Consider the following 72,089-nt stretch of genomic DNA (forward strand, 5'->3'; position numbering starts at 1 on the left):
AGGACTTAGATTGTTTGTGGTTGGATCTTTATGGTTTTACAATAGGTTTTCATCATCATATTTTTACCGTATACATTTTGGCACACTTATACCATATACATTTTGGCATGCTCGGTGGGACTCTTGTCCCTTTTATTTCTGATATTTTATTTGCAGATCTAGCTTTTTAGTGAAGTTGCAGGTCGAATTTGCGATGAATTTGATTTATTTTGTGTCTACGACTCATTTTTTCGCGTTTGCATTTGGGTTTTGCGTTTGTTTCACGTTTCTTTTTTTCTGTCGGATTTGCAGGTTCCAGATTTTGAAATCATGTTTGTGCATCATATTTTCGCGTCTGTGATTTTAAACCACGTCTGTGCTGGATCTTTTCACGTTTCCATATGTTCTATTGTTGTTGGTGCAGGTTTATCAGAAATCGCGTCTGCGACTTATATTGTCACATTTTTTACCAGAAATCATGTTTGTGTCGCCTATTTCTACGTCTGTGTTTTATGTCTATTTGGCAGGTTTCAGATCTTTGATTTTGCGTCTATGCTTCACATTTTTGCGTCTATGGTCAGAAGTCACGTCTACGTTCGGTATAATCATGTTTTTGTTTTTAGCTTTTGGCATCTTTTTCTTTTTTAGGGTTTTTAATTTTGGTTTTAGGCCTAACCCCTTGCATTGGACTAACAAAGTGGTGCAACTATTTTGGAAAAGAGCAAATATTGTATTATTGAAGGCCCCCTTTCACATTTGGATTTGAATTTCTAAAATTTACCTAACTAGTGTGCTTGCAGGTGGGGGTAATCTATCAAAACTACTAATTATTTGTTGCAGGAGTAATCTAGGTGTGTGTCTTTGGATTTTTAGTCTAATTAGGGTCACATCTCTTTTTTTCATTTGGAGTTAAAGAACTTGTTTGAAGTGTTTGGCGCGCTTTTCACATTTTTTGTTTATAACCTTAGAGTTGATAACAAAAGCATCATCTCCCCTCGCCTTCCATTGGACTTTGGGTGTAAGAGAAATTGTTATCATCTTCTATTTAGGTAGGAGGGTATGTCTCTCGGGTAGCCCATAAGGCCAAGTGAGAAAGAACGACCCAAGTGATACTTTCTTTTGTCTTCTATATAAGTTAATATGTTAGGCGAAAGTCGCGATGACTTGGTGATGTGTATCTACACCGACGGTACTCCCTAGTATCTACACTATGTGTATGCATTTGTGTGGAGAATGAGGAGTGGGTTCTTAAATGAGTTGTTGCCACATGGGTAGACACCAAGTACCATAGAAGTTCTCCCACTAAAAATCTTTGTTGTAGAGTCCAAAAATCCTTACATTTGATGGTTCAGGGAGTGTGGATTGTACCCCACAGATACCCCTCATGTACCCTTTCATGTTGAGATAGGAATCCCTCATTTGATCTTTGATCTTTTGAGGTAAGAGAATTTGGTATGCCCGAGAAGTAAGTGTCATGGTGGGGGAGCCAATGCTACCAGAATCTCTAGTTGTCTACTTGTTTGAGGTATTTCTATGTCACAAGGGGGCCTCATTGAATGGTTTCTCTTTCCAGCCTAGGTTGAGCATTCTTCCAAGTGTCTTCAATTTGTGCTATACTAGTGAAAATATTTTGAACATACACAAAAAAACATTTTGGACAAACACACCTTCAGACATTGTGTCTTTATTGTTTGTTGTGTTTTCTTGCCACAAAAACATTCAACATTGAGATTTGGTCACATTCAACAACTTTACATTTGGACAGAATCAAACATTTTATTAGAAACCGCGTTTGTGATAGCTTAAACTATTTATGTGTTCAGAAATTATGTCTGCGTAGGGCAGAATCATGTCTTTGTCTCAGAGAATTAGCATTATCACTGCAACAGATTAAAACTACATCTTTGGTCCTTGAAATCATGTCTGGGTTGGGAAATTGTGTTTCCATAGGGCATAATTGTGTTTTTGTCAAAAGCAAAAACATTGTCAGTACAACAGTTGAAATTGCATCTACGTCATTCAAAACTATGTTTTTTACCTGAAATCACATTTGTGCAAAACAGTACCGCGTTTGTGTTTCAGAGCAATATTTTGCAAAAACTTGAAAAATAGAAAAATGAGCTTAAGTTTTGAGATTCAAAGAGCTTTTAAGGCATTTCCTATAGGGCTTCATCATTTTTCAGTCAACCAATCTTGGTTTCATATTTGTCCATCATTTGCCTTCATTTGCAATCCCTCTTACACATTTTCCAAACTAGAATGAAAAGGTTGCTTTGTTGTCCTCATCATATGTTACAAACTTGCTATAATATATCACTAAGTGGTTCCCACATCAGATCTATCATCTTAGGGTCCCATTGGTTCTCTTTAGTCAAGGTCAACTTACCTCATCAAGAGATCTATCATCTCTTTGGAAGCCACAACTTACTTTAGATCATACACATCTTGAACCTAACTTTTTGGACATTGCAAGACAATCCTTGATTCTTTCCATCTCATATCCTTTCTTGGTCTTCCATAGTCTTCGCATTTTATTCCATCTTTCATTTTAGCCACGGTCAATTTCATGGTTGAAACCCGTTCTGAAAGGTCTAGAAGAGAAGTCGAAGAATCTCTAAGATCTCTCAACATGAGTACCTATGAGTTTGATGGAGATGAATTTAATAACCCATTTGACAATCGTAGTAATATACAAGACAATAACAATGAGAACAACAATGATAATGAAAATGTATCTATCACCTTCGTAGACATCGAAGAGAATATAATAGATCCAAGGTGCAATAGATTGGTTGAGGAAATCATGAGAAGAGATAGACAATACTTCTTTCAAGTCATGGCACAAAGTGGGATGAAGCTACCTCACGATTTTGATGTGTCACAAATTATAAAAGAGGACCCCAATCAAGGAAATAAAACAATTGAAAATCCTAGAGGACATAATGGTCGTAATAGGAGAAAGCATTTCATGCCCGAGTCACCTTCATCCTTGTTTCAAAAATCAGAAGTTCCCAATACCTATGCTCGTGCCAATTTTACTAGGAACTCTCATGAACAACCCCACAGTCATCCTTTCCTATGGAGAAGAACTACCACTACACATGACCATGATAATACCCAAGATCATACCAATGCATATAATTACACCCAAGCAAATATTAAAAATCATGACACGAGGAGACCCTGTGTCATAATAGGGGGCAATACTCAACATCACTCTTATGATACCTCCTATCCTCATGGTCATGCCATGTATCGTCCTAGACATGGTGCTTCTCATTACAATACCATACCAAGTGGTCCATATGCAAGCTATAACTATGTTCCTCCTCCATATGAACACATTTATGACCAATACCATCCATATATGCATTATATCCCTCCTCCTCCACTCGGTGGCTCGGGTATGGGATTAACTCAAAGAGAAAAGACACCACCCAAGAATGACTTGCAACAACAAATTAAGGATTTGCAAAATCAAATGGTGGACATGAATACACCAAAGCAACAATACACAATGAAAGACATATTTCCTTACCTATTTGATAGAAGTATTCCAATGCCTCCATTTCCTCCACATTTTGTGACACCAAATTTTGACAAATATAAAGGCAAAGGGGATCCTAAGGCACACATAAGAGATTTTTTTACAACTTGCATCGAGGTAGCAGGAGTAAAAACTTACTTGATGAGATTGTTCCCACAAATATTAGGTGAACAAGTTATGGAATGGTTCTCCCAACTTTCACTTGGAATCAAATCATGGAGTGATCTAGCAGAAGATTTCATACAACACTTCTTATATAACATTGAAACAGATGTGTTAGTGACTACTTTGTGCAACACTAAACATAAAAATGTGAATCTTTTGCTTCATTCTTACATCAATGGAGAGGTATTTCTAGTTGATTCTCTTGTGATATCCCACAAAGAAAAATGGTAGAAAATTTCACTCAAAATGTTAACAAGGATATTGGATATGAACTAAGAAAGGCTTGTTTATCTACCTTCAAAGAGGTCATTGAGAAAGGATTCACAATTGAGAAAGTCCTTATTGAACAAGGTATCATTAAGATATTCAAAGAGAACACATTCAATGATGGGGTAGTAGATGCAAATGTTGTAAAACCAAAAGTGACTTTCCCCGGTGCAAGCTCATTTAATGTGAACAATCAAGTGAACACTCAAAGGTCATCAAAGCCTCGAAGGAAATACACTCCATTGGGAGAGCTAATTGAGACAACACTCAATAAATTGGTTGCAAAAAATATCATAACACTACTAGATAATCCACCTTATGAACCAAAAGTAAAACCCGCGTGGTGGAATGATGATGAGTATTGTGAATATCATGAGAGAAAAGAACACAAAACTAGCAATTGTCACATATTAAAGGATGTTATACAAGATCTTATTGACAAGGGTGACATATAAGTTGATATACACACCTCCAATGAGGAACATGCAATGTTTAAGGAGCCATTCCCTAAACATGATAACGAAAAAGCCAAAACAGATAATCAAGCCAATTATACTAAGATGTCCTGTGACTATGACTTGACTGTTAACCACATTTCAATAGACAATTATGTTTCTACCATTATCATAAAGGACAAAACTCCTTAAGGTTCTACCCAAAGGAGTAAAGTTGTCTTGAGAGGCATTGGAGCATCTTCCTTGTCTTCTAAAGATGAAACCTCTGAATGTAATGTCACAACCCGTAGAGGTAAAGTCACCTTGCAAGGAGTTCCATCCAAGACTACAACCTCATCATCCACAAAAAATTGGTATGACCTTGTAGATCAGTTAGGGAAGACACCCGCCCTCATTTCCATCCTTGAGCTCTTACGCATATCCCATTCACATAAGACCATTCTTGACAAAGCATTGAGAGAGACCTACATACCCACTGATCTGAACATGGACCAGTTTCAATCCATGGTGGGATACCTTTCCACTCCACATTGACTTACATTCACAGAAGTCAATGATGCATCCTTATGCCAACCACATAATGCCCATCTCCATATTGAAGCCTTTCTCCATATAAACCACATCAAACGAGTCTTGGTAGATGGAGGAGTCAGTTTGAACATTTGTACATTGAACACTATTATAAAATTGGGATACTTTGAACATGTTGTGGATTCAAGAAATAAAATCAACATCAAATCATATGATGACAAAGAACGCTCATCTAAAGGAAAAGTCACCCTACCTTTAAGCATTGGGCCAGTAACCAAGGATGTGGTTTGTCAAGTCCTTGATTTGGATCTCACATACAAAATACTTTTGGGATATCCGTGGATTCGTGAAATGAGAGAAATACCATCAGCATATCATCATTTTATCAAATTCCCTCACAATGGAGTAGAAGTAATAGTCAAAGGTGATCTGAATCCTTCATATATTGCAATAACCTGTGACCAAGGTCAGAGACAATAATTCCAATACATAGAGAAGCAACTCCATCATCAACATATGTGGATCCAGAATCGTTAAAACCTTCTACATCAAAACGGGGTGAGCTTGAAGGAAAATATAAGGACAAAGGTATGGGAGAATATACTTCGAATCAATTCATTTTTTAAGACAAATAATGGATTCTCCTAAAGATTATGGATGATCACATCCCTCTAAAAACATATCCATTATTACTATTAAATGGGATCCCACTATATTCTTCAAATGAGGTGAGATGGAAGAAGAAGATCTCTGCAAAATGCTTTATAAAGAACCTGAAGAGGAATCCACACAAGATCATATCAAAATACCTTGTGAAAAATATGGCAAAGGATTCAAGTTCTTGCAAAAATTTGGATATGATAGAAAGAGCACTCTTGGTTTACAAAAGAAAGGAATTGTTGAGCCATTGAAACCAGAGTTGACATTCAATAATCAGTGCTCCAAAGGACTTGGCTTCGTACCCTTTAGATTAGTCACTCACAATTCTAAGGAAGCATTACAAATCAAAGACTCTAATGACCAACAAGAAAAGAAACGCTACTCCACAAACTCTAACGAATGGGAATGGGGTTCAGATAAGTAATCTAGTGATTATGAGCTCACCGAAAAATTCAGAGAACTAGATGAACCTACAAAAGAAGAAGAGTTTAATAGAAAATGCAGATTTGTTCAAGCTACTTCACCAGAGTCTAAATCACAATAAAATAATGACAGTGGAGATCCATGGATAAAAACATTTTGGGATCCCGAACTCTCAACATCTCAAGGTTCTAGGTCAAAACCACGAAGAGTGAAGACTCTCGTTGCTGAGTGCCCCTCTAGTGAGGTCGATTTGGATTCATCTATGATTGAGGCTGATGAGGAGAGTTCTAGCGATGATCCCGAAGATTGCATTGAAATACCTGAAGACTCTTGTGTCTTTAGCCTTACTCCCATTGATGGCCTTCCTCTCATTCATCCATAACTCATTGATTGGGACCAACAAGATCCTCCAAAATTAGACACTTTTCAAAATGACGAGGCCTTTATCGACTATCTTGGCATAAGAGACGATCTACCTATCGAGGACCACAAAATAGGATACATCAGAGAACTTGACAGTGTGACATACCTTGGAGAGAATGCCAAACCTTCTAGTTGCAAAAGTATAAAAATAAAAACAAATCAAGGGTCTTCTGGTGAAAACCACATTGTGGCACTATCTGACTCTAAAAAGGTAAAAAGAAAGGACGTATTTGAGGGTGAAAACCTCTCTGAGGCACCCAAGGATGGAAGGTTTGGTACTCCCCCTATGACATCACATGAAGATAAATCATCAATGTTGGTGGAAGAGACTATCAAGACAAACATTGGCACAGAGGAGGTTCCACACAACATATTGTTAGCACAATCTCTGATAGAAAAAGAAAGACCAATGTTCATAAGTTTCTTCACGGAACGATAAATCAATTTTGCATGGTCATATATGGATATTCCTAGATTGGACCCTGATCTAGTAATGCATCATTTGACAGTTACTCCAGGAGCTAAGCTCGTAAAATTGAAATTGAGAAAGATGCATCCGCAGGTGGCACTATTAGTTAAGGTAGAGCTAAAGAAATTATTGGATGAGGGCTTCATTGGACCAATTGACTACCCTGAATGGATCTCAAACTTGGTACCTATCAGTAAACCCGATCGTAACATCATAAAATGTATAGATTTCAGAGACATCAATAAAGCTTGTCCTAAATATAATTTTCCGTTGTCGAACATTGATTTAATAGTGGATCTTACAACTGGTCATGCAATGTTATCATTGATGGATGGAATATCCGGGTATAACCAAATTAAAATAGCACCTGAAGACCAACACAAAACAACATTTACTTGTCCTTAGGGTACTTTCTGCTAGAATGTTATGCCCTTCGGATTAAAAAATGCGGGTGCTACATATTAGAAAGCAATGACGACAATATTTCATGATCTTATGCATGTCACTGTGAAATATTATGTTGATGATCTCTTAGGAAAGTCAATAACAAGAGAAACACATCTGGATATTCTATCAATAGTTTTTGAACATTTGAAAAAATACAAAGTCAGGCTAAGTCCTAAGAAATGTGTCTTTAGAGTGACCTCTTGGAAGATCCTTGGATACATTGTTTTACAGAGGAATTGAAGCAGATCCAACCAAAGTTAGAGCTATATTAGAGATGCCACCACCAAAGAATATCAGTAAACTTCAGTCTCTATAGGGAAGACTTCAATTGATACACAAATTCATCGCACAACTAGCAAACAAATGTCATCCTTTTCAGTATCTCTTTCATAAAAATATTAAATTTAGATGGGATGATAAATGTTAGTAGGATTTTCAAAATCTCAAAGACTATCTTTTGAATCCACCAGTATTGATGCCACCTATCCCAGGAAAACCTCTACAACTTTACATATCAACTACACAAACAACACTAGGGGCACTTTTCGCGCATAGGACAATGAAGGCAAGGAAAGAGAAGTATATTATATTAGCCACACATTGGTTGTCTATGAGCTTAACTACACACTGATTGAGCGCGTATGTCTTGTTATGGTTTTTGCCTCACATAAATTGCTACATTACTTGCTAAATCATAAGACAAAGCTCATTGCAAGGATGTATTCACTAAAATATCTTCTTAATAAGGCAACACTCGCTAACAGATTAGCTAAATGGGTTATGATTTTGAGCGAGTTCGACATTGAATATGTGGATAGAAAGGCATTTAATGGACAAGCTATTGCAGATCAACTGGCAGATGCACCTATGATTGATGACACTCCTATTGTCTCTGAATTCCCAGATCAATCTATTTTTACAGTGACAAAGATAAACCTTTGGCAATTATACTTTGATGGCTCATACACGCAGCATGGCGCAAGAGTTGGTATCCTCTTCATCACACCTCAAGGGGACTCCATTCCTAAGTCATGTTGATTATCATTCCCTTGCACCAATAACATAGCAAAATATGAAGCATCAACATAGGTCTACGGATTGCATTTTAGTGGAAGATCCAAGAACTTCATGTTTTTTGGGGTCTCTCAACTTGTAATTTGTCAAGAAAATGATGATTATCAAGATAAAGACGAAAAGGTAATGCCATACAAGAAAATGGTGGACAACTTCAAGCAATATTTCACGCAGATAATCTTTGAACAAATTCCAAGGGATAACAATCGATCTGCAAATGTCATGGCTACCATTGCTTCATTGATTGATATGCCTCAAAATTAGACTCGCTACAAGTTCTTGGTGGATAATCTTTTGGTTCCTTCATATGAAATTTCACCTGTCGAGATGATATGTGTTGTTGGTCCCAATTCCCCTTGGTACGATGCCATTTTCACTTACCTTCGCGACAATATCCATCCACCTAACCTTTCCAACAATCAACATCGTACATTCAATCGTCAATCCTCCTGATATGTCATTCTAATTGATACCCTTTATCATCGAGGTCTAGATGGTACTCTTCTTAGATGTTTAGAAAGTGATGAAGCTAAAGTTGTGTTACATGAGGTTCACGAAGGTCTATGTGGTTCTCACTCTAGTGGTCCAACCTTAGCCAAGAAATTATTGAGGACTGGATACTACAAGCCTACTATGGAAAAAGACTCATATTAGTTTGTCAGATTCATGGAGACCTTATTCACACACCAGCACAAAAACTTTAGCCAATTTCTACTCCATGGCCCTTTTACTAGTGGGGACTCGACCTCGTAGGAAAGATTCACCCTCCTTCTTCCAATGACCATAAATTCATTATCACAGCCACAAAATATTTTACAAAATAGATTGAAGACGTTCCTCTCACCCAAGTCACCAGAAAGCAGATTGCAACTTTTATCCTTAATTATATCATTTGTTGCTACAGTGTTCCTCTTTCCATTGTCATAGATAATGGGCATCCTTTGAAGAACTAGGATGTTCATGAGATTTGTGATTATTTTCATATCCATCATCACTTTTCCACCCCATACTACCCCCAAGGTAATGGTCAAGCCAAGGTGTCTAATAAAACTATTCTCAAAATTCTTAAAATGATAGTCGATGACATTGGTCGTAACTGGCATATCCAACTCAATCTCGCAATTTAGGCCTACCCTACAAGTGTTTTCACACCCACTGGAGCTATACCTTTTTCACTTTTCTATGGTGTTGAAGCTATCTTTCCTATCAAGGTCGAGTTACCATCCCTAAGAGTCTATTTGCGCAATATAATCAATGATGAAGATTGCAACGTCTCCCACTTACAAGTTCAAGAATTATTGGATGAATGTAGACAAACTGCTTTTAATCGTCTCAAATAATATCAATAAAGAATGAGTCACAGTTACAATCATAAGGTAAAGCCTCGCACATTTGAGGTGGTTGACTTAGTTCTCAGAGAAAATCCTAAAAATAAGCAAGATAGAGAGGAGACAGACAAGTTTGAACCAAATTGGCTTGGTCCTTACATTCATCACAATAGTCTATGGATCAGGTGCATATCAACTTTCAACACCAGATGGAGAACCTTTGGAGGATCCTATCAACAACATGCACCTTCGCAGGTTTTACACAGTTTTTCAGAATATCCCATTGTCAAAAATACAAAAAAAAAAAAAAAAAATATCAAAAATACAAAAAAAAATGATAAAAAATAGAAAAAATCGTTACTTGGTGAAAACTTGGCAAATAGGCGCCTTGTGACACAATTTTTTTTTTGAAAAATCGAAAACAAATGTAAAGAGAAATAAATTCCTTCAGCGGTGAAAATCACTTTGGTGACACCCTGGGCAAGTACCATGGTGAAAACCGGGTTATTGGCGCCATGCGTAGAGACATTGCTCCTCCTTCCTTTAGGATTGAATCTCATCCTTTCACATTGCACACACTCACAACCTTTCATTCCAAAATAAATGTACCCATTCCCATCATATCTTATTATTGATCTACCTAGGATTGGTTAGCCATTCATAATAAACCTCCCTTTTCAGTATTCACCTTTTCCTTTCATAATAAATCAGTTCCAATTTGCAACCAGGGAAAAATCCTAAATCTAATGATGGAAGTGGTATCTTGAGCATCACATGTTTTGAGGAGCATCATCTTTTCATTCCTCCTTTTTTTTCACGCACAATCTGCAATAAAAGATCACGTGCATCGCGAATCCGCAATAAAGATTTGTTGTTATTTGCAATAAAGTATCAGTTTCAGATGAGTCACAAGCAACAATGGGCTTTTAACAAATCAAATCTTTTAGCAAACTTTGACAACAACATGGTTTTCAATATCATATGTCCTTTATTAGGATAACAACAGTGTGACCAAATCAAACATGTTAACATATATGGCAAGAAACACAAATAACTTGAGGATTTCATTGAATGTTGGTGTCAAGTCCTAGTTTTCTTTTGATTTTATCTTTTAGTGACATATTTTTTAGCTTTTTTGGGATGTCTCTGACTAGAGATTCTATCTCCAAGACATCTTTCACTAGAAAGGCAAGGATGGGGCGTGTTCACCTATTATTTTGCTATCTGTGGATTGTCTCTTAGTAATGCTATGACTTGTCCAAGGATATGAGAACATTGCGAGTCTAGTATGAACTGGGGCATTCCTTGTTTATGACTATCTGATCTCCGTGCAAACGGGTACTGGATCGAACCTATACCTAGATTGTCATAACCTATTTGCCATAATAAATCCCAATGATGATAATAGCACAAGAAACTCTTTTGCTTCCATATCTTCTACATTCCATCCCCCTTTCTTGATTGACCTCCATCATCTTTTCCTGAGTCCGTGTAGCCTGCTATCACATGACTAAGTATAATGACACACTAAAAATAATTGCATTTCATGTAGTTTGCACCTATATCATCACATGTTAGCACATCTTATTTCATGCATACATATAGAAATCGTAATGACATCACATCCTGCACACACTGCTCGGTAGCATATCACATTAGCATATGCATTCTCATATAAAACATAAAAGACAAAAATACAGACATCATGCATCTCATCTTGTAAATCATCATAGTATATCATTATCATACATTCATCAACATTTAGTACATTCACATTAGCATCTCCATTCTCATATAAAAAACATAAAATGAACAAAAATAATAATGCATCTTATCATGTACATATATGCATCCACACATCATAATCATCATAAGCATTATACATAAGATTGCATCATCATTATATCTACATACATGATGTACGAATATCGCATAGATCACATAGAACACATGCATATAGCTGCCGCAAGGATGGATCATCTCAAATATATATCAAAATAATATTAGCGTCGTGATACAATGATGTCAAAATCTCATATGGCTACAAAATCACCCAAAGGTGTCTATATCATCATACAAAAACTAATACAAAATGGATCCAAGAGAGCTATGATGAAGACCCTCCCTTGGAGCTAGCAAGCCTCGAAGGAATCTAAGCTCCCAAAGATCCAACTCCTAGATCTCCTCATTTGTCCCCTCCTCCTGGTGGTACGGGTGGATTCATGCCTCCACCACTGGATTCTCTCCTCCCATCCCTACCAGTAGTGGTACTAGAGCATGACACTCTCCTATAACTCCCTGCTCTCTTCTCTAGAGGTACTGCGACAAAGTATAGGCTCCTCCAGTGGGCTATCTCATCTCCTACCTGGAGACAAAAGGTGAACCCAGATGTTGTGTCTCCTACTGCTGTCACCCTAGCCACCCTCAAGGTATTATCTGCAAGTATTATACCTCTTGATGGCCTCATCCCTCTCCCGTTGTATATCTTTCAGTTGTCACCTCAATCGAGTCACCTCTCTCTCTCGATCATCGATCTCATCGACCTGCCCTACTGTGAGATCTTGTAGCATGAGTAGCTCATCCTCCTCGTCCTCATCTCCTCCTTGGGCTCCCTCTACCTATCCTCTCTTCTATGGGATGGCCTATCCCCATCCACCCTATACCTGTCCCTACCTTTGTCCCTGTCCATGTATCTATCTAGGAATCTATAGGACCCATCTTCCTCTCCCTTTAGGTGGCCTCGGTGGTTTTCCTCCCTGTCCTACATCCCCACCTCCCTCAACACCCTTTGCTCTCCCCTTATCCCTCTCTCCACCCCTACCTCTAACCACCCTCCTGACTCCCCTTGCCTCTATCTCCTCTATCCTCCTCCACCTCCATCCTCGTCATCGCCATCATCCTCCTCTATGGGTATGGGCTCACCTGGATCTGCGAGTCTTGGGAATGGATGCATTGAAAAACATGTTGTATACTCCTTGTCCATCCTAGCATCAATAATATGTGGTAACATGTCCCAAGGCATCAACATTAGCTACTCAAACTGTGTCACGACCACATCATATGGCAAAATAGGCCCCCCAATGATTTAGCTCTCTCACCGTCTGGGAAAACTCACTCGAATCCCGTGACATCCTGTGTTGTCTGCTGAACTGTTTGCATACCTTGTCAATCAAGTGGCTGTGTAATATGTAAGGAGTCTGACCAATCAGATATTTGCTCCTGAAACAAAATGGCATCTTTGTAGCCTCCTCCTCTCAGGCTTCGTAGTCTAAGTATGGGCTCCATATAATGTTGTCTGTATCATCTATCACCCTCCGCTACTACTCTAACTTCCCAATCCACGGTTAGGAAGTGATCATGCTATACAGGTGAACATATGCCTACCCAATGCCTCTGAACCTAAAATGTATAGGCCTAGTCATAGCTATGTGCTCATACACCCACACTTGTAGAAGTGTCACCCCACATCCTAATCCGCAACCACCGAGGTACACAAACTGATGCAAATCATGCTATAGATGTGCCAATATGCAAGGTCCCCATGCAAACCTCTTCCTCTCTATGAGTAGGATCTCTAATGTTCGTCCCCATCCAATAGCTAAGCCTCATGTCGCCCTGTTTGGACATAGATAACCACTGATGATCCCTCCCACCACTACTGCAAATGCATGTCCGCTGCTAGCCATCACCTCCTAGCTTAGGTATCCTAGTCTCAACTCAAGATCTAGGTCTACGAAGACCCGTCTCAGTGCATCCCTGTCTCCCTCTCGGTCATAGATTACGATATTCCCAATCTATCCACACCCGTAATATCATGTACACATCCTCTAATGCGACTAATGTCTCGCCAGTCGATAAATGAAAAGTGCATGTCTTAGAGTGCCATCTCTCTGCAAGAGCAATCAACAATCCCGTGTTCATTCTGATTTCTAGGATATATATAATATGTCTCAAGCCCATCGCGTCAATAGCAACATGATCCTCATCGGTCAAATTTGTCTGTAATCGCTGAGTCATAGTGAATCTCTCTAGACTCTAGCTAGGGCAAGTCCTCTACATCCAATCAAACCAATCATGTAAATCCTAGTGGTACTCATGTTTATCACATAGTGCTACTCCTATCCTATTGCTAATGTCTATCACATGGAGCTGCATCCTAGTGTATATGTTTATAAATTGCACTTGATCCTATCTTGCTAGAGAACTCACCAGATTTTATCTATTCGATGACTTATCCTATACTCAGCTTAGCAAACCTACCTATTTTAGGGCACTTGTTGAGTGAATTCTCTCAACATTTTATCCAATTGGCAAGATATGTTTATCACAAAATTGTCAATTCTAGCCTATCCTTTAGCTTGTCTCCCTAGGGCACCTGTTTGAGTGTATCCTCTCGACAGTTTATCCAATTGATAACGTATGTTCATCACATAACTGTCAATTCTTGCCTAATTAGACATAGATGCATTTTTGCTACAAATAAGTGGTTCCAGTTAACCTAAATGCCCTTTGCCAACATAGACGCGTTTGTTCATAATAGACGTGGGAGTGTTTTACCTAAATGCCCTTTTCCAACAGAGACACACCTATATTTATTCCTAGACATGATTGCATTCCTAGACGCGCCTCAAACCTACCTAAACATGACCTTTCATCATAGACGCGCTCTTCCTGATTTTTTTTTGAATAAAAGGGGTAAAAACTTTATTTAAACTCAAGAACCAGAATTACAAAGAGAGCCAGAGCCCTGGGCCCTAGGGCAGAACCAACAAGCCAGCCCCACCACAACCAACAACCTAACCCTCCATATCCTCAGTAAAAATCTTCTGCAATTCCTGAGATTGATCCTCAGAATGATGCTCCCAACTTTCAACCTTCCAATCACTACCATGTTCCGAGGCCAAGTTTGCCAGACAATCAGCTACTCTATTCCATTCTCTAGGGATGTGGATAAAGGCTACCTGCTCCATTAAAGAACTAATATGGAGAATCTGCTGAACAATCCCTGCCAACTACCATTGAATCCCATTATCCTTCTGCTCATTCAACAAGTTAACAACAATTTGTGTATGATTCACAAATCACCTGCCTATGACCCTGCTCCCAAGCCCGTTCAAGGGCGTAGAGAATTGCAAATCCCTCCATACAATTATTAGAGTGCCTCCCTTTATGAACCAAAAATAGGAAAACAACCTCCCCCCTACTATTTCTACCTACACCCCCAATACCAATTGGCCCAGGGTTACCCCTAGATGAGCCATCAGTGTTAATCTTGATAATCCCATCCCAAGGGGGTATCCACCTTCCCACCTTTTGAACCTTCTTCGAAGCCCTTCTACCTTGCCTGACACAAGCTGAGGCCGGAGACAGCTCGTGCAGGCCAAACCTACTCACAATGTCTGCCTCATCTCTATTCAACAGAAAGTTCACCTCACATTTAGCTTCCACTGACTCTCGGATCATGGCCATGATCCTATTCCAAACCTACTGAACAAACATTCTGACCTCACGAAAGATCCTTTTGTTCCTCTCGAGCCAGATCTGCGATAGAATGAAGATGGGCCCGATATACCAGACAGTCTGGAGGAAGGAGGACACAATAGGAGGTCTGCCCAAACTGCTCCAGAACTCCACCAGAGAATCTGCATGGACGCATGGATGCTTCCACACTCCCCACCAATAATGCCAAATAAGCATCGAGAAGGGACATCTGAAGAACAAGTGTGAGGAATCTTCCTCCCCATTACCACAAATAACACAAATAGAAGGCCCCAAGAATCCCCGCTTGCAGATATTATCCCAGGTTAGACATTTATTCAGAGCCAAGGTCCAAGCAAAACAGTTACACTTCAGCCAGGAAACCTTATTCAACACCTGTTTCCACTAGTTCACCTCCCCTTCCTCCAAACCTCGGTTCAATGGTATCCACTAGCTACCGTAAAAACTTCATTAGGATTTGGAGACCAAGCAAGCCCATCCCTTCCCTTGAGGAAGTTGCAGTGTCTACTCGCTAGAATGCCCTGCAACTCTGCACACTCATCCTCCATCCTAGCAACCAGCCACTCATTAGGAGCTTTCCACCACTCCAAATCCAGCCTACCACACCTATAAGCAGCCTTAAAGTCACTCACCCTTGACCAACCTGCCTCCAAAAACCTTTGGCTCAGATTCCCAAGATGAGGGAACTAATCAAGGATGGGAGGATAACCATCCCACGAATCGTTCCAAAAAAGGACCTCTTCCCCCCTTCTACAAATCCAAAAAAGCCCAGACTTAATGAGAGCAACCCCCCTCTTGAGAGTGACCCAAATTGAAGAGCCCTTTCCCTCAAGCGGATACTTAGGGATTTCCTCCATCGGGATCCTCGTCATATATTTGTTGGCCAAAATCTTAGCCTAGCCACGATCCTGTTCCACACACCACCTCCAATACAATTTACTAGCCAATGCTTCCCCAAAAAGAATGGATTGCCTTAGACCAAGTCCCCCCGACTGCTTCAGGGTGCACACTAAGTTCCAATTAACCAAAATCCATTTGGATGAGGAAAGATTGTCTGCCCATAAGAATTGCCTAGCCAGAGAATCCAATCCCTTCAAGAACCACTTAGGAGCCACATGAAGCATACATCGATAGATCGGAAGAGCCTGAACCACCGACTGAATCAGTTGAACCCTCCCAACAAAGGAAAGCCATCTGTGAGTCCAGTATCAACCTTTGTGTGGAAATTATCAAGAATGCCTTGCCAAGACTCCCTAGGAGGTTTGCCAGGAGAAATAGGGATACCCAAGTAGATCAAGGGCAGGGAGCCAACTTGGAATCTTAATATAAGTGCAATCCTCCTTTGAATAGCTTCAGGAGTGTTGAAGAAGATGATAGAAGATTTATTCTCATTGATCAATTGGCCCGGGGCCTCAAGATAAACATCTAGGGCCTTTCGCAGATTAGTAGCTTCTTTGACCCGAGTTAGCCCCATAAGGGTTGTGTCATCCACAAATTGCAAATGTGACTGTGGCTAGAGGTCATTACCCCATCTCCAACCCTGAATAATACCCAACCCCACATTCTGCTTAATCAGCCTCCCCAACCCCTTAGCCAACAGAATGAATAAATAAGGTGAGAGAGAGTCCCCCTGGCGAAGACCCCTAGAAGCACCAAATAGCTCAATATGGTCTCCATTAATAAGCACAGAGAAAGAAGTAGTCATAACACAACTCATAACCCACCGAACCCACTCATTAGCAAAACAAAAGGCCCTGAGGATCTTCTGAAGGTAGGACCACCAGACTCTATCGTACGCCTTAGCCATATCCAGCTTGATAAACATAACTTTTTCCTTGGATGAAGCCATGGAATGAATGGTCTCTATAGCAATGACCACACCATCCAAGATTTGGCGACCTTCCACAAAACCACTTTGCTCCTCTGAGATGACATTCCCCAAGCACTTCTTCAATCTCTCTGCGATAAGCTTGGAGATGATCTTATAAACCACATTGCAGAGAGAGATAGGGCGGAACTAACCTAACCGGTCAGCCCCTTCACACTCGGGGATAAGAGCAATGGAAGTCGCATTCAACGCCCTAAGCATCTGCTTGTTCCTCTGGGACTCCTAGACCACCTCCAATAAATCCAGTTTGATAATATCCCAGAACTCTTGAAAGAATTCCACCGGGAACCCATCCAGGCCAGGAGCTTTTCCTTTCCTCATGTGAAAGACAATCCTTTCTCGCTCTTCCAATAAGATAGTACACAAAAGTTGCTCATTCATCTCCCCCATGACTAGAGATGGAATGCAATCAAGAACCTGATTCTCCACCACCGAATCCCCCAAGGGGTCCTTCCTAAATTGGGCCTGAAAGAACTGTAACGACTCCCTAGAGATCTCCTGCAAGGACACACACTGCTCACCTCTTTCATTGACCAGAACAGGGATAGAGTTACCATGTCTTCTTGCTTTTACTGAGATGGAGGCAAAGAAAGCAATGTTCTTGTCCCCCTCCTTCGGCCAATCAATATGAGCTCTCTGCTTCCAGTATATTTCTTCGCGAAGCTCCCATTCCTCGACCACCTCGACAACCCTTTCCTCGTCCCTAAGCAACCCCTCAGACAAGCCTTGCTCTTTGATTTCATTGGTGATCCCATTCAACACCAGTTGAGCAGCCTTCTTTGCATGAAAAATATTCCCGAAGCCCTGGCTGTTCCACTGCTTAAGTTGATACTTAATAAATTGAAGATGCTTGGCAAAAGAGTACATGACAATGCCAAAGGGTGGCTTCCCCCTCCTCCACCACTCCACAACAAGGGTCTGAAGGGAGGGATCCCAAAGCCACATAAGTTGAAATTTGAAAGGAGAGCAAGCTACCCGAGTCGAAGAAGAAACTAGCTTGATGGGCCAGTGATTTGACCCTCTCCAGTCGAGAATCTCGGAGCTAGTGGACCACCCTCCACCAATCTAGAACCTAGAGACCAGAAAACGGTCCAGCCTCTCTGTAATCCAATACTCTCCCAGCCTCCTATTATTCCAGGTGAACAAACCATTGCTAGGCTTAATGTCAACCAGTTGTAGCAAGGATATATTATCCTGGAACAAGATAGAAGAGGGTTCCAATCGCATGACACCCCCTTTCTTTTCACTCAACTCAAGGATGGCATTGAAGTCGCCTGCCATAATCCAAGGATGAAAAGGGGCTAGCCTTCGCATATAAGAAATATGGGACCACAGGTTTTGTTTACCCTGAAACTCTGTAGGGGCATAGATGTTAGAAAACAAAATGGGTTCCCTAGTCTCAAGACTAGAAAGGACCCCAGATAAAGAAGATCTGGAAGCAACCCACCAGACCGGGCGAAATCTTGAGGGGTTCCAAAGACATGCCACCCCTCTTGAAGATCCAGCTGTCCCAACACACTGAGACTTGCCTCTCCCCCACAACTTTGGTACTAGACCCATCATACTTCCCACTGAGATTTTAGTTTCTTGTAAAAATAGGACATCTGGTGAATGATTCTTAATCAAATCCTGAACAACTTTTTGTCTAGGGCCACTGTTCAAGCCCCTCGCATTCCATGAAAGCACAATCATTTAGGGGGATTGGAAAAATGTGTATCCAAGGTCTTTACTGACCCTGACTCAACCAAGTTCTCCCCCATCAATTTGATCTTATCCAGATCCTTTTTTCTGCCAGCCTTTGAGCTCTTCTCTGAAGCACTTTTCGTAATATCTTTCCGATGCAGACCCAGGAAGGCGGAAGACTTGTTACTTTTCCCCCCAGTCAAGTCCAATTTCAAAGCTAATGGGGAACCCTTCCCCTCAACCATATTCTCTTCCAACCCAGGAGTGGGTCACAGTTGAACCCCTAATGTCTGATCCATCTCCATCTGTTGGCTTCCAACCACAAGCAGGGCCTGGGTAGAGTCCTCAATTACACTTTCTGGTGCCTCCCCTGGTGCACCTTGATCCAGAGAGATAAACCCTGGATTAACTTCCTGGTGGTTAAGATCATCTAGAATCTCGAATCTGTTGAAGGAATCCTCCCCTTGTCTCTCCTATAAGGGCCTCTTCTGTCCTCGGTTCTTGTTTTTTGTCTTAACTGCAATAAAACTATTAGTACCCTAAACCTTGACCGACATGGCAACTTTCCCTTTCTCAACCCTATCTGGGCTTGGGTCTGATTGCTGAGATTGATGCGCCGTCGGTTTACATCTAGGACATTTACGTTGTAAATGACCATACTCATGACACAGACAACACCGAAATGGGAGAGTCTCATAATCTAACTATTGAGTCCAAGAATAAGAACTTGCGCAAATATCTATAGCATTTGGCAATGGTTTATTGAGATCAATTTCAACACAAATGTGCGCGAAGGTCATTACCTTTCTCCCTAGGGTTTGTGTTGAAGATCCCACTGGCCTCCCTAACAAAGCAACAAGCATCCATAGCACGTCCTCTCGACAACATTCCATAGGAAAACATGGTAGCCAAACCCACACTGGAACCCTATTTGGGAGCTCCTCCGAAGGATTAAACCTTGCATGCCAAGGTTTGATGAACAAACCCACTTGGTTGTAAAAATATGAGCCTCCTTCAAATACCCTATGGCGATCCTCCATGCAGTTGAAAGTAACCATGAAATAGTTATTCGCCAACAACATAATCTCCATTTCTCCTTCCGGTGCCCAAGTCCTCTGCGCCCAGTTTTCCAAAAACTGCAAGGACACCCTCATTCCCAAAAACTTGCAATAAAGGGAGTGCTTTGAAAAATACTCAATGTCTTCAACTATCATCTCAGGAGGAATGACCAACTTCGGCCTCTCGCTGCATCTCTCCAAACATCCATTAATCTTCAAAATGCGAGAACTGCCAACACTCCCATTCCCAGAATTAGATGAAAAGAGATTATTGTTGAAAGTCTTCATACTCTGAGGTGGGGGTTTTGAGCCCACCGCAGCTCGAAAATTCAAAGTTGACGCATCCAGCGATGACACACCACCAAGCGACGCCATCCGAACAGCAAAAATAAAAATAATGACCACGCACCCCACCCCAAAGGGGCCACACAAGGAAACACTGCTCTCGAAGCATCCTCCCTCCCTCAGCACCGAAAGGAGGGCCTGCTGACACCCTAGACCCACGGGAAGAAAACCCTAGTAGCCCGGAACCCACCCCTGTGCAGCCTCAACCCCACCCCCACGTAGCCAAAGCCCCGCCCCCCAAAACCCCCGCAGCCCCCTCCGCACCCAACACCACCCCCGCAGCTGCTGAGCACCCCCAACCCCCTGCAACACCCTTCCCCGTCGCACCTGCAACCACCCCACATGCGAGCTAGGGCCACAAAAACCTAGCTCGGCAGCTCAGGGACCCTCGCATGCACGCCATCACCGGAAAAAGTACTTTGCCAAATTCTTCACACGTAACTCCTCATTCAGATAGATTTTTACCGCTTCTGCATTTTTGCAAAATTACCCTAAAATGCATTAAATATAACAATAAATGCAAAATTGTACAAAGTGAGTTCAAGGTACCTACCAGCTCACCCATGTCGTCTGGCCTCTGGAATCGGTAGATGCAATTGAACCTGTGTAGCCTCTCTGCCATTTCTTCCAGTTTGTTGACTACTCTTTATGCCCTCTATGCACTTTGATCTTTTAAATGAGTGGATGCAAATGAGGATGTTTTCTTTGTGTCCTGTACATGTAGACCGCTTAACCCTAGTCTCTCAAGTTCATCTTTCCTTTCTCGAGTCAGTCTCTTTATGACTTTGTCAGTCCCTATCCCATAAGTCCTTTCTAGCCTTTCTTTCCTATCAAGAGATTATCTGCGATCTTTTCAAACATTTTCATCCAATCTCTCGAGTGGGCATATCATTCCTGTGTTAAGGCATATATTAGTTTATCTTATCTTCTTTGAGCCAACGCGATAGGTTGCATTGTCTTAAAGAGGGGCAAAATGTAGACACCTAAAATTGTCCTGCTTAATTAAATAAATATTTTTATTTATTTAATTATTTTATCCTAAGTCTTCTTTATTTAATTAATTAATTCATTTAGCCTCTTCTAGCCCTTTTCTAATTTAAATAAATATTTTTATTTATTTAAATAATATTTTTCCTAAATTAAATAAATACTTTTTTAATTTAATTACCCCCTTTCTTTTATTAATTAAATGGGTCTTTATCTATTTAGTTAATTCATTAGTCTTTTCTACCCACGACACATGTCATTCGTCTCTTAATTCCTATACCATCTACCCTCTCATTATTTTATTGTTTTCTCTACCTACCCTTTTAATCCTAGCCGACCATTTATCTTTACACCTCTTAATCTTATCACTCTATTTCCTGAAGTGTTCTCTATATAAGAGGATGCTTCCTTCATTATCAAACCTAATCATTACGTCTAATAAATCATATGCAATCAAGCCTTCTGGCGATCAAGCTATCAATCGCAATTTCGGTCTTTGTTGAGCTCTTGTGCACACATAAAATCTGAGAGCAAATATAATAAACAAGATCAATGGAGATATGAGACAATGTAGATTGAAATCCTACTTGACATGTGAATGGTAATATTGTTCATTTTGTTGATTTACATGATCTTAGGTATCTTTATTGGTGTATGGTGGATGTTTTATTGTAGAAATTAGATTGTTTGTGGTTGGATCTTTATGGTTTTACAACAGGTTTTCATCATCATATTTTTATCGTATACATCTATCATCATGAGCTTAGCCACTGAATTAATGTCTTAAGCTTCCTCTCCAACATTTGGCCAAATAGGATTGTCTATGTCTTGGGTTGGTTGAGTAGGTGGATAGATAAGCAAATTTTTAGTATTCCTACCATCAAAGATGGTCATATCTCCTGAATGAAATCCTATATGAGCATCTGTTGTAGCTAACAATGGCCTTCCCAAGATAATAAAGTATCCTCCTAGTGTGGCTTTAGGGAAAAGGATCATGAAATCCGCCGGATACTCCCATGAATCAAGACTAACCATTATATCTTCCACTATACCATCTGGTTTGATAATAGAACTATCAACAAGCTGTAGGATGGTAGCAGTGGGTCTTGGATTGATGATATTTGGTTGTTGCAGGATCTCCTTAGTCATCACATTAATTGTTTCACCTAAGTCTAGTAAAGCGTTCTTTATTTGCATACCATTGATGATGACTGCAACTATAGGGCTACCTAGATCGACATAATTGGGGACAATTACTTTCCCAAGCATCATGTCTTCTAATTGGCCTACCACATGAACAATAGTGGTATCTTTCGCCTTTCTTCTTGGATTTTTGAGACATGCCTCTTTTATTTATTTTCCATAGATTGGGACATCCTTAATGGCTTGAAACAAAGGTATTTTGACACATATGTGTTTCAATTGATCCAAAATGTCAAAGGTGGTCTCTACCTTTTGCTTGACAATTTACAACCTTTGAGGAAATGGTGGTTTTGGATTAGATAGGTGGGCTGGTTCAAGATCCTTGAATTATTTTGGCTGAGTAGGTACCTCAGCCAGATTTGGATGATCCTCTTCCTCCTCAGGGAGGTCAGTTATGAGAGTGGAAGGAGTAGGTAGGGTAGTTCTTGAACGTAGGTGAATATGACCTAAACTCACAACATATGCATGGTACAAATCTGGATCAGTAGAATAAACCTGCTATTGCCGTGGTTTATTATTTGGTCGAGCTAGCAATTGAGTAGGTCTGGGTGTACTAGAATTAGGATTAGGAGGGGGCATGATAGCTTGTTGTTGAGGCTATGAAGGTAGATGCATGTAACCAGCTGCCTAGTTTGGCCATTGTTGTCCACCCCTCCACTGGGATGTTTGTTGGCAATTCCCTTAGGGTTGCTGTCAATTCCCCTGAGAAGGTTCCCATTAAGGTGGAGCATTTTGGTAATTAGGCCAAGTATTATGAGGGTTATTCCAAGACTCTGGTAGATACCCCCCAAAATTGGATGGATATTGGTGTTGCCACTGGTTATTAGAGGCATAAGAATTCATGTAAGGTCCACTAAAAGATAATGGATCAGTTCGCATACCTTGTCTTGGAGCCCATGGGCTTCTTTGTGCAACATAGAAGAATCGTTCTTCATCTCCCTCAATCAGCTTGAACTCGGGTGGAATTTTCTTGCTATCAACATTGGCTACCATTTTACATTTATAGTCCTTTTTCTTCCACCTGCAATGAGGGCAATATTCTGCCAACATTGCTTCTGCCTCTTCTTATTTCTTCTTTGCTTGTAGGGTATCTAGTTGAGTGGCCATATCGTTTATGATATCCTGCTTAAAATTTGAAAGCAAATCAGTGCTCTCCACCCTTAAGATCCCATTAGAAAATGATTTTCCTATTTGGTAACCTCTTCCTTTCTTGACAGCTTATCGGGAGTAGTTCATGCATATCTTCTTAACATCATCCCAACGAACTTGAGTAATGTCTCCACCTCCTATTAGATCCAGGGCGTCAGTACAACTATCATTGATTCCCTTGAGTAAAATCAACTTTTGAGATTCTTGGTTAAGAGTATGGTCCGAGGATTTGTTCAGGTAGAACAAAAACCTCAAAATGTAGTCCAAATTTTCATCTTGCCTCTGTTGCATCCTAAATATGTCATCTCCCCTCATATTACCACTTCTACAGTATTTTTTTGTACTTCTCAAATTTTTTTGTTTGCATGACATCCCAAATATTGACAACATCTCTCCCCAAGCTCATAAACCATCTTAAGATTGCTTCCTTCAAAGTAGCAGGGAACAACTTAATCCTATGAGCATCAGTGGTGTAGTCATAGCTTCTATAGAGAATGTCAAATTCAAACAGAAAGGTATCTGGGTCCTCTGTTACAAGCCCATAGAACTTAGGGAGGACTAAAGTAGGGATATTCTTGAGATTATTATTTTTATGTCAGTCAGTCGTGGGGAATTCAAAAGTGGTTTGGCTAGGTTGATTTTGTGCAGCAACAACCATTCTTGCTTGATAAAGTATCACTTGGCAAGTGGGTTATCAATAGGCTTTTGGTCAGTTGGATATTCTAGATTATAAAAGTTGGCAAATATATTAGCCAAATGATTTATCTCTTGGTCTTCTTCTTCGAGATGATTGTAGGCTTCCTCGAAATGACTATCAGGATAAGGGTTGTTAGGAAGAAATCTCCCTAAAGCATCTCTTCTATGCATACAATATCAACTTAGTATCGGCCAATTCCACAATTTTTTTTTGAAACTTATTCAAATGAGAGAATATTCTAGGAGCAACTTGTAGAATTATTTAAATAAGAATAAACTAAAAATGAACCTAAATAATTTCTTAGTTTGACACCATCCCCGACAACGACGCCAAAAAAGTTGGCCTCCTTTAATAGTTTAATAATTAAGCCCTTAAAGCTATAACTCAGAGATTACACATCTATATTAAATATCTATCAAACTCGTTATGAAGGTTTATTTAACTTGTCAACCCAGGGACGTGAACTTGAAATGGGTCAGCAATGTATGTGCACTGAGACTCTGTTATGGCCATCATAACTTAATCAAAGAACAATGCTGGAATTGAAATGTTATAAATAACTAATGAAGGAAATTGAACTTAGATTAATAACTAATCTGAATATGCAAATCTTAAACTAATACAAGCGACAAGACTGAAATTCCAAACAAACAAACAAACAAGAAACTACTCTGCTCGCTTTGGTTGGAGGAACAAACACATAACACAGTTTTGTGGCTACAAGAATAGTCAATTGTTGGAACGGTAGTAACTACTAAATGAAGAATAACTACTAAGTTAACTGAACAGAGTTCTCACTAAGTGGGCCTCCTTGAGTGAGACTTCCAAGATTAACATAAGTGCTGAAAACTCAGAATATCATTTTATTCATCAAAACAAAAGTACACAAGATATGACAACATGCTCTTAAACTGTATTTCAAAGCTGAAAGTAAACTTACAACATAAGAATATTCCACTTTTACGAGAGATCATCTGACCATTATTTATAGAAAGAAAATCTACCAACTAGTCCTAACTAACTGGACGACCAACTCCACATTATAAGGAAAGCATGAAAAGAGGAAAGGAAAGCTTATGCATGCACTTAGCCAAGTCATATGGGACTTCCTCAACAAAGATACAACGCAACATGCCCCTAAATAGACTCAACTTATTGCACATGATTAGTTAAAAAGGAATTTGCAACATTAAGTAGAGAAAGCTCCTCTATGTTGCTTACTCCTTGACTTCTTCAACAACTGACCAGCTGGTAAGAGTCATGCTCCTTGTTGCAAGTTTCATCATAACACCACTTTCTTAGTATAGACCTGCAAAACACGTTAGCACATACAAACAACCACATTTCCCAAATCATCTTGAAACAACATTATTTTCAACACATGCACATTTAATAGATAATTACATAGCGTATGCATTAGTACCGTGAATTGTTTCAAGGTTAAACTTAAGCCCAAAAGGTAATAGTTTCTAAGGAAATAACGTATAAATAGTGACATCACAGTATCAAAGCCTAAACACTACTAGAAATATGGCAAATAAATGACCAGGCGACTAAAACTTTTAGTCACAACAAGTAAAAATGACCAAATTCTAGTCATTTTTTGCAACACAGCTATAAATGACTAAATAAATGACTAATTTGGTCATAGGGTAAGAAACACGACTAAATAATTAGTCACACAAATAAAAATGACTAAATAAATGACTATTACTCCTCTATTACAACTATATTGTTACCTATTTTTTTTTATCTTTAAGGCCAAAAATAGATTTATGCCTAAATGAATTATTAAAATTTAAAACAAGACAATCTTTGTTAATTGCCTTACAATTGATTAAATAATAAAACATTGATATTATTTTATTTATTAAAAAAAAAAGATATATCAAACATTAATATTGTTTATCTTCACTTTGTTAAAAAAGCAAACCTTAAATGTTTTTCCAAAAATAACATCATGTATTGTAAAGAAGAGAAAATTAAGGTTCAAAGCATAATCTATGCAATGCTTTAATTGAAAAGGGCACACTTCTCACTGTAATTCATTTGGAGGGAAATTAAAAAGCTAAAGAGCTCAGTCTCGCCTTGTTTTAGGGTTGCTTTCTTGTTTTATGATGCTTTCAATAATCTCAAGTTTTCAGATCTTCCTTATCATGAAAAGAAAGCTTTCAAGAGGGCATGCAACACACAAAACTCTTCATTTTCTCTTACACCGCTGAAGATTTACAAAAGGGCGAGTGATCTAAATCATTAAGGAGTTTATGTGTGGGAAGGGGAGTAATCTGAGATTTTCATGGAGAAAGAGTAGATCGGGCTTCCATAGAACAACTTTACACACAAGTCATGCACAACCTACTAAAGGTCGGTCTTTTTCATCTTTGAAATGTACTGATTATTTATTCCTAAGAAAAGCAAAGCTATTTGCATGCAGGAGGAATGTTTTTTAGATCCAAGTTGCGAGGAAGCATTTAAAAGTTCTATTAATATCCACGGAGAAAGGGTTTTGTTATTGTATTTATCTAAAAGTCTCCTTGAGCTTTTCATTCATCGAACCCATTAGGGATTTTTGTTCTAAAAAAAACGGATGCAATAGCAGCGAAGGCTTGAAGGTGTTTTTGCAGTCTTTGATAGCACCTATAGTTTTAAAGCATAGTATAGTAGTTACCATGCAGGCAAATAAATATAGAAACAAAAGAGCCAAAGCATGACTGAGAGTAGTCAAGATGCCTTTGATATGAATGATCAGACCAATGAGCGAAGAGTCTGAGTGATAGAACCTAATAATGTTCCTGTAACAGCTTATCAAAATCAGAATTGCAATGCATTCAAAGGTCAAATACAAACATGTGCAGACCTCAAACTTGTCATATATATTGCAGAATAGTCATTAATACGATCCTTAATATGCAACATAGGAAGGATCCCCAATAAACATGAATAGAAGTCATGAAGATACCTCTGCTGGGGCAGGGAGTAGGGCTCCATAACAATAGTCAAACAACCGCATAACATAGGCTAGGATAGCTCTGACAGTCAAAGGACATTACAAAGAGCAATCAATGATAGCAGTTTAGATGACAGAGCAACAATAATAGGTCTGAGAAAATATACCAAGGACATCCACAGTGTAAGGTCGAAAGGATTTGATGAAAGATAGTATGAAAAGGGATGTGCATACGCTCTAAATAACAGAGAAGGCAGTGCCACCTATATAAAGCTTAAATTGGTCAAATCTCCTAGAGAAGAACCAAGAGAAATCAAAACAAAAATACAAGGAAACAAAGATGACAGAGGCTCATTGGCACTGCCTCAAAAGCAACAGTAAAGTGAAGAAGCCCTAGAGCAATCAAAGTGCATCAATCATAAAGATCGTGGCCTTTCTCAAGAAGTGAGGACACCTTGGAATCATCATCGCAACAATGTATATAGAGCAGTCATCATTGTTATCTAAGGAGAGAGTCATCTCAGAGTAGCCTTTAGGCTTGTCATGAACATATCAATAAAAAGAGCAGCCATTAAAAGTGGTAAAAGACAAACCAAAGCACAGAGATATAGAGCAATGTTGATGCATTAATACAGCGATATAGAGCAATGAAAGCATATTTAATACACAAAACATTGTGAAAGCTCTACCACATAGTCATTAGCACACGAGATTAGTATCAAAGAGGGCTAGTGCAGTCCTAAAGAAGATTGTCCTAGATAATGATAGAGTTTCTTAGAAGCAAGAGGGTGTAATCATAACAGCGCTGGTGACAGAGCAGCAAAAAAGAGGGCTTTTTCTATGCTTAAAGTCCTAGAAGCCAAGACAAAATTAATGGAGATCCTCATAATAGTACAATCATTAAGTACAACAAAGAGATACAGAGGCCTCAAAGAAGAGATCTAATGTCTAAGAGCAATACCTTGTTCATAACTTCAGAAAAGCTCCATGACAGTCACAGTGCATTAATGACAGTCATATCATCGTGAAAGGAAAAACAGGTTACACTATGGAAGCACAATGAACACCATCGAAAGCAGTAAATACACAAATCTATCCTCTGTTTTGACAATCCAAAGATAGCTTCAATCATTGAAGACAGTCATGGCATGGTTTTGAAAGGTTCCAAAGATCATGTATGATGAATGCATATAAATAGCAGAATAAAGGGCAGACACACAACTATAGCAATAAAGGCTATCACCAATGGTAGGTCATATGATAGCATATAAGACAGTAAAGTGCAAACCCTTTAATGTTGAGAGTAGCTTCATTAAAACACAATCCAAACGTCTCAAAAGCAGTCCATACTATAATGTCTTGAAAGGAAGAAGATCCCATAGCAATCCTATGAGAAGGGATTTTATTTCAGTAATTATGAATTTGGGGTAAAAACTAAGATATTTTTTAATTATGGAAAATAAAAGTGCTCAAGTTAACAACAAAGGTGCCTGTTATAGCAGCATAAAGGACAAAGGGTTACGATATTCCATGTAAAGAGTTTTCTTACAACCCTAGAGTAGTGACAACAACACTTAGGAAATGCAGTCAAACAGTCAAACAGTCAGATCACAAACCTAAAGGTTTGTTGCAAATAATAATAGTAGGGAGGTCATGAAATAACAGTGAAGAAAAGGCAATAGCGTTGTTACAGCTGGATCTATGGAAAACATTAGTCAAGAGCTGGTTTCATTCATGGAAGGACTGTTAAAACTGTCACAAGGCACAAAAGGAACTTAAGGGCAGAGCTTTCAAGGAAATTGCCACAATCATGTTGCAAAGAAGGCACAATCATGTTGCAAAGAAGATTTGAGATTGTAGAAGCATCACTGTGAAAAGACAATACCAAGCATCTATTAAGGATCAGTCCCAGTCAAGGGTTATAGTGATCAGTCATCACACAAAGCATCCTTGAATATATGAGTAGTAGACACAACAAGGTGTAAAGATAAGGGTTAAAAGCATAATGATGTTAAAAAGAGAACAATGAAATGTTCGCTTGATGATGATTGTAATGGATGACTTCATGTGTTGTCATTGATGAAACATGTATACACACACATATGTTCACATTGTCATCTTAGTGAAGACAAACCGGTATTACTTCTAAAGTTACTTGTATTGCAACCGGTATTGGATGTTTAGTTTATGATGGTTTAGAGAGTGTCAAACCGGTATATGTAGACAACCGGCATATGCAGGAATGGCTTGACACCAACTTGGAGATTCAGCGAAAACCATCAAAGAAGCAATGGAGGACAATCGGTTTACATGTTGATAGTGGTTAACTCCTAACCGGTATCGGTGTTCCAACCGATATTCATTGATTGTGTGATGAGTTATCACCAGTCCTGATGAGTTACCCCTAACCAACAGATTTGATAGCAAATTGTGATGAGTTATATTTGATTGTCCAGATACACTGCACCTAGGAAATTGTGATATGATTCCTAAGCCAACATGAAATCTAATGTCTATATAATGACGTTATGATGAACTATTATGATATGATATGATGCGAGATAGAAGTGTTAAGTTGTTGAAGGCATTGCAAAATATGTTGGTGATGCAGTTTTGATTGAGCAGAAGAGGATCTATTCAAGCAAGTTGTGCTACTTCTAGATCACACCACCTGTTGTTTTCTAACAATTACAACAGTCAAATCCCCTAACCGGGTAAGCTCTGACAAGCTTCATTGTACAAATCCTCTAACAAGGTGATCCATTAGTTTGGATTCATAAATCCTCTATTGAGGTTACTCCTAAGAGGGTACTACCTTTAACAGGGTATAGCTCCTAACAAAGCTTTGGGATCTTTAACAGGATTTGCTCCTAGTAGAGCACTTTTGTAGACCTTAACCGATCAGTTACCAATTACTGTAGATAGTTAACTTGTGAGTCCCATCTCACCGTGGTTTTTCCCATTTGGGTTTTCCACGTATAAAAACTTGTGCTATGGTGGATGTTTTACTTATTGTGGATGCTTTAATATCATTTTGGATTGCATGCATAGTGTTTAGTAAACTTGTTAAGTATCTCAGCCGGTCAGTGTTTAAAGTGGTATTGTTTTTACTGTCACTGATTCACCCCGCCCTCTCAATGCTTTATAAGTTTATCAATTGGTATCAGAGCCAAACTTCCTTAAGGCTTAATCGCTTGGAAGGAAACCCTAAAGCCACCATGGGGGATATGAGCTACTTTGAGATGGCTAGAATGCTTGAAGCTACCAAGGAAGAGCTTGAAACCCTAAGGGTCAGATTTAAAGCTTCACAAGTCAAAAGGAGAGAGGTGACTGAACAACTTTTGGAAATATTTGATAATAGTTCTTCAAATGAAGCTAACATCGATGCATTAGCTGAAGAAGTTGAAAAACTGAACGGTGAAAAGCTAAATCTGAGAAGAGAGTTAGAAGCCCTAACTATCCGCATGAGCCAGGAGCTTGAAGCAAGGAGGGCAGCTGAAGACCTTGTCAAAGAAAGAGATCACGAGATTGCTAAGATCAAACAAGAGAATGCAACCTTTCATGAACATTGGCATGAAGAAAAAGAGACTTTGCAGCTAGATCTTGAAATGGCAACATCCCTAAGACAGACTCTGACAAAACACAAGGAAGATCTTACCAAAGAACTCACTGAGGCTAATGGAAAGTTGGAAAAGTTCAATAAGAGTTCTACTATGCTGGACGAGAAGATCCAATCTCAGAGGATGAAAGGTGATACATCTGGACTAGGCTTTACCACATCTGAGAAAGGAGAGTCTTCTGGTACAAAGAGCAACATTCACAAGGACAAAAATGCTCCTAAGGCTAACAAGCCTACCAGTAAGAAAGTTTTTAAACTTGTTTTCTTTGTCTGTCATAAACTTGGACATACTGCAAATGTGTGTAGAAACAGACCCAATGAGAATACAAGCTACAATGCAAATACTAGGTATGCATCTAGGAGATTTGAAGGTCATTGTTTTACATGCAACATGTATGGACATAGATCAGCTGAAGGCAGATATGAAGCAAATAATCCAGTATCTCACATGAATCCAAGACCTAATGGTAACAAAAGCAGAATCTATGACAACCGGGGAAATATGAACTAGCAGAAACCCTATGTTAACCGGTTTAGTCCATTTGAGATGGAAAAGGTAACTAATGTCATTTGTACCATTTGTAACAATTATGGTCATGTGGCTATGAACCGCAGAAGGAGAACTGGAAGAGGCAATGCAGGACCTTGAAGATCATCCGGAATGGCTTGCTATCATTGTCACAAACTGGGACACATGGCGAAGTTCAGTAGAACTAGAAAGAACAAACCGGCTAATCATTCTGTAGACCAGAAGGGTAAGCAGAAGGTAAATGTTGAGGAAACCAGAGAAGAGATGAACCGAATTTGGAAAAAGAAGAGTGACGATATGCCTGTAGAAGAACCTAATCCTTCACCTAGCGTGGAGAATCTTGCACCGGTGAATTAAGCATTTTCAACAGGGCTAAGGGGAGCATAGCGGTAAATCTACTTCCAGACCCTTTGAAAGATGAGTGGCAAGAAAGTTTGCATTTTTGAGTTATTTTTGTAAGAAATCTTGATATCTTTGTCTATCGGTTTTTCGAAAGACTGTCATCCGATTTTACACTTGTTAATATTGAATGTATCGATAAGCGGTGTATTAGGGTTTGTAACCCTAGAGGTCGAGCAATTAATGCAGTAGGTAAAGATGATAAAAGCAAGTTTTACTATGTTATTTTTACCCTAAATGCATTCGAAAGAGAACTCTTGAGCACTTGTAGAGTGAAAAGAGAATTGCTAGTTGGTTGTGGATGAATTTGTGCTGTGAATTGTGTGATTGAAGCTGATATGAAGATCAGAGAAGGTGGAATTGGTGTGCATTTGTGTAATCAACCGGAAACCAAGGCAGCGCGAGAGTATTAAGTTATTTCTTTGCAAATCCCTTTCAAATCGAGTTTATCAGAATGGCTTCATCATCTAAGCAAGTAGAGAGACTTATGATCACATCAGAACCTATGGAGGTTATGGAATCGGAACAAATAGTGCCTTACAATGCGTTATCTCAAGTACTTGACGGTGTTATCGTAAAAGGTGATTTGTCTAGTTATATTGATTGCAAAATCAAAGATTTAGGATCATTGTCAATATACTCTCAATTGAAAATCCCTGTGTGATAAGAGAGGAAAGATCAAACTTGAGTATATTAGGGTTTATGAGAAGGGTTTTCATAATGCAGCCTATTTTCTTGAGGATTTTGAAGAGGAACATATAAGAATCATTCTTAGTCGAGTTCACGGTGAGAATATGTATTTGGAAAGATCACATGCTATCACTAAGGAAGCTATCCATGCTGTGACCGGTTTTTGGCAAACCGGTGAAGCTCCCAAGTTGAGGCGAATTTCAAAAGAAACTATAAGGACTTTAACTCAGTCTACCTCTGATGGGTGTGCTTTTTCAGTTAATAACATTAAGGACCCAACGGTTAGATTGGCTACCATGGTTATAGGCTACATAATATTCTATTCTAGTAGAATGAACAATGTGCCATTTGCAGCAGTGCATACAACCTATAGAATGATTGCTGAGAATGTAGATTATGACCTATGTGAGGCCATAAGAAGTCAATTGATGTTGAATCTACAGTTAATTAAGAAGGACAACAGTCAAAAGTTCAAATTTGGTCAGTTATTGATTGGCTTATTCTTTTACTTTCAAAATTTCCTACCAGGAATTGGTGACATTGAATGGTCAAAAGACCTACCGGTAACTGCTCAGATCAAGAACAACATTAAGGCTGTTAAGAACACTTTTTCTGCTGTAATGAATAGGTACTTTAATGAATTCCAAAAGAAAATGAGTACGAGGGTGAGGCTACCTGAAGACGTGAAAAACTTTGCTAAGGACATCATTTTCACAGTCACCACTGATTTCTGTCTTATGGAAGCCATCGAACCCAGAGAGGATGAAGTGGAAGACATGAGCTATGAAGTCAATTAAGACTTATTGATCGGTTATGCTAATAACCTGTTGGCATCTCCAGTGGACAAGAAGAAGAAAAGACTGGGTACTTTTGAGGAGCAAGCGGTAGAAGCTGAAACCACCAGTGCTCAACCCAGTAGTGGTAAAGGAAAGAAGAAGAAGGTTGAGCAAGCACCTCCAGTGTCAACAAGAACAAGAGTGACACGAAGTGTCCAAGTTAAGAAGGAACCGACACTAAAGGTATACATAAAGATGCAGACTACAACAAAGAAGAGAGACAGACAACTGATTCTTCAAGTAGAATCTGATGATACCGACACTGAGGAGGAGCCAAAGAAAATAAAGGCAATTGGTAAGAAAGCCAAACCAGTTGAAGACACCTCTCAGCAGGGTATTCGTATTAGTGCTTTATCTTACGAACCTATGACTGATTTTGAGAGAACTGTGAAAACATTAGGGAGGAATCGGTTTGATAATATTAAAGAATGTTTTGATTCATTTAATGAAGATTAGAAGGAACAAATTGTTCAACAGGTAATCAGCTACTTATGTCAATGCAATTGATTGCCTCAGGATCTTAAAAATGATATTTCCGATTCTTTATATTCTATTCTTTTGAATAAGTGGGAAGAGGTTGTGGAGAAAGATCAAGAAATTATTGATAATGTATTTATTCAGTATTTTCCTGATTTGTCTAAAGATGAATTAGCAGTATTACTTGATAAATTCAAAGGACAATTTTATTTTAAGATAAGAAGTTTGATGTTAATGAATGGAAAGGTGCAATCTGTTGAAGTAGGAACTCATCAGATAGCCAGAAACGTTCAACGGATGCATAAGCATATAAAATCTCATAGTGATGATTAAACAGAGAGTGGAGGTCAACCGGAGTTAGATGGAGAAGAAATTCTTTCACTAGATATTGATAAGCATAAGGGTGACACTACTTCTCAACCGGTGATCTTTGTTGATGACATACATGATACTATTGATCTATCTGGGAATATTATTGAACCAGATAAGCAGCCACCGATTATTACTATTTCACAGGTTAAAACAGTGGATGTATCGACAATTCAACCAAATGTGGATATTCCACCCCTACCAGTACAAGATCAACAAATGAAAACACTACTACCACCGGTTTCACAAGCTACTCAAGAGAAATCTGCAGAAAAAGTTGAAGAGAAGCCCTCTGAACAGGAAAAGAAACATGAACAAGAGAAAATTGAGGAGAAGAAATCTATTGAAAAAGAAAAGGCAATAGTCAAGCATCAAAATGATGATGAAGATGACTCATTAGGCATCAAAGGGCCTATAGATGTAGAGAATATGAGTGCATCGGAACTTATGGAGATTGCAACTGTGATGTAATCCAGGGCTTAGAAGAAGAGACTTAAGGAACAAAGGAAGGAAGCAAAAACTATCCAAACTGCTGTGGAGATTTTGTCCAGTCTTCTACCAGAGATTGCTATAGGGAATTTGTCAACTCCTATTGGCAAAATTGGCCAATTGGTTGCTGATGCCTCTGACCAACTCAAGTCCCTTGAGGAAGCAACTCAGACTTTAGCTAAGAAAAATTACAGGAAGAAAAGAGGTGAACATATAATGAAAGATATTGATATAGGGAAGATTGCTTTATCCCTGAACAAAGATCTTTTGAGAAAAGCTATTGAAACAGGAGGTAGGATACTAGCTTATACATCTAATGTTTCATTTTTCTATATTGATTTAATTAAGAAACGAGAAGAGACATAATAGGAATTGGAAAAGATATCTACTGCCTACATACCTTTACAAGTTTTAGTCTTAGCTTTTGGCAAATCAGTTGATGATTTGCAAAATCGGTTAGATCTGTATGATTTTGAACAGGCTAAGAGACTCCGATCCCTGAAGGAGTTAAATAACTTATTGAGACCTAAAGTGGACATCCTGCAACGAGCTTATAAGAATGCAGAAGCGGTTTTGGCTGCTCCAGAGATGAGTACAGTTGATGCAATGGAAAAATTTTCTGCACATGTCATGATCACCATAGAGATCACTGAAACCTTACTGGAAACATGGGAAATTGATTTTTCTCAAATGAAGCTTACTTTCAGTAATATTTTCTTGGAAATTGCAGTGAACACTCCTTAATACAGACTTTTCAATTTTTGTATATGTAAACTTTTGATGCAAATTTTGCTATATATATATATATTTTACTTTTCAATTTGGCATTGTTGTCAAAGGGGGAGTAGAAATATGTATGTGTTGTGAAAATTTTGTATGTATTGTTAAGGGGGAGTAGAAATATGGTTGTATAATTTTGGTAAGCACATTTAGTTGTAAAGTTTTAAAATTTTCTAAGTGTTGCCATCAATGCCAAAGGGGGAGATTGTTGGCTTGATGATGATTGTAATGGATGACTTCATGTGTTGTCATTGATGAAACATGTATACACACACATATGTTCACATTGTCATCTTAGTGAAGACAAACCGGTATTACTTCTAAAGTTACTTGTATTGCAACCGGTATTGGATGTTTAGTTTATGATGGTTTAGAGAGTGTCAAACCGGTATATGTAGACAACCGGCATATGCAGGAATGGCTTGACACCAACTTGGAGATTCAGCGAAAACCATCAAAGAAGCAATGGAGGACAATCGGTTTACATGTTGATAGTGGCTAACTCCTAACCGGTATCGGTGTTCCAACCGATATTCATTGATTGTGTGATGAGTTATCACCAGTCCTGATGAGTTACCCCTAACCAACAGATTTGATAGCAAATTGTGATGAGTTATATTTGATTGTCCAGATACACTGCACCTAGGAAATTGTGATATGATTCCTAAGCCAACATGAAATCTAATGTCTATATAATGACGTTATGATGAACTATTATGATATGATATGATGCGAGATAGAAGTGTTAAGTTGTTGAAGGCATTGCAAAATATGTTGGTGATGCAGTTTTGATTGAGCAGAAGAGGATCTATTCAAGCAAGTTGTGCTACTTCTAGATCACACCACCTGTTGTTTTCTAACAATTACAACAGTCAAATCCCCTAACCGGGTAAGCTTTGACAAGCTTCATTGTACAAATCCTCTAACAAGGTGATCCATTAGTTTGGATTCATAAATCCTCTAGTGAGGTTACTCCTAAGAGGGTACTACCTTTAACAGGGTATAGCTTCTAACAGAGCTTTGGGATCTTTAATAGGATTCGCTCCTAGTAGAGCACTTTTTTAGACCTTAACCGGTCAATTACCTATTACTGCAGATAGTTAACTTGTGAGTCCCATCTCACCATGGTTTTTCCCATTTGGGTTTTCCACGTATAAACACTTGTGTTATGTTGGATGTTTTACTTATTGTGGATGCTTTAATATCATTTTGGATTGCATGCATAGTGTTTAGTAAACTTGTTAAGTATCTCAACCGGTCAGTGTTTAAAGTGGTATTGTTTTTATTGTCACTAATTCACCCCCCCCCCCCCTCTTAGTGCTTTATAAGTCTATTATGAAAAGATGAAATGCATTCTTGCCCCTCAATGAAAAGATGAAATGCATTCTTGATCTGACCATCCTTTTGTCTGTATGAGACCTTTGTTGTCTTCTTTCATCAGGTCGTGCATTCTTTCCCCTCATAGCTTCATGGCTGTCTTTTGCTTTGACACTATGGTGCCTATGTTCTTGGGATTTATATTATTCAACATCAAGGACTGCCATCTCTCTTCTCATAGTCTTATAGGACTATCTCCATGAGGGGTCATCTTGTCTTCAAAGGCAACTCCTCATTTGTTTTGTCATTCCTTCTTACACCTTTCAGTTTGCAACCTTGTGAAATTCAAAGACAATCAACTCAACATCACTGAGCATAACTGCATTTATCATTATTATGTGTGGCTACATGCTTAGACTGTCTTTGAAACTTCCCTTAGCACCATCTTGAAGCTGATTTACCTTGCACTTAGCTTTGTCATAAAAGTGTTTGTTCTTTTATGAACTACTAAGACCTTTAGCTTTTTTCACTGTCACTGCTTTGGACATTGTAACAACTTCCAGAAATATCTTTATGACTGTGGTTTTGGTCAAAATCTACCTTCAATGGCTATTGATCTTTGTTGAAGGTTGAAGACTCTCTCCATTTTGATAATACAGTTACACCTTTGATGAGTCCTTTAATGCTCTAGGGTCTGCAACATTGACTAATACTCTTCATCTTTTGGCTATGACCTTATTCTTTGGCAGCCATAGTTTCTATTCTACGATTGAATGAATCTTTGTTACTGTGAGAAAGTGCTGCTATGGACTTCCCTGGTGAAATAAAGTGACTACTCTATGCGTGTTGCTATGATTGTATCAAGACTTTTTGCTCACTGCTACTGCTCAAGATGCATTTGATTTGATTTTTAACATTACCATCTTCAATCTTTGTTATTATCTAAATCTTTTGTCACTGTGTTGTGACCATTTCACACATCGCCCCATTAAAATGGGGGCCCCCTCTTTTTGCTCGTTTTGCCTGTTCTTTTTCTCTGCTTTTTAGGGTTTTGGTAGTTTGTCAGTTGTCTGGATTTAGGGTCAAGCCTTAGGGTTTCTGTTTTGTCGTTTTCAGGCCAAAGTCCAGTCAGTCTTGAGAGCTTTTTTGAGCTTCCTCTCGTAGGATGCAATTTTGAATAAAGTGAATTCGCCAGAGGCTAAGTAAGTTGGTCTAGTTTCAATTGGAATTTTGAGTGCAACTCTGATAATTTGCCTAAGTGTTGATGATGAGATTTTGATTTTCGTCCGATTGAGTAATTTTGACCAAAATTTGAAAATTTTGATAACTGATCCCGGGCATTGGAAATGACTTGTTTTTGCCTTGTGAAGTGATTGAACTCCCAAAATCGTGATATTTTGGCCTGTAGGAGCAAAATCGCTCCTGTCCCTCAGTGAAGGACCGGAGCTCGTTTTCAAAAATCTTACTGTCCCTGCAGGATCAAGATGATCTTTCGAGTGGAAGTGGTAAAGGGAGGCATGATCTTTCCGTTGAATATAATTTGAAGAATTTCATAAGTATGGAGATGCCCCAGGAGTAAAAATCGCTCCTGTCCCTCAGTGAAGAACCGGAGCTTAAAATCAAACATTGCCTTGTCCTTGCAGGATTTGAACAACTTGACGATTTGAAGAGATCAAAGGAGATATGTTTTATCAATTGAATATAACTTGAAGTGCCTTCGTGAAGGAAAACGGACCAAAAATGCAAAGTTCGCTCCTGTCCCTCAGTCAGGGACCAGGGTGAAATTCAGTGTAGCTCCCGTCCCTCTCCGAGGGACCAGAGCGAAATTCCTCATAGGGCAAAATTTGGGTAAAGATTGAGCAAGTTTTGAGTTTGAAGCAAGAAAGGAGGATGAAATGAACCCGTTGAATACAAATTGAAGATTACAAGACATCAATAGGAGACTCAAATTGGCCTAGGTGCTCCTGTCCCTCACCAAGGGACTAGAGCGATTTTTGCCTTAGGACAATTTCTCGCCAAGTTTGAACAAACTCCCGGCCAAAGATGAAGGGAAGGGGACACAATGAGTCCATTGAAGATAAATTTTGAAGTTAGCAAGTTGTGATGGAGCCTACAAGTACAAATTCGCTCCTGTCCCTCAGTCAGGGACCAGGGCGAGATGTTTGTTATTATGTCTTTCACTCAAGTTCAAACTACTCCAAGTCAAGGTGAAAGGTGGCAAGGACGTTTTGAAGCGTCTTGACGAAGAACGAAGTATCAAAGGTCGCCAATGTTGGGAGAATTGCACCAAATATCCAAGATCGCTCCTGTCCCTCAGTCAGGGACCAGAGCGAAATTCCATGGAGGCTTAGGTTTTGAAGGTTTATCAAGTTTCAAGTGGCCAAAAGGGATCAAAGGACCTCATTCTACATGGTGAAAGCAATTGCAAGTTGATACAAGCAAGGATGAGCCCAGGATGCCCAAATTCGCTCCTGTCCCTCAGGCAAGGACCAGGGCGATTTTCACATAATCACTCATTATCCTTCAAGATCACGTCAAAGCCAAGGTACACAAGATCAAAGATATCGTTTGGAAGGCGATGAATGAGAAGTTGAGGTTAAGAACGAAGAATTTTGGCTAAGAGCATAAAGATCGCTCCTGTCCCTCACCAAGGGACCAGGGCGATAATCCTTCAAGCATCAAAATGCCTTGTTAAAGACAAGTGAAGCAAGCATGGAACGAAAATCTAACGTTGTTTCTCCCTCATAATGAAATTCGGTGATCATAGAAACGAAGGTCAAGGAGAAAACACATAATTCGCTCCTGTCCCTCACCAAGGGACCAGGGCGATAATGGTCATAAAAGACACTCATCCACAAAACCAAGTTAATCAAGTTTGAAATTCTTAGCAAAAATGCCAGTTTCAACATGAAGATGGAGGTTTCGAACGTCAAAAGCACGAGATTCCAAGCTAAAATGGTAATTCGCTCCTGTCCCTTAGTCAGGGACCAAAGCGATAATGGTTTGCATCTTTCCCTCCTCCAATTTTGGCGCTAAACATTTTTTTTGAATTTTTATTAAATGCTAAAAATCGATAAATTGGAATATTTAATTGATAGCATTTAAAATTTGCGCAAAACATTTATTTAATTAATTTCGCCTATTTAAAAATCGAAAAAATTAATTATAAAGGCAATTAATTAATTTATTATTATAGAAAATTGGAGCGCTTGGATTTATCTTATAAAAGTCGGCCCTTGTTATTTATTTAAAAATCATTTTAATTTCTTTATTTTGGCAAAGTCGGCCTAGAGGTAAATGAGAGGTGAGCGCTTATAAAAGGAGGGTGAAAATTTTCATTTTCACATTATCATTTTATCATCTTTCATATGCGATTTTGGAGAAGTGCGATTGGTATTCAAGTGGAGCGAAGTTCCATTCCAAGGAAGGCGCAAACATCATCAAGGAAGTGCGAACTTGAAGTTAAAGTAAGGCGAACTTGCCAAAGACATTAAAGATCACATCAAAGACCCCAAGGGTGGCGAATTGATAAGGAGGACGTTCAGTTGAAGAGGGATCACGTGGGAAGCTTCAAATTAAGTTTTGCCTAGGCGAATTTCTTGTTTTGCATTTTAGAGTTAAACTCTCAAACAAGGTATGGCGAGGATCCCTTGAATTTTGAATTTTGATCATCATTGCTTCAAATTTTGAATTTTGAAATTTTGAATTTCAGTGGCTCAATCGTTTTTTTTTTTTAGGAAATGATAACTCAAAGACTTATCATGAAGTTTCCTAAAATTAATCTTTAATCTAATCTATGTTATGCATTGCAATATCTAGTTACTTATTATGAAATGTTGTGTAGGTATGGCGACCCCGAAGGCGGGAGCATCCACCAGTCGTCCAACTCTCATGAAGGAAGATCAAAAGAACGAAGAACTGGAGACCAAGATCGTGTCTAAATGGAGCAACATTGGAGATACCAACTTGGGTAACTTCAGTACGAAGAAGTTTCGAGAGGTCCCTTACATTGGCAAGCCATCACTTGTCGCCAGGAGGATAATCGAAAGTGGCATCATTAAGGCGGCCGACTTCCCTCCAGCAGTACAGTGTCATGAGTTGATGATCGAGTGTGCTCGTCATTATGATCCACAATCCAGAACGATCGTGTCCAAGGAAGGAAACACTTTAGCTTATCTGTCAGAGGAAGCTATAAGTGAGGCTTTCCATCTTCCAGAGCACAAAGATATGGTCTACAAGAGCATAGAAGGAGCCAGGTCAATGTACGAAGATGATCCAGATGCTTGCCTAAGCATCATTAACAAGAACTGGTTACTCAAGAGTCGTCCTCGCCTGAGCAAGATACCGAACACACCACATAGGATCGATTTCCAGGAGGAGTACAGAGATTTGATTACAATGCTCAACCGAGTCACGGGAGCTCCTCAAGCCTTCTACTTTGAGAGGTGGATGTTCTACTTTATCCAGGTGATAGTTCAGGGAAAAGGAACAATTCATTGGGCTAGAATGATTAGCCATTGCTTGGACGTACAGTTAAGGAGATTGAAGGCCACCAAATCCTTCCACATGAGTTCATACGTTATATATGCCTTAATCAGGAGCTTTGAGTACGCAGGACTACCTCACAGAGGAGTGATTGGAAGAGGACCCGGCGAGGTCAGGGTTTGTGATTCCTATGTCCACTTGCATCATCCGCCAGGAAGTAACTACAAGTTAGTTAATGATACCTTCACAATGAACATCACCAGGACGTTGCAAGGCGGGATTCACAATAGATTATCTCAGGATGCACAGGAACTAGTAAAGAGGTACGGTGCTTGGTTTATCCAATTTCTGAAATTTACTTATATCAGAGTTCATGGATGTCCTTCACCTCCATACATGTTGCCGAGATATCCGACAGACAGAATAGTGTTACTTGAGGTAACAAGACAGTTGGCAGCTTATGCGAAGGCATTCAGACACAGACATGGAAATGGAGTTCCTGTACCTATCATCTTAGGCAATTCAGTTGAGGTATGTCCTAATGCTTTAGCCATGGATGACGCAGAGAAGGAGTTAGCTTTGTATTCTTTTTCATTCTTTGCTTTGAGAGAAAACTTTGATCCACATGGATATATAGAGGAGACAGTCGGTAGGAAGTTTAAGCATGAATTTCAGATAGAAGATTTTATGATGAATCTCCTAGACGATCTTGAAGTGAAAAGAAAGATGCATTCTAGATTGCCTTTGGATTTCATCAGGAAATGCAAGATTTACAGAGTGGCCGACCAAGCTCAGGACAGTGGCAGACATCTCCAGTCATCCTATGACCGAGAAAGCAAATCAGTAAGGTTAGATTGGAATGAGCCCGAGGTCGTGGATCTAGATGCTTTGATGGCTCCAGTCTTGTCTTGTACTCGCAGATGGGTTGATGTGCAGCATCAGAAGTTGAGAGAGCAAGGCATAGTTATGACTTTCACTTTGGAAGAGAAACCAGCCGAAGGTGGAGCTAGTGTAAGCGAAGGTAATCCTAATCCCAGAAATGCAAATGAAGGCAACCTTCGAAGTGCAAGTGAAGGCGATCTCCATCCAAGAGGCTCGAAGAGGAAAGAGAGACCTGGAAAGAGAGAATCTTCCAAGAAGAAATAAGAGGCCAGCCGAGATCGTTCGTCCGGTACATCTTCTCGACAAGAGAAAAGGACACTTGAAGTGGAAGATTCTATGGAGTCATTGGTACAGAATGATAAAGAAGGACAGGCAACGGGTGGATCTCTTCAGGACAATGAGCTACATGAAGACAAGAATAATGACGAAGTAACATCTCCTCCCAGAGAAGAAGAAATATTGCATAAGGAAATACAGGTCAAAGAGACAAGATCAGCCATCCCAGATTGGTTGAAGGAAAGATTAACCAAGGTGATCGTAATAGAGGACGAGGACAATGTAATTGATTTAGAGAGCCTTGTTGGACGTTCTCAGGAAGTAACAGAGAAGAGGAAGGCTACCAAGATGTCCAAGATGATTAGAGATGATACTGGATCTAGAAAATTACAGATAGCTACGCCGGCAGTGGACAAGTATGAAGGGGAGATCCTAGCAGAGGAATATGATATAGAGACATTTGAGCTAGGTCCATCCACAGCCAAGCAGACACTTGATGATGCCACCGATTCATTTGAGGCCTTGAAAGACAAGCTTAGGGAAGAAATGGAGAAAGAATAGGAAGCTTGAGAGAGAAGTCGGTGCATGCAGAACATATTTCAGCCATCTCAATCAGCCTTTAGGACGTCAAGATCCAGCAAGATCACCCATACAGGCATTTCCCCTTCAATCAATTGGTGAGGCAGAGAGATTCAGGAGTATGGTCCAGCGTATGAGTACTTGGATGGACAAATCTCATACAGTTGCCGTAGAATTTACAACAAGGATGATGAAGACTATTCATAGGGCTATTCAGGTTCTTGAGATCATCCACAATTTGATGATAACGGTAGCCGCTTTTGCTCATACCAAAGATGTTATCATTCCTGTCTTGAAAGTAATCAGACAAACATCGAGGAAGGTCTTAGCGCAGGAAAAGATTATGGATGGAGGACCTCACAGTTTACTTCAGTGGTCAACCTTACTCCAGATGAAGGAAGTTCTCTTTGAGGACATCAGTACTAGATGTAGTCATGTTGAGGAGGTGATCAACCCGATCCAGGACAGAGTATTTGAGGTACTACGTACCATTCTTGGTAGGAGGATCGAAGTTGAGACAGATGTGGATTTGCAGGAATTGGAAGATAGAATCAAGGTCATCTTTTGCAAGGACGCTAATATCACAGATGAGCAACAGGACCAGATGTTTGCTACCATGCTCCTGATCGAAAAGACTAAGGAACTTGAACTTACATGGGACGCAGCTCTTCTAGATGCATTTGATCAGGTCATCCACTTGGAAGAAAGAATGAAGAATCTTCCTGAGATTCCAATTGCTGAGATCGAAGGAATCATATCAAGATTCATTGCATATGCTAAAAAGGAGCATTGGAAAGGGAATAAGATTCTAGATGAGAGGTTGTTATAGATGACATGGCACCTTAGTTGTCATTGGTTTATGTCTCCTAGATTTTCGTGCCAAATTTAATAATTGGCTATGCATTTAATGTTGTGCAGTAAAAGGGGAACTTTTGTAATAAAACCCTAATTAGGGTTTAGGTGTCATAATCTTGGCCATTGATCTGGACTGTTCATTGTAATTGAGGATGCTATTTATACCCTCATTTCATTTCATTTTGTCATTAGAAATAACTAGAAAATCAGCATTAGAGAGAGATTAGAGTTTAGAAGCAATTTACTTTTTGTAGCAAGATTGAGCTTTGAAGAAAGAATTCAAACAATTGTTGTACATGATGGCTTTGAGATCAATGAAATATTGAAGTTATGGTGTTTTGTTGCAATTCTCTTAGTTATCTTCATGGTTGTTCAATTTTCTTGAATCATTTCTCGATCAAAGTAGTGTGTTAATTCGAAGGACAAAGTGTTGGACTTGATCTTTGGTAGGATTCACTTTCCAAACCACTAGCTTCTTGCTGATTGTAGGAACGCCTTGCGTGGTCGACTGGAGAATACTCGAATCACTTAACCTTCAATCGTTATTGTATCTTGGATATGTACCTTCGTGGTAGTGTCTTTGATCTTTTGATGTATTGAAGAATCATTTGTTACCTTAGAAGATCGCATCAATTTCAATTGAGTTGTTATTTTATGGCAAAATTGAAGTTGGTAGAATCTTGCCAAGTCTTGTCCACATGAAGTCATTCTTAGGGTTAGATTAGATTGGACCTCTCGCAAAACCCAATCCTTTTGTCTTTTTTTTGAAAAGCTTCTTTAGTTTAGCAAAATCTTCGGCAACGTAAGGCCCCTTGATGACACAACAATCACAACAACCACTGGTGCTTATCCACACGTAGAGACCCTACTAAAAAGAACATCGGAGTCATCCTAACTGATCCTTCTTGCGAAATCTTCAGCAGTTAGCGACTTTATTCAAGAGAGGATAAGATGCCTTTGGGTATTTTATTCTGTGTATGATTGTGTACAAAATACACGTCAACACACTGTTATAGTTTTCTTGGCCTTTCTTTTATAGCTGCACTATGGTATGCTCTGTTTTGAACAGTCCTAATGACCGTGATCTCTAGTTTTTTCCTTGAGGCTGCCATTACTATTTTAATAATCCCCACTGCTATTATTTTGAATGATGTCTCACCCCTTGATTGTGTATTTTCATATTTGCTCTCTGCACTGTAATGCGTGGTTTTCAATATGTATGTTGTTCAATGTTCTCATAAGGTCTTATGAAGTCTTGATTGTATTCCAGTGTTCCACGGGCGTTGGGGATGGGGGGGACGCGTTTCCGGAATGGGGGGACCAAGGGCCTAAATTTGGGGACGGCGGTGGGGTGGTGGTGCTCATATATATACATATAGTACTTGAAAAACTAGTTTTGAAAAGATGTATAACAGTATAACAGTATAAGAATTAGATTTCAAATGAAACTATAGGAAATACCAAGATTACTTAGATTAGTAATACTAATTGCTAAATGCTAAATAAAATTTGACAAATGAAATTGTCAAATTGGAGATTTCTCATTTCTATCATATGAATATCGAAAAAGGAAAACGAAAATACGAATATCTGATGCCATTGCAAAGTCTATAATAATAAAGATGATTACATGATTCATCATTACAATGAGCAGCCAAATACAAATACGTGTAGCAATAGCATTACAAAAGAGACTAGAGTCAAAGACAAAATGACAAAACTCAAAATGTAGCTAATGGAGGCCTCTAATCATCTGCGAACTCCTCCTCACTGGAACTGCTGGACTCCTGAAGATCAAGGTCCCTCAAGCTCACACCAACTAGCCCTGCATCTGAAGTGGTAGGATCATCCTCATCAATCTGTGAAGGCTCCTCTGGCTCTACATCCCATCGTGCCGCTGGACTCTCCTTGTACACGAGTGTCTTGCGGTCTATGAGACGCAAAACACTGTGTACAGCCACAAGCTTCTCTGCTCTCTTAGAGGTAAGTCTGTTCCTCTTAAGAGAGTGGATGAAGCTATATGTAGACCAGTTCCTCTCAGCAACTAAAGAACTGGAAACCTGGGATAGCAGATGGATGGCTAGAGTGGTGGTCAAAGATTTCGGGCCATGACAATTCCACCACAAAAGTGGGTCCTCCTGTGCCATAGTGTCTATATCCATCTTTGCCGCATCTGAAAAACCTCTAAGAGTGGCAAATCTTCCCCACTCAGTGCGCATTGTGCCGGCATTTTTGGAATCAAACATCTTCTCTATGCACCTAAAGAAACCCGCCTTCACCTCATCATCTTGAATCGGTGTCATTCTACCCGGTCTAGCCTTGTACCACTTAGGATTCAAGGCAAAGGCAGCCATATGCAAAGGAGTGTTCAACTTGTCCCATCTACTCTGAATGATAGGTCGGATTTGCTCATTGTAGAATGCTAGAGAGGGGTCCTTCACTCGCACAGCAGCCCTCATCTGGTCAAGCATAGAGTCATTGCACTCATACACCTCTCCAAGGTTAGGTGCATCCCCATCCCCATATTTGATCACCTGGAATACTGGAGAAATGATGGAGACAATGTATTTCGCATCAGTCCAAAACACATCACTCTTCACTATCTCCTTCACCCTTCTCCCCTGCTCTGCCTTGGCCTCAGCCCACCTATTCCACTCATTAGTCATAACCATGAGTTGCAATGCCTCTTGCAACTCAACCATTCTCTCCAAGAGAATGAAATAGGATGCATATCTAGTCTCAATTGGTTTCAAGAACTCCTTCTTCGCGAAGGTCCTGAAGAGTGCATGTGAAGTGTGGTGGTTGCAGATAAACATCTGCACATCTCTCGCATCGGTGACCACTCCTCTAATCTAATCAATCTTCCCCATGTCCTTGAGTGCATTGTTCATGGTATGCACACAACATGGGGTCCACCAAATGTGTCTATAGGCTGCCTCAACGAGTCTCCCTGCTGCTCTACACACATAGGCTGCATCTGTCACTACTTGGACCACATTTTGTGGCCCAACCTCCTCAATAGCCTCCTTGAGGACCTGAAACTGGAAATCAGCAATCTTTACGATGCCCTGTACAATCAACTGCTCTAAGGAAGTATGGGCCCTCTGCACATGTGACCATGACGTTGATGAGTGGACGATGGCTAATGTTCGTCCACCCATCCATAACTATGCTGCACCCTGATGCCACCTAACATGCCTTCATCTTCTCCATCAAAATATTGATCTTGGAATAGCATTTATCCAAGATCGAGGTCCTCATTTTCGTCTCCCCTGGTGGCACATAAGATGGTCCTCCCTTGGCCACCATAGCCATCATCTCCCTATAATAAGGAGACCGTGTAACATGAAATGGAATGCCATTGGCAAAGAAGAACTTGCCAATGGATTCATCTATCTCATCTCTCAGCTGCACATTAAACATATCAGCAATGGGGTTGCTCTGTGGTGTTTGCAACCTACGTTTCCCAGCCTTGGCAGCAGTAGAAGTGGAAGTGGTTGGAGATCCAAACATCATTCCTCCCGCATGTGAAGTATGAGAAGTATGTGGCACATTCTGGTTGTCGTGAAGTGATGCCCTAGCAGACAAAGTAGTAGGCATTGAAATATTTGTGTCATCTGGAACCCCCCGAAGCCTGTTAAACTCAATTCTGTACTGTATATTTTTGGGTTCCTCCAAAAACTTACAATGTTTCACGCCTTTTCCTCTCCAAAACAAAAAGTGTGCATTCACCATACTAATGCTACCGAACCATTCTCTGTCACAAATATTGCACTTCCGCTTCCTTGTTCCCCCACTTGAATGTGATGTGCCTTGTATTGATATTCGTGAAGCAAACTGTTTTAGAGGAGACTTAGGATCAAAATGACCCCTAGCATATGGTGCCAACAACTCTGAAGGGCAACCTGTACTAACTGGTGCACTCGCCATAGAACTAGATTGGGCTCCAGGATCAGCCCCATGGTCACCCCCCTCATTTTCAGGTTCATATTCTGAATCATTCTCACTATGAGAATGGATATCCATGTCATCTTCACTCATGCCTTGGGAGCTCATTGTGAAATTGACATTGCATTTCACAAAATAAAAATAAAAATAAAATCAGCCTAGTTTAACAATAGATTTTTAAATTTTTTTCCTATTCATCTCAGAATGAGATGAATAGGGAAAAAAAAACCAAAAATGACATAGAACAATGAAAATCAGAAAAAAAAACCAAAAAAAAACAAGAAGAAGTTGAAAAACCCTAACTTGTGCTTGAAAAATCTCTCCAAAATGTAGAAGAATCTTCTTCTTCCTCTTCTTCTTGCTTCTTCTAGCTCCTATCACGCTTGCAATCACTTTTCTCACCCCTTCAATCAATCCTCTTCAAGTATTTCCTCCTCTTCAGGTTGCTGGAAAAAAAATCAGTTTTCCAAAATGAGAGTGAAATCCAAAATAAACATGCTTTTGTGTTGTTTTGGGGGGTAGGGTGGGGCCCACGTCTAATTAGGGTTATCCGTTAACCCCCCCAAAAGGCACATGTTTTTAAAAAAGTGCCTTTTTCGCTCCTCATTCACGTGGGAACGCGGGAGACGCCTTGGCGTCTCTCGAGGGACGGGGAGACGCCCAGATGTCTCCACGTCTCTTTGGGAGACGCAGAGATGCGGGGACGTCTCCACGTCTCGACGGCGTTTGGGTGGCGGTGGCGGGACGGCGGGGGACGTCGCGTCCCCGTCCCCCCATCCCCGAGACGTCTCTGACGGGGGGACGCGCCCAAAAAGGGGGGGGACGCGTTCCCGTGGAACTTTGTTGTATTCTAAGTAAATGTGATTGTCCTTTACAAAAACAAACATTATCAATATGCATTAAAAGACCTATGATATCTCTAGTGCTCACTGTCCTTGGTATCATAGTCACACACAATCCTTACTTTGTTTTGTTTATGATCTGAAATCATTTCTTGGCTATATCCTCTGCTCCTCTCATTGTGGTTTCATGACATTGGCTGTCAATATCTTCATGTGATTTAGCTTCAAGTGACCGCGTTGACTGCTCTAACTATTCTTATAGAGGTCTGGGACATTTTTTTTATTCTGTCCTCAGCAACTTTTACCACGATGGTTTGATCTTGATCTTGATCTCTGTACACAACCAAGAGATTGCTACTTTGTTGACAGTGTCATATGTATCACTATTTTTGTCTGCTCCTTGATGAATCTATGGTTCATAAGCAATAAATATGGATAGTCTTTTGGTCTTCACTGCTTTATTCATTCATGGACTGTCATTTGGCAGATATTGTATTCCTTACTATGACTGTTGCAGCTTTTATCGCCCCTACTGTCAAACAATGATGCCTTGGACTAAGGGAAGTCACACACTGATGTTGCCCCTGTATTTATTTTAGCCATGCTCTTTGCTTATAGTTCTTTAATGACACTTGCTATGACTATCTTCTTCTTTAACAAGTATCACTCTAACAGTTATATGCTAATCATTTGTTGTGTCATGACTGCAACATATCCCTTAGGAGGTTGTTTATTGGACAGATTTGAAAACCCGTTCCTTTGTGATGGCAACCTATCATGACTTCTAGACAGTGCTATTTATGACTGCTATGCTTTCATAGTAGTCTAAAAATGCCACTAAGGATATGGGTCCTTTGATAGTGATTTGGGATCTTCATGCTTATGGCTCTGTGCTAAATTTGAGTCATGTCTTGCTTGATTTGAATGTGGTGGGCAATGATAATTTGAGTTATTTGTATCAGCAACTGCAAATTTGTTTTTTCTATGTTCCAGTTGATGCTATATAAAAAGAATATGACCAAGCTCAAGAAGAGCTGAATGTGAACCGTGCAAAGATCAAAGAGTGTGATGCTCAAATCAATTCCCTAGCTAAGATGTAGCACAAGCATAACCAAGCCATAAATATATGCCTCTACAATGTTGACAACATCTAAACATTGTAGATATTGTTACTATGGCAAAGCTACATTACTCTAATAAATCTCATCATGTTTTATGTCTCAATGTGGTATCATACAACCAATAACCAGAATCATAAGTGTAGTGAGTCCAATTGACTGAACACAAACAAGTACTAATTATGAAGCCACAAAAATGTAGTCTAATGAGACTTTTGGATACTTTAATATGCATTACTAGGGTTCTCTTATATTCTTGGTTTGAATTTGATGTTTATGAGCAGGATATTCATTTTTTCAAAAACCAGTTCTTCATTTGAGCAACACAAACATTAAATAGTGATCTTCTATGTCTTGTAGATTGCTTTTCATAGAGATATAAGATCTCCGAGTGTAACGCTTGAAGGTGACATTTTTCAGCCAAGTGGTCTTCTTACAGGTGGAAGTCGCAAGTAAGAGTGTCTTCAGTGATTGTTTAGTATTTTTTCTTATATGATTTGTTTCTAATGCTTCTTTCTTAACATGCTCGTTTAATTGGCTATGGGTTTTCTTTAAGGATTTTACTTCATAAGACAATGATTGAAATTTTGAATTTGCTTGGTTCTTGTTTGTTGAGCTTAGTGCCTTTGTTATTTGCTTTGTGAATTTAGAAAATGCTTTCTCTAAAATAAGTAATTTCTAATACTTTTCACCATCATGTGTTTTATGCATTATTTGGCATGTTAAAAAAGCTCAGTAGCTATTTTTTGGTCATGCAGGGGAGGGGGTGAGTTGTTAAGGTGGCTTCATGCATTGTCAAATGCAGAGACTGAGCTTGCTATTCATCAAAACAAGCTAGCAAGGATTGAAGCAGAAGTACATCCATATTTTTAACATTTTTTTTTTTTAACTATATATTTGAATGAATATGATTTGTCATGAAATAGGGAATGCCAAATAACATGCCTTGGTTCTAAACGCATTTTTTAAAAGGGAACAAAAATATAGAGCATAAACAAAATACAAATCTCTATGTACATAACATATTAACAGTAAACAATGTAGACAATTCCTAATGTAAAACTGTTACTATCTTGCCATGAGTTTTTACATACAATGGTTTGAGAATCATGTACCACTTCCTTTCACTTGTATTCTTTCACATATGACACATTAGCTTCTAATTACATCGAAACTTGAACAAATATATTAAATATCCAGTTCATGTTTGTAAATAGCAACTTTCCCAATTGTTGTTTGTGCTTCTAGAAGAAAAAGACGGTTTTCTAACTGTTATAGCAGAAGGATGTGCATATCTGCAATATTTAACAATAGTTCATAAGTATTTTTTGACAAATTTAGGACTTCAGAAGTTTGACAATAAAAAAGTGTTTTTAAAGCTGTAAGCTCCTGCTTGTTTGTTTGTGCCTTTTCCACACTGATTTCCAATGCTTCAAGAGTTTTAGTTCTTGTCATCTCCCATTTTATTTTAATTTTTATGTACACTTGTGACTTAAAAAATTGCAATGACACTCAATGACTTGATTATGCTAAGATAGCTCCTCTGGCCTTTTAGAGCATTTTGTTGTGCTTCCCCAGCCAATGCAACCATGTTCATCAAACTCGGAATATAGGTATGATAATTGGTAGCTTCATCTACATTTTTTATATAACCTAAGTATTGATTGCTATAACCTAAGTACTCAAAATTTGCCTACAATATGCCATACTTAGCAAGTCATTGTGCCCTGATACAGAGTGCGTTTTTTTTAATAAATTTGATTCTAACACATGATTTTAAAATTCATCCTACGTTTAAGTGTTGCAGATTATATATACTTCTCTGATTTTTTAACTCTCTTGTTGGAATCTTATTCATTTCCTCTGATTTTGCTTGTGTTAGGATCATGATGTGGCTTCATTAGTTAATAATTGGGTTCATATCTACATCCATGTTGTGTCTAGGAAATTACCTTGAAGCTGTTAATTTGAACATATGTTTGTTTTGACTCTTTATATTCCCCTTTTTTGTTTTGTTTTTGTCTCTAAAAGTTCAAATAGGAATATGACCTTGGATTATTTTTGTCGTCCTTACCCAGATTGCCACATTGTTGTCATTGCAAAAGAAGTTTTCACCTTTGAAATCTCAGCTAGAGCTAAAGTTGTACGATCTTTCTCTTTTTGAAAATAGAGCTCAGTAGAATGAGCACGATAAGGTAGTTCTCTGACCTCACATTTGTTGCATGATTTTTTTGTTTTCATCTTTTTATTAATTTGAAATTCGAGGAGAAGGTGCTGGTCTTTTAAGATTTTATGTAGATTATTTTTACAATACATTTCTATAGAAACCATATCCGAGTGGTACCTATTCTGAAATAAATTTTGTGGTCAATTTTATGTATCTATAGGTAATTTTTTGACTTTATGTTTTGGTTTGTCCATAATTCTTTCCTTGATTGTTTGAATTGTCTAGTAACCATACTTCATTCTACCCTTGTATGTAGTTAAGTGAATTGGTTACCTGAATGGAAAAGGATGTATTCTTCCAAGGGCGTTGGATCTTCATTTATTATGACGGGATTGTTCTTTCATGGGCCATTGCTCCAATATTATCAAAATATCTCTTATTCCTTTAGCTTCTCTAAGCTGTCGCAACTCTAGAGTAGGGTTGTCTTCACATTTTGTCACTTTGGGACTATCAAATCTAACTCTTATTGTGCTTGATCTGTCACTCCATATGATGTTTGTCTAGTAAAACCTTTGGTCTTATTTTGATCACTGCTTTGACTTGCAAATGGACCTATTTCTGACTAGATACAAGGCTGCCATCTATCCTTGGTGTTCAAATCTGCTATCATGGTGCTACGATATCCTTCATTTTACCATTGAGGGTCTTAAATGCTGCAATAAAACTCCTTTACTTTTCCTTTGTTGAATCAAGCTTGGTAAGGGTTAACTTTGTCTGTGAAGTATTCATGGTCTTTGTGGCCGTTGAAATATGAAAAAATGGTTGCCTTTTGGCTGCTCTAATGGCATTGGCTGTGTGTTCTGGGACTGCAATAAAGCTCTAAGTCTCTGATAAGGGCTTTTTTGATCCCTGCTTAATCTATTATGAGCTTCATGACTGCAACGAGGGTTGCTTTATGGCTGCACTTAGGCTCACTGTTATTGCTTTATGACAGTCTTTTCATGCTTAGGGCTATATAATATTAACTGTCATTATTGTGGTCTTTGATGACCTTTGAGAGCTGATGGATGATTTTTGGTGTGCTTTTAGATGTTTGTGACTGTCCCACTCATATATTCCAATAATGATGACTGTCACATGCTCTTTCAAAATTCAGTTTGACTGTGGGTTCTACTGTTCTTGGTGAAGTTGGCTAGCCTTGTGGCTATGGAGCATGACTGTCCAAGTCTATAACAAGCTTTCTTTATTTGTCATTTATCATGACCTTTGACTTGTTTGTATGGGGCCTTGAATACCAAAGGACAGATTGCTATTTGCTTGCTTTAGACAATGGCCTTAACTACCGTGAGCTGCTCTTTACCCACCTTTGTCTCATACATTGTCCATAGGCTTTCAATATGGTTTCTCACACAGTCTTTTGATCATTGGAGGCATGTGGGATTTAGCTTTTGTATTTCTTTTGTGTTTTGACTGTACTTTTGGCTAATGCATGCCTTCCTTTTGTGTACTTGAACTGCAAAATGACAGTGACCAAAAGGTCTTTAATGGATCTAATGTCTATTGCCTCAACTTTCCCGAGCCTTAACTTATAGATGTTGCTTGTTGTCTGAGACCTAGGGCTTTGCTTCTTGGAAGAAATATCTATTTTCATCAAACCACAACAATCCTTATTTTCACTATTTTTTTTTTGTGAATCAATGCCTTGATAGAGACTGTAACCATCTTACTGGTCTTTCTTTTGAGGTCTGATGCATTTGAATCTCATGGTTTTGTGTTTGCAATGGGTGCTACTCATCTATGGACTGCTCCGACTGCATTATACTATGGGACTCTCATGGCCTTGACATATTGACAAAATTGTCTTCCATATTGGGATGACTTCCCTAAAGAATATTGATTGCTCTTTGAATGCACAAGTGACTGCTAATCTGATGTATTTACTGTTCTCATTGATCTAAAATCTGATTCATCTCCTATTCTCTGTGGCTTGTCATTCATGCTTCAGATTTAGACTGTCTTTCATGATACCCTAGGGTCTCATTGATCATTGTTATATTGATCTTTTGAAACCTTTGGAAGGTTTTTCATTTCAGTCTTCTTGATTGTTCTTACTGTATCTAACCTTGTGACAAAAGATTGTTTTTCCTTCTCTTTTGTTGTTGCGATGTCATCATTTGGTAGTGCATTGGCTGTGACTGTGACTTATGGATTGTGAAGGGCTTAAGATAAGCTACTCATGCTTGCTGATAAGGTCACTTTCTTTTACATAATTGATCATTGTCTTTTGCAGCTATGAACTTGACAAGGATCTCTTTACACTATATTTCTCTGCCCTTTTAGACAAATACTGTGATTACCCCTTCTTTATTGTTGACTGCATTCTGGTGTTCTTTTGGACTGTCAAGCCCTTTTTTGGGTGATGATAATCTTTGTGCTCTGCCTAGATGACTGCTTTCCATAGTGAGAAAAGATCACTGTTCTTTGAAGATGTGCTGGTCATAAAGACTTTTATGGTGCCTTTTCATTTTGAAAGAGACTTTCTTGGCTGCTCTCATGAACTTAAGTTGTTCTGTACTGATTTTGGGCCATATTTACCCATTGGAAAATGTGTATGACAATCCTCCTTACTGTCTTGATGTTGTTTGTAAATACTCATTGATAATACAGTGTTGCAGTTGTACAGGTTGCCAAACATACTAGGAAGATTATTTAAGCTTATACATTCTTCCATGTTCAAGTGTTGCAGCTATTAAAAATGTCATTAGTGTTGAGAAGGTTATCAGAGTTTTAGACCATCTAATGTTCAAGTGTTGCAGCTGTGACAAATTGTCAATAGTATCAAGGAGAATATTTAAGTTGTTGCACCATTTTGATTCCAAGTGCCACAACTATGACAGATTGTCAATGGTATCAAGGAGGTTATTTAAGTTGTCACAACATTCTAACTTCAATCACAGTTATGACAGGTTGCCAATGGTATCGAGCTGGTTATTTAAGCCATCAGGCCCTTCCAAGTCCAAGTGCTGCATCTATGACAGTTTGGCAATGGTGCGAGGGAGGTTATTTAAGCTATCATGTACCTCCAAATCCAAGTGTTGTGACTGTGACAGTTAAGCCACATATGTGTATGCGTGTATGGATACCATATGTATACATATATGTATCTGGATATATGTATGTGGATACTCATATATCATATATCATATATATAGACACACACATGCATTTTTATATGGATGCATGGATTAAACAACCCTCTTGGCACCATTGGCAATCTTTCACAGCTGTAGCACTTGAATATGAAAGCGTCTAAAATCATAAATAAACAAATTAGTACCATTGGCCTATACTTGGGCCAAATCCTATACATATGGATACAACACCACACCATTTGTTATAACTGGTTTAGGGTTTATGTGCATGTGTGTGTTTATAAACACAGGCATTTTTATATGGATGCATGGATTAAACAACCCTCTTGGCACCATTGGCAATCTTTCACAGCTATAACACTTGAATATGAAAGCGTATAAAATCATAAATAAATAAACTAGTACCATTGGCCTATACTTGGGCCAAATCCTATACATATGGATACAACACCACAGCATTTGTTATAACTGGTTTAGGGTTTATGTGCATGTGTGTGTGTGACTGAGAGAAATCATATGTATACGCATGTATATGCATATATGTACGTAGATACTCACATTTCATACACATGTATACATGTACATCTATAATACACATGCATTTTTTATATGTAACCTTATTGTGAATAGAATTCAAAGATGTCTTCAAGATCCATGTATGCCTTAATTTGAAATATATTGGAATTGAGTTATGGTAGGTTCGTATATATATTTCCTCTTTAAAGTTGTCAACTCAGCCTACTTGCAGTGTCTTGGTTGACTTGAATAATTGATTCCATTTGACAATCTGTGTTCTCCTATTTTCTTGTACAACAGGTCAAATTAGGAATCTTATTTGATAATATTTTAGTGTCCGATGAGCTTGAATATGCAAAGAAGTTAGCAGAGGAGATATGGGGCAAAAACAAAGTGTGTCAATCTTATTGTTTTGAAATCCTCTCTTGTAGATATTTTAGCTGATTGTAGACTTGGTCATTGTAGATATTTTAGCTGAGTGCAGAGTTGGTCATTGGTCATTGAAATCCTCTCTTGTAGATATTTTAGATAGTGATGTGATAAACATTGATTCTTTGTCATCAAATACTTGATTTTGTATTTTGTACAAATGTATGTTTATAGGCTAACATAGGATAAATGGTATAATTATTCTTTAAAGGGTGCTAGCTCAAACGAAAGAGCACCTGCTTGTAAAGCAGAAGGATGGTGGTTCGATTCTATCGTGCCCTAATATCACTAAATATATGACCAGTTGATAGAAAAATAATAATTAAAATGACTAAATATACTACCAAATGACAACAATTAATGATTAAATAAATGACCAATTAACAACAATCAATGACAAAATTAACGACTAAATCAATGACCAAAGCAACGACTAAATAAATGACTAGTCAACAACAATCAATGACTAAATTAACGATTAAATCAGTGACCAAATTAATGACTGAATCAATGGCCAAATAAATGATCAGATTGATCAATCAAAACAACCAATAAATGAATAAAATTTGTTAGTCACAAATTTGGTCCCGTTATCAATGACCAACAATAAATTACTAATGGTTACGTGACCAAGATTAGTCATTTATATGCAAGTTTTAGTAGTTTTTTTAGTCATTTATTATTCTTTTATTACTAGTGAAAGTATCATCATGAGCAACACAATAAATCCTTCGAAAATAGGTCTATAAACTTGTTTTATCACACACAATGTGACCATAAACACTAAAGCAAACAAAGTTAATCATGAGGGCATGTACTTGAACCATACCGGATTGTGATGCATTGTGGTGTGATTCGGAGCCATGAGTTCAAATCATCGTGGGAAAAAAAGAGATAAAAGAGGGTTCTCAAGGCCACGAGCATGATTAATCTAAAACCCTAAGCTAAAAAATGAAAACAATAGAATTGCAAAAAGGAAAGGGAAAAACACAATACACCTACACTATTAAAAAAATCAATAAACAATTAGAAATATTACTAAAAATCGCATGTAGATGACTAATCTTGGTCACGTGACCATTAGTAGTTTATTGTTGGCCATTTATAATGCGACCAAATTTATGACTAAACTATTTTTAGTCATTTATTGGTTGTTTTGATTAATCAATTTGGTAGTATATTTAGTCGTTAATTTAGTCATTGTTTGATGTTAACTAGTCATTTATCTAGTCATTGTAATCACTATTTGTCGTCAATTGGTAGTATATTTAGTCATTTTTATTCATCGATTTCCGTCCATTGGTAGTATATTTAGTCATTTGTGTTAACTAATTTCCGTCCATTGGTAATATATTGTCATTTTAATCATTATTTTACCGTCGGTCATATATTTAGTCATATTTATTCGCTGATTTTTGTCATTTGGTAGTATATTTAGTCAATTTAATTATTAGCTGACGTCAATTAGTAGTATATTTAGTCATTTTTATTGACTGATTTCCATTAATTGGTAGTAAATTTAGTCATGATATGAATAATTTATTAAATACCATAAATTGTATAATATATATATATATTATAATTAAAACGTAGGCAGGGCTGCCAAATTCTTTTATTAATAATATGAATTTTTTACAAAAATCTTGGGTCTAACTCAATATCCATTGATGAAGACGAGATAAAACAGAACATCCCCGAGAACCAAAAAAACCTTAAGAGCACTGATCTACAACTGTATCAAAAGACAACCAAAACATGAAATAGGGTATCTTGAAATAGAGAAATGAAACAGGTATCTCGAAACACTAGAGAAACAGGGAATGGAGCATCCCAGATACCTAAAGGTGGCTGGGGCAAGGAAATTTTGCTCCTCCCACACCCAACATGCCTGCAATGGCTTGGCTTGGACCAAGACCAACAAGCTCATCTTTAGAGTCTGCATCTTCAAGCCAAACTTCATCTTCAATAACTAGTATGTGAGCTTTTGACTTATAATTGGCTCCCAAGCTCTCCTCAATGATATATTAATTAAACCACTATCATTCTTTGTTGAATTTCAGTCCCAAAAATTTCTAAATGAACCTCATGTGTTTGGGAATTACTTGCCTCCTTTCTTCAAATTCATCAACAAAAAAGCTAGAGAGAATAGGCATTCTAGGCACGACTCTTCTCGCTCGACGAATGAGGAAATAATCATTTGGCCAAGGAATAGTGAAAGGATCATCAATGTTGGCAACAACATTAGCAATGTCCCCCAGTAGAGAATTGTCGAAGAGTTTCTTGTAAAGATGCCTGCATATCACCTTTGGCTCACTAGCTTTAATGATGGTAGTGAGAAATCTAGTTGGGATGTCTATATTAACTTTATATTTGTGGGACGTCATTTTGAAGGCCTCCCACAAAATCTCCTTGATTGCATGGAAGATAAGGGGAATGGAATAATGTAAGACTACCCACAGATGCTTATCCATGATTTTTTTCCCAAAAAGGCCACTTGTTGTTTAGTAGAGAGGAGGCGAATTAGAGTGTCCATGGGGGCAGACAACAATTAACTAAGAGCAAGAAGCAAGGCTCAACAAAACTTGACGAAGAATCTAGCACTTGAAAAAGGATAAGAAGACACATTATATCACCAAACTCATAGGAACTGAGATAATAAATGTCGCATGAGTGACACAAGATTTTAGGCCTTGCAAATCTGATGTGTATCAATTCTTGGTAGGAATAAATGATCAACAACCTTACTCCTTATGAACTTGACTGTAGGCAAATTAGAAATGTCACCAAAAATAAATGAATCCCACACCTGACATTCTATTTCATAACTGCTTGATTCACCTAGGATATGGACTAAATGCCACAAAGGCGAATAATCTCCAAGATGACATTAGGAGTGAGTTAGCATCAAGAAAAGAAATCAAGAAAATGAAAGTTAAACTAATTATTGAAGAGGGCCAATGGCTCCAATGTGAAAACCATCCACAACTTTATTTTCTAGTTCATCTGCATCTTTATTTGCTTCCCTGTAGATATGATTGACAATATAGGCCTCAGATTGACTCAAAATTTTCAAAGCTCTTTCTAAAAACACATTTAACTTCTACTTGGGAGTGGAATCTTTTCTAATTGCATTGATGACCAAAGTCGGCAAAAATAGACATATTATTGAACTTGAATTAAAACATAAAAGAAAATTAAAGTACAAAAAATAAACATATTATTAAACTTGAATTAAAACATAAAAGCAAATAAAAATGTTACATATATGAACAAGCTACAACATGCTCGAAGTTAAAAGATCGATTCAACATCATGATAAAAAAAATGTAATTTGCAATAAAAACTATAATAAGATGTTCATATATATATAATAAAAAATGTCAAAGTATAAGAGTTACCAACTCTTGCAAGTACACCATGATAAAGATCCTGAACAACACATTCAAAGTATTGCATAAAGCAGTGGGCTAAGCTGTCTAACAACTAGTACATGATAAACATCAACTATGCCATTTTTTGCAAATAGTTTAGTGGCCAATGTGTGAAGGTTCCTTTTTTTTTTCTTTTTCTTTCAGATGGACAACTCCATCTATTTTGTCTTCATAAGCAAGGGGTATGTTACTTGTGACCTTTAAAATATTTACATTTGCATCTCATGTTCCTTTCAATTTGATTCCATGTACAATAGATAGTGAGTGAATCCGTCCAATGCCCACAATAGCACCATCAAACAAATCCAACACCCTAACTTTATCCCCTTCTTGGAGTTTATCAATACATTTCTACAAAAATAAAAAAATACACATTATATTGAGATGCATAATAATAGTTATCAAGATGTGAAATCGCTAATGATGGCATGGTTATGAGCAGTGACGAGGTTTAATCAAGGACAATGATACAACATTACAATATTAGTACAATGATTAGAACCGTGGAGAGATGCTATCAAAATAGTGACACAGACCTTTATGAGTAGTGAAGAGGTTTAATTAATGACAATGATAAAGCATTACAATGTTAGAACAATTAATAGAACAATAGAGAGATTGCATGGAGATAGTGAGAGTCTGAAAATTCATGGACAACAAGAGCTTTGGCAAGCATTGTGCACAAGCCATACAAATGAACCTTGACAATAGTCAATGGGCATACACCAAAGGTACATAAACAATGCAAGAATGTAGTAAAGCCAATGCAGAGGGGTTCAATGAGCGTTTTAAGTAGATTCAATGACCTTTTAATTAAATAAATGTCTTTCATAGTAGGTACAATAACTATTCTACAAGTTGCATTCAATGTTTTAGTTGTCTATTGGCTATTCTATAAGCTTGTTCATTTTTTGGAATCATAACACTCATTAATACATGAAGGGTTTCACAATCAAGGAAAAGTAACGTTTCATAACATTCACCTCAACTTCAACACCACTACTATTATGAATATCATGCACATTCTTGTTGAGTTCAACATAATCACTATCAACATTGTCTTGAAGTTGTGCAGCTTTGCAAAGAGCTATGTTGACAGGGCCTTTTTTTTGTTCCGCTTTCATATAATTGCTCTGCATGTGGTTTAATCATCTTGCAAGAATTAATATAAGTCAAGAAAAGAATGCATAAGCTATAATTTTTTGTCCAAAATAACACTTTAAGCATGAAGAATGACAAAACGCTGGGACAAATAACTAACAACAACTATTATATTACCTCAACTTCAACACAACTATGAATGTGGTGCACATTCTTGTCCACTAGTTCATCATGATCACTATCAATATCAACAACTCTGTTGACATCAAGGCATTTTTGTTTTTGTGTTGTTTTTGTAAAATTGCTTTGCATGTGGTTTATCCATCATGCAAAAAAATATACAAAGCATTCAATAAACAAGTAAAGAATGCAAGCTATAAATTTGTCTAAAAGAACATTTTTTGGATCACTCCAACAATAAAAAATTGGGTTGGATTCTCCCACACTCAGATTTCAATCTATATATTAAGAGGCATTTGTATATAGAATTGTCAAACAAGAAGAAATGAGATCAATAGAGCTTCTTACCTCATCCAAATCCATTGAATTATGGTCATTCCATGCATAAACTATAGGCTTAATGGAGGTAGCCAATTGCGAAAATTTCTCAGTGAAATTGTGTAAGAAACTCACTATATGTTTGTACTCTTCATTTGAGTTGACATGATCTGGAGAGGCTCTTATTGAGTACCTAACAAATGGCTATGAAATCTATGTTGACGACCTAGATTTCCACTTCATACTACTCTTAGATTTACTAGGATCTAGTGCTGCTATATAATTGACAACATCTTTTGCACCTGCTTCTTTGTTACTGTTTTCCACCTAAAATACAATGTCATTTCAACAAATAGTTAGTTTAGTAAAACATTGAAATAAATAACATAACATAAATTGAATAAAAAATCCATACGCTTACTCCAAATTTGTCCATTTTGGCCTGCAACCCACCTCGACCAAATGCATATCCAGCCCTCACATTATCTCTTTCTATCTTGCCTCTGTTACTCTTTGTCAAATATCCTTTGGAATGCATACTTTCTTTCAATGCCTCTAATTGTTTGGGAGATAGTGTGGAGTCCGAATTCTCTTTTCCCTCCATGATTGTTTTTTTGCAATTGTATCTAAAATTGTTCATCAAAAGTCTCATTTTTTTCTTTGATATCTATAGTTCACATATGACCCTAGCATATTCATAATTACATAAAATACAACATTTATCATCATTTATATATGAAAACATATTCATATTGCATTAATATAGCATTCATAGTATTATCAAAAAGGGTCTCAAGGCATAAAAGGCTTGTTCAATGTTATAGCTTTGAAATATGTATTAGTCACAAGGTCCATGTCCTTAAAACATAAAATAGAGTTTTAAAACAACATAAAAGTCTTAAATAAAAGGTCTTAAAATGGGGCTCATCAATAATCATTGGCATTGTTAGCAAGATCAAAATCTTGATCACCCGTGTCTACATTTGCTTGATTTTCTTCCTCATCCTCATCTGTGACATGCAATACATTAATCTCTCTCCTAATCTCTTCGATGGTAATCAACATCTCTTCTTCAAACACTCCATCATCGTCTTCATCCACTTCTTCGAGCGTTTCTTGTAAATCAACATATTGCCCATCAAGCATTATATTGACAACATCCATGAATTTTTGGTTTTGAACGAGACTCTATTTGAATGGCATACGACCATTCTGGGCTTCTTGCATCATCAATTAGAAATGATTGGTTAATTTGAAGAGGGTAAACATGTGGCTCATCTGTCTCTGATTAAGAATGTCATGTATTTGCACATACAAATTCATACTCATCAAATTATATTGTAAATGGTCAGATCCACTTACATTTTAATAATATAGGACTATTTTCACCAAAATCAATTTGAATAATTTCTTGGATCATCCAACATAAAATTTATTCATAGTTTTGTGAGGAAATTCAACACTAACAGCACAATCACAATTTGTCTTTCCTTTGTATCTTTCTTCCACTCTTAAATGACTACCATAGGCTCACATTCCACTAAAACGCATAGCCCATAAATGTGGAGATTGTGAAAGCTCACTTTCATCCATTGTTATATCTTGAACTTCTTCCTTTGCATCACTGATTGCATTAGAAATCCATTCTTCAAAATTTGGAAAAGAATCACCTCCAATCAAATCACGACATCTACATTTTTGAGGTCGATGTTGCATCGAAGTTTGATTCTCTTCTTCATATTTTCTACATAAAATATTAATGTATGAATAGTAAGATTAATAATATAAATGTGTAAATGCAATTGAGTAAATAAATTATTGTGTAATTTTTTTTTACTTGTGCCACTTATCTAATGAAGATGTGTTTTGAAGAATAAAGACATGTATCACACTTCTTTCTTGATGTTATAGCTTGAAGCGACATCCATTGCCTTGTAACACTTCACTTGCAATTCTCTCACTTCGTCATCATCTCATACATGTCGATTAACATTTTTAAAATCCTTCATATATTCTGTGCAAAATCCCATGGCCTCTTGCATTGAATATCCTTGAGACATGTTGCCTTCTGGTTTTACCCTAGTATGAACAAGTTGGCTTAGATCAAGATGAAAAAGAAATGAATCCATGAGATTTTCCTTGAGAACCAAAAGAGCAAGGCAAAAATGAAATCCAAAACTATAAAATTATTTCAAGGGTCAAATGAGTCATATCAAAACTTAAATTAGAAACCATTAATGCACCAAAACGTGGGCATTAAAGAGGTGCAAATCAGGTCTACAAACCTAGTTTGCTTCAAATTGTGCATTTTGGGTTCGTAAACTCAATTTGCATCAAAATGTGCAAATTTTTTTTTAAGTGTTGTATAGGGTTTAAGGTTCTACAGTGCACGCAGGAGACCAGAAAAAAAACTCTCTAAAAGTAATCCCAAAGATAAATTAATCACTTTGGATCAAAATGAGCTTAGAGCTTATGGGCCACAATTTTGGATGAAAATTGTGGGAGGTATCCCAAAATTACGCTTAGCTAAAATTGGGATAATAACTGGGTCTGACTCGGGAACTCTTTTCTTGATCATTCTTTGAAATAATCAGAAAGTAGAAGAATCCCAAAACTCTAAGTGCCTTCATCTGTTCAATTGGGCTACAGAGTCAGGCGACCAAAGACGTAAAAGAAAAGATATGAAAATAAAAGTGTACAAATATTTTAAAAAGTAGTTCACAAGTTCACTGAGTGAACAATTTGAGATGTTGTACACTATGTGGTAGTACAAATGGAGTCCCATCATTATATGCAAGGAGATAATTGTCATTCCTGCACATTTGATGAATTGTGAATGGTCCATAGAGAATCAAACTTCCCATGCATGCCTTTATGTTGTTGCCACTTGTCCCAAAGAAGGACAAGATCACCAACCTTGAATTCTATTTGCTTTGATTTCTTGTCAAAGAGAACCTTAACTTGCCTCTAATGTTCCGTAATGTGATCCACCACCTATGTGTGTTGTTCCTCTAACTAAGGAAAATAATCCTTTTGTTAATGGAACTTTCATATTTCCCATTTTCAATGACCTTTGCCAACCTTATGTCCAATAGCAGTAGAGTAATTGGAATCTCAATGTTCCATCCATACAACAATTGAAATGGTTACATACCAATGGCTTGCTTAGGTGTAATGCAATTTGCCCACAAAGAATCATATAAGGCCTTGTGCCACAATTGTTGATTTTTATCAACCAACTTCTTGATGATAGTAACTGGGTTGTTAGTGCTAGATTTTTCTTGACCATTGCCTTGCCGATAGTAGTAAGATGAATGAGCAAGAGTAATGTCGTATTCAAAACAAATATGAGTCACCTCCCAAGATTAAGAATTAGTTGCATTATCAACTACAATATTATGTGGGACACCAAACCTGTAGATGATATTTTCCTTGAGGAAATGACAAACCACTTCTAAAGTAACATGCTTAAATTTAATATCCTCCACCCACTTGGTGAAATAATCTGTCGTTGTGAGAACATATGTATGTCCAACACTTGAGGATAGATTCATGACACCAATGAAATCAATTCCCCATTGCTTGAAAGGTTCTTCGATTACAACTAGCTTCAAAGGAAGGCTGCCAACTTTTTCTTTCCAACAAATAGTTGGTAAAGATCACACCTACGCACCCACTTGAACGAATCTTGAAAAAGTGTGAGCCAATAATACCTATCCCTCAAAATTTATGAGTTGTGACTGGTACAAATAAATTTCCACCATGAGCCAAACTATAAAAATATTGCAATAATTTCTCTTTTTGTGCTTTATCAACACATCTCAGAAAAGTACCATCAATATTCCTTCTCTACAAGAAATTGTCCCAAAGAACAAAATTTACAACTTTAAGTTTAATATTCCTTTTTTCCTTAAAACTCAAAAGGTGAGGACATTCTCCATATGTAATAAAATACGCAATTTTGGAACACCATATACCAGTAGTGCTAACAAAAAGAACTTGAGGGAAACATGCAAAAGTTTCACCTTCTTTATTAGGTTTATTTTCAATCATGAGCTGACATAAACCTTTACCACGAACAAGATTTGTAGGCTTTATCTCTAGATCATACTCTTGGATCTTGGCAACTCAATTGTCTCTCTTAGTACCAAATTCTTGTTGAGTCAAAATTGACTTGATGGCTGTGTTAGGGACTAAAACAAGAGTATGAGAGTAAAGGGTATAGAACCTGAAATGTTTCACTGCCCTAACAACAACGAAAGAATGATTTTCCATTTGGGAATACTTCAATTCATGAGACTTTAATGGGAAACTCATGAAATCAATAGGAGACTCAATCCCCTCTTCATTTTTTTGCATCAAGATGACATACATAGTATGCTCTGAAGCATAATTATACATGATGAAATATTTGATATAGTTTGGACAAACTAGAGCTGGACCATTGCAATAGCCTCCTTAATTTCATTGAAAGCCACTTTCCGTTCAATACTCCAACAGAAAGTGGACTTACCTTTCATCATATCAATGATATGAAGAGTCTTTTCAGCAAAATCAAGAATACATCTACGAAGAAAATTCACCTTCCTGAAGAAAGAATGAATAACCATCTTACTGGTAGGGAAAGAGAGATTTTGAATTGATTTGACCCTCTTAGGATAAATTTTGATTCCCTCTTAAGATGCAATGTATCCTAGGAGTTTTCCCTCTGTTACCACAAAAACTGACTTCTTGGGATTAAGTGAAATGCCATGCTTTTGACATCTCTCAAACACTTCCTGTAAGTGAAAAAAAATGATTCTCATGATCCTTGGAAAAAATAGTGAGATTGTCTAAGTATACAAAAATAAACTTTCCAAGGATTTCTCAAAAAGCTAAGTCCATAGCCCTTTGGAAAGTAGCTCCTGCATTGATCAATCCAACAGGCATCCTGCAATATGCAAATGTACCCCATGGAGTTGTAAATGTGGTTTTTTGTTGATCTGCTTCACTCACCTCAATCTGATTATAACCAAAATAACCGTCCAACATGGACATCATCTGGGATCCTGTCACTGTTTGAAGTACTCGATCCATAACCGGCAAAGGGTAATTAAGTGAAAGTTGATTAAGATTTCTTAAATCTACACAAATATGAATCTCTCCATTCTTCTTACGCACCAGAGCTATGTTTTCTACCCACATTGAATGGTGAATAGGAATGATAATTCATGAATTTGAAACATCTTTCGAATTTAAGAAAGAATGGTACCTAAAATCTTTGAAATATATTGCCACTACTTCTGCCAGAAAGACGCCATTCTGATTTTGAGGGGAATGTCATTTTGCAACTTCTTTAGTTGGAAAGACTTGAGATCATCATATGAATATGCCAATGCATCAATGTACTGACATAACAATTGAATGAATTGGTCTCTCTCTTCTGGAGTACAACTATTACCAATTTTTACAAATTTTGGATCATCATCTGATCCAATATTATATCTCTAATATCCCACAGAAGATTCAAGATTCACCCGTTGTTGGCTTTTGATGCAACGATCATGTTTATTAAGAAATTTTTCAAGTGAAACCAAACCTTTAGGGGTTTTATTTCCTTTTAGCTGCAAGAATTCCTCATCATGCTCAAAATTTTGATCGGATGCTAAATCAAAATAATTGCTACCTTCAAAGTACAAATTACTAAAGTCATCTTTAACTTCAAGAAAATTAATGATGTACTTAACATCATTAAAATTCCCAATCATCCCAGTTGTCAGGAACACTTGGTCTTGAGACTAGCTCATTAGTATATTTATCTTGGCTAAAATCTTTATGAGGAATCAAGATAGTGGTAGATGTTGCAAGGGAATCAACCCTATCATTAAATTCCCTGGGAACTACTGAGATATTGAAAGCATCAAAAGCTTCAATGTTATCCCATACCAAATTCTAATAATGTTTGAGCCTATCATTCCTTGTTTGATATATCTTCCTTACATGGCATACCACTAATTCAACATCACCTTGTGCATGTAGATTATGGGTGAACTCACAATACTGGTTCCCACTTTTTGACCAACTTTGACACTTCGATGAATATTTTGAAAAAAAACTTCACTTTCCAACACCTATAACTTTTAAATAGTTAAGAATTTGAAGATGATATAAACTATTGATTTTTAAGATCTTGTTTCTAGATTCTAAATATATTTTTTTCAAATTTGTTTGAATAAAATTTTATTGATTTTTCCATCTCTCTCAAAAAGTAGTTTTTTACAGCAAACAACATTTTTTAAGAGTGATGTGTATCCCAAAATGCATAAATTTTTTTCTATAAATGATAAAAATTTAATTATTTTGAATTTTGGTTTTCTACATCAATACCTAGGGCATGTAGTTGGTTTGATAGTGATATGTTGAATATTTTGCATTTTATTAAGTTTTGAAGTTTGACTAATTATAATTTAGATATAGGTGTATGTTTGAATACATAATTTGTTCTATATATATCAAAATTCAATTTTCTTTTTTTTGTTAGAAAGAAAACATCAATACCTAGTGCATAGATATTTTTCAGATTTTTTTTGAATTAGTTTACTATTTTTCCCAATGCATTTAACAAAGAAGTTCATGTTCGATGAAAAACCTGCATTTATAAGAAATTAAATAAAAATATATTAATGAAATTATATATATTAAAAATTATACTATTTGGAAAGCTTATAATAAGGACTAAATACTTAAAAAAATAAAAAATTAAAAGAATTAATTTGACCCCCCAAAAGCTAATGTAAAATTGGTTTTTTATTAGCATTTGATAGATGCAAAGGAGACTCCATTGCAAGTATGATTTAGAAGTAGCGAGGTTCTATCCAAGAAAATTTGATCGAAGAGCCTTTTATTTAACTCTCTTCAATTAATTACTTCAAATGGGACCTATTAAATCTTAAATCATTATATTTTCTAAAAAATGTATGATTTCAACAAAAATCAGGACGTACCAAAAAGTGGGAACCAACTTTGTGAGTTCACCCTTATTTATACCCCTCTTGTGTGCAACTTCATTTCCCAACAACAAAAAATCATATTCAATTGTGTTGTTAATATTTGCAAACTGCAACTTGAAAGAGTAAGAAAAAACTTCTTCTTGAGGTGAAATAAGAACAAGGCTTGCTCCGGATCTGACAGAAGCACATCTACCATCAAACTCAAGTATCTAGACATCATTGTTATTATCTTCATTTTCACTATTTGAGGTACCTTGAACTTGATCAATGGTAAAAACTTGCTCTTCTGTATCAATCATTTCAAAGGATTCATTGTATTTAGAAATGGGACTTACATTGTCATCATTCCCAATGAAATAAGATCTTCATAAGCATTTGCAAACTTTTCACAATCCGAAACCTCTGAAAATTCAAAGATTTTAGATATATCAAAAACTTGCGACTAGTCTTGGGAAAATTTAGAGACCTCATCAATATGTAAGTAGTAATTTCCCATTCCATCAAACTCAAAGAGGATTTGAGCATGAGGATCATTTTTTTTTATCACTATATACTTAGTCTCTTTTTCAAGGAGAAGTTCCTACATGACCCCTTTAATATGAATCTTAGCTTGAGACATATCCATGTGAATCTCACCTCCTACATCCTTGTAGAAATTGCATCCTAACAATTGTTGAAATCAATGAACACTAGGGGGGGGTGGGGGGTGAATTAGTGTTTATTAATTTGCAAACTTATTAATCTGATTCTTAAACCACCAAAAGCACATGAAAGAAAGTAACATGCATAAACTCAAAGCAAACAACCAAATAACCATAACACTAGAATTTTTACATGGAAACCTTGAAAGGGAAAAACCATGGTGGGATTTGAACCCACAATATTATTATACTATGACCAAAAGTATGATAATATTACATAAGAGGAATGCACTTGCATTCAAGCTCACTACCTAGAGCTCACTGCTCAATTACAAAGGGGCTACAACTCGGAGGAAGGCTCACTACCTTACAGGCTATTACAAATGATTACAATGATGAATGAACTAAAGTATAGCATCTAAATATGCCAAAATGCAGTTCTGGTTAGGCTCAGATTATCTTCTTCATCTGATCTATCTTTCTGCCATATTTTCCTACTTTGTCAAACACTGGAGCACCAAACCTTCAATCACATTCACCAACCTTCACAAATTCTCTCATACAGACTACTTTCACTCATCACATACATCAAAATGTTTTTCCAAATCAATCTTATATATTTGCACCAACAAAAAGAATTATTAAACATGTCTACTTCCAAAAACCGGATAACACGAAACATGAAACGTGTATCACCAAGTCAGCTTAGTCCACCCATAAATTCAAATGCATACCAAAACAAGATGATAATAAGCTTCCCATAAGTCGGCCCAATCACCTCGAACATGAAACTAATCACTAAAATCAACCCAACAAATCCGCAACACACGTTACACCAAAATAGCTCTGCTCTGACTGAATTACCGGATACCAGACCTCTAAACTTGCTCATGTATTACCCCATATATCAGGATCAAGAAATAACCTATCTCGAACCTTGAATTAACTACCTTACTCACTGCAACCAAAATTATCCAATCAAAAATAGGATATGCACTCTCCACCAGTTACTGTGTTCTACCATCCAAACTTATACCTTATGAACAATATGACTTCCAGTAAACCAAATCTATGTACATCAAATGTAATTACCAAACTGAGTTGCCATCAATGACAACCCCTAAGCATCTTCCATACATCAATCTTCACCCAAACAATGTCTATTGCCAACAATCTCCCCCTTTGGCATTGATGGCAATACTGTGCAAAATGAACTGTACACTCAAAGCTACAAAACTAAAAGAATTCAAACTCACCAAAAATGTACAAGCTCCCTCTGAGAATTAGCACAATTTTTCACTCTTCTCTCTCCCCATTTGACAACAATGCCAAAGATAGGAAACGACCAAAACTTATATATAAGGATATGTACAGTTGCTCACAAAAATTTGAATATGTCTACAAAAATTGTTCTAAGGGACAACAAATGGTTATCCCATGCCTTCTTCAAGCTTTAGAAAATGCTGATCATTCCACTGAAAAGGTAAGCATGCATTTCTGCTCCCTGTCTATTTGTCGAAGAGGCTTATTCAGTGCATCCTTAGCATCTTGCATGCTACTCATCAAATAATCTATTTGCAGAGTGATAAGACTCCTTAATTCTTCTACTCTACCCAAAATCCTATCCTTTTCTTGGTTTAGACTCTTAATCTTTTTCAATACACTCAAAACTTGGGGTTCAAAATTGCTAGTCAGGATTGATTGTGGTGCATATGATTGAGATATGTTCGCTAGCTGCCTTCACACTCCCTTATTGTCTTGTTAATGTCTATAGTGAACTTTGGCAAAATTAGACATGACTTATATATATTACCACCTTCATCAAGTGTATCCTGAATACTTTTCATGGCAATCACTAAATTGACTCTGTCATCCTTAATCATCTTCAAAAATTGTTTTAATCTCATAGCATTGAATTGATTCAAAACTTTCATATCCGTTGCCTTCTCCGAAGACTCAAAATGAGAACCTACAACATTCAACAAACCTTTAAGCTAACCAGAGGGATTAGACGTGTCTAGTTGGAAAGATGGCATAATTTTATCCAACATGTCTCCTGCCAATGATATCAACTCTTTGTCAGTAGAATGGGACTTAAGCAAGTCCTCACTAGCCTTGGATTGAGAAAGAGTTGCCAACTTTAACGCTTGAATCAGAGATAATAAGCTCAGATCAATAGGTCTTTCTCCAAAGTTATCTGAATCAGTAGAAACTTGTTTTCCTTTATCAACACTAGTGTCTCTTGGCACTGATGATGGAGCCTGATCTGCCTCTTTCTCTCCTTTCTCCTTTGCTTCTTCCTCTTAACTCTCATCTTTATCACCATCTTTACCCTTTTCTTCATCACTTGTCTCCTCGGTTGTCTTGTCTGACACAACTTAAATTACCAGAGGATCCTATACAACTTCATTGTAGATATTGGCATTAGCATTATCATCATCAACTGTGATATGCACCTTGGGCTTCTCTTCCTGAGTATCTTTCTCAGATGTTTGAATTTTTGCTTGTCAGGAACAACTATATGTACTTTCGGAAAAGATGTGTCTTGAGATGGCTCTTATGAATTCACATCAATTCGGTGATCTATCAAAAATTATTTTAAATTGTCTCTGTCTCTTTAGTCACCTCATCTATTTTTTTCAATCATAAGCTTATTTACCCTTTTCTAACTTCAAAATACTTCCTTTGCAAGCTTTAATAGTCTAATAACTTCATCTTTAGAGATGATAGAGGATAGATTTACTAATACATATTCCTTTATCCTTTCATCCTCTAGGCTCGTTGTATGCCTTCTTGCATCCAAAATGTCATACAGGCTTTTGGGAATCATGGATGATAGTTTTGTCAATGTCTTACTATAGACATCCATGTATTCGACAACTTCTTCCTGAATTGCCCTTTGATCTTTATCATCAAAATTTTCATAATACACATGCACATTTTTCAAATTCCCATCCTTAAGTACTTCATCAATTATTTATTTTAGGGTCATTAGAGGCACAACTTCATAAGTACCTTGTACTTTGTCGAATTTGAGAGCTACATCCAATTCTGAATTCTATTTCTTGCTCACTCTAGTTTTTACAGATGGCTCAACTTCTGTTCTAATCTTCTTGGTTGACTGGGCTCCACCGGACAAAGGCTTCTTCACCACTCTAGCATAAGTGGTTGTCTTCTTCACCTCTTTCACTACATCATCAAATTCAATCTCTATATCCTCGACAGTGGCAACAACATACTCTCTTTGGGGCTTCTCCTTCTTCCTCTTCTCCATTCCACCGGTTGGTGTTGATTGTGACTTGGGTGGAGGAATAGGCTTTTGAGCACCAGTGGTAGGTGCAGACTAGATTTGTCTTGGCTTGGCCTCCTTGAGAGGAGTGGAGACTTGTTTAGTGGGATTCACCATGTCTTCCTCCTTTAGTATATTTTTCTCTCTAGCCCTTTGCATTGC

The 72,089-nt window shown here is 37.8% G+C and overlaps 1 protein-coding gene across 1 annotated transcript; it reads left to right on the top strand.

Annotated features, from left to right (window-relative positions):
- The first annotated feature begins 26,304 nt into the window (after nt 1–26,304).
- LOC131041546 (structural maintenance of chromosomes protein 2-2) lies at nt 26,305–50,841 on the top strand. Its single transcript, XM_057974674.2, has 3 exons — nt 26,305–26,641; nt 50,075–50,166; nt 50,473–50,841. The coding sequence occupies exons 1-3, from the start codon at nt 26,624–26,626 to the stop codon at nt 50,585–50,587; spliced, it is 225 nt and encodes a 74-aa protein (XP_057830657.2). The 5' UTR covers nt 26,305–26,623; the 3' UTR covers nt 50,588–50,841.
- Nucleotides 50,842–72,089: the final 21,248 nt, after the last annotated feature.

This window comes from Cryptomeria japonica, chromosome 2, assembly GCF_030272615.1.
Source record: "Cryptomeria japonica chromosome 2, Sugi_1.0, whole genome shotgun sequence".
NCBI lineage: Eukaryota > Viridiplantae > Streptophyta > Pinopsida > Cupressales > Cupressaceae > Cryptomeria > Cryptomeria japonica.

Coding starts and splice junctions, on each gene's coding strand:
- LOC131041546 (XM_057974674.2), top strand. Junction 50,167..50,472: donor CTTACAGGTGGAAGTCGCAA/GTAAGAGTGTCT, acceptor TTGGTCATGCAG/GGGAGGGGGTGAGTTGTTAA.